This window comes from Pseudopipra pipra, unplaced genomic scaffold (assembly GCF_036250125.1).
Source record: "Pseudopipra pipra isolate bDixPip1 unplaced genomic scaffold, bDixPip1.hap1 HAP1_SCAFFOLD_87, whole genome shotgun sequence".
NCBI classification, from domain to species: domain Eukaryota; kingdom Metazoa; phylum Chordata; class Aves; order Passeriformes; family Pipridae; genus Pseudopipra; species Pseudopipra pipra.
The window spans coordinates 18,174-86,886 of NW_026991228.1; the positions used below are offsets into that span (position 1 = coordinate 18,174).

The following is a 68,713-nucleotide window of genomic DNA, read 5'->3' on the forward strand; positions in this document are numbered from 1 at the left end:
TTTTTGGTTTAACTGTAACTTTTTGCAGTTTGGGGGGGCGAGTGTCTTCTTGCTATTTCTGGGGTTTTTTTTGCCTGAATCTTGGTATTTTGGAGGGTTTTATGGACACAAGACGCCCAGTGAGTTCTAGGAGGAACCCCCAAGCCAACGCGCTCAGCCCTTGTTTTCCCCCCCATCAGGATTTGTCCTTCCCAAAGCTTGGGCGGATGGAGGAGGAGGCTGCGAGGAAGAGGAAGATGCCTTGGGCCCCCCAGGCAGGTGAGGAGGAAGTCAGTGTCCCTTTGGGCGGGTGTTGTGCTGGCTCTGTCAGCCGAGCATGGCCCCGGCTGCAGGACAACCCCGCTGGCGCCGCCGTCCTGCCGGGGCCGGAGTTGGGGGGATGTCCTTGGCCTTCCCTGTGGGCCGGAGGCAAATCCCCTGCCTGTCCTTCTTGCTTCCTGCCCCAGGCCCCGAGCTGAGGACAGAGAGCCCGGAGGACAAATCCCCCCGTGAGACCCTGGTGGGAGAGGCCGTTTTGAAGGGCTCCCCGGCGCAGGAAGGCAGCGGGGAGGAAAAGGGCCGGAGATCCCCCCGCAGGAGGGGCTCCAAAGCCATCCCAGGGTGCTCTGAGGAGGAAAGAACCAGCCTGTGCCAGGAAGGCGGCTGGAGCTTGAGCCAGAGCTCTGACCTGGTGGTCCCTGAGCAGCCTCCCAGCAGAGAGAAGCCCTTCAGGTGCTTGGAATGTGGGAAGAGCTTCAGTCAGAGCTCTCACGTGCTCCGACACCAGGACATGCACACTGGGGCACGTCCCTACACGTGTGGAGAATGTGGGAAGAGCTTCAGCCAGAACTACCACCTCCGCACCCACCAGCGCATCCACAGTGGGGAACGGCCCTACAAGTGTGAGGAATGTGGGAAGAGCTTCAGCCGGAGGTACCACCTCTGCACCCACCAGCGCATCCACAGTGGGGAACGGCCGTACACATGTGAGGAATGTGGGAAGAGCTTCAACCGGAGCTTTCACCTTCGTTCCCACCAGCACATCCACACTGGAGAATGTCCTTACACGTGTAGGGAATGTGGGAAGAGCTTCAGTCACAGCTCCACCCTCCGCAAACACCATCGCATCCACACTGGGGAACGGCCCTACAAGTGCTTGGAATGTGGGAAGAGGTTTCCAACCAGGGGGAATCTCTACACGCATGAGCGGACGCACACGGATGAGAGGCCCTTCTGCTGCACCGACTGCGGGAAACGGTTCAAGGAGAAATCCCATCTTGTCACCCACCGACGCATCCACACCGGGGAGAGGCCCTACAAGTGTGGGGAGTGTGGGAAGAGATTCACCCAGATTGGTGTCTTGACCAAACACCAACGGACCCACCAGTAAGGGAAGCCCTACCAGTGCCCCGACTGCAGGAAGAGCTTCGTCCGCTGCTTCCACCCCTAATGAAGCCCCTGGTGTTGAGGCAACCCCTGGAGTCCAGTGACTGTCAGTCCATCCCTTTTGACCACAAAGGGCCAGTCCCCTTTAACAGAGGCACGTTCTTCCAACAGAACCCTTCTTGGGGGGTGTGTGGAGATTCCTGCCTTGGCTGGGGACCCCCCAAGGTCACTGCTGGAGGTTGAGAGCAGAGATCTCTTCACAAGCATTGGTCTGTGGGAGTCCCATCCATCTCCAATTAAGAATTATTGCTTTGTGCCAGCTTGAGTAGAATTGCTTCAACAATTGCTTTAGTGTAGAACACTGTCCTATCTTATCCTGTACTCCTGGTAGTTTTAGTGTTTCTATTGTGCAGTAAATAATTCTGATGAAGATTTTTTGTCTGGTCATTTGGAACCCTAAATAAATCAATAGATTTGATTTGCCATCATTAAAACCTTGGGGACAAAAGTGGTTCACTTACACCTCTCTAATTTCTCTAAACTGAAACTGTTGTTTCAGTTGTCCCAAGGCTGAGATTGGATCCAGCAGCCTCCAGAACCCCAGAGTAAGTTGGGAGCTCAGGGGGGCCACCACCCATTGCCAACTCCCCTGTGCCCAAAGACCCCCATGGGGCCATCAGGCCTGCCAGACCACCTCCCCTTTTCCACCCTTCTCCCTGTTCCTCCCACTTTCCCATTGTCCCCTCAGTCTCCAATTTTCCACCTGAACAGTTTTGGGGGCCCAACCCCCACTTTTTGCCCCCTCTCCTGTTGGTGCTGAAGGAGAAAATGAGGCTGCACACACAGAGTTCCATTTTGGGACTTGTCCGCCCATCTTTCCGGCGTCCCCCTTTCATTGGGGTTCCTTTGGAAGCAGCGCCTGGGCTTTGTCTTTTAGTCCACTGGAATTCCCAGCATGGCCCCAAAGCAGTGCCCTGATCCCACACATTCCCCTCCCCTCATGTGCTGGCTGTGTTCAGCCACCAGACAAAAACACAGGCTGCCATGCAGAGCGTTCCAAGTGGTTTCCACTTTGGCAAACAGCACTCTCTGGATGGAAAACACCAGTCAAGGCCAAAACACTCCTTGTTGATCTGAATTAACTGAGTGCAGCAGCTCCTGCCTTAACTTTTTCCCATAAAAATTCTCAGGGTTCCTTTGCTTCCAGGAGGCCCCACATGTCACAATGGCCCCTGGATTCCATGAGCTTCCACAGTCTCCAAAGGTTCCTTTAGTTCCATGAGGCCCTGCAGTCCCCAAATGCTCTTTGGATTCTCGGAAATTTCCCACTGTCCCAGGGTCCCTTGTGCTTCAGATGGAGCTGCAGTGGGACAGTGGCCCCTTGGTTCCGTGAGCTCTGCAGTGTTCCAGGAATCCTTGGGTTCCAGGAGAGCCTGCAGTTTCACAAGGAGCACTTGAATGCAGGAGGTTCTGCAGGGTCCCAATGGCCCCTGGATTCTGGGAGGTTCAGAAATATCTCTGGGCTCCCTTGGTTCCAGGAGGACACACATGTCACCAGGAACCCTTGGTTCCAGGAGGTTCGACAGTGTCCCAGAATTCCTTTGATTTCATGTGGTCCTGCATTATCCCAGAATATGATGGATATCACATCTCCTCATAGGGGAGATATGATGTCACAGGAAGGATGTGATGTCACAAGGTAGGCGTGCTGTCATAGGGGAGATGTGATGTCATATGGTGGCTGTGATGTCATAGGGGACATGTGATGTCACATGAAGGATGTGATGTCACGGGCAGGTGTGACGTGTCAGGTAGGGTGTGATGTCATATGATGGATGTGACGTCATAAGAGAGATGTGATGCCATATGCTTGTGATGTCATATGGGAGATGTGATGTCACAGGAGGGGGTGTGATGTCATATGCAAACTGTGATGTCACAAGAAAAATGTGATGTAACAGGGAGGATGTGATGTCATGGGGGGGCTGAGATGTCATGGGGACGATGTGATGTCACAGGGCATGCCATGATGTCAAAGGGAGGATATGATATCTCAGGAGATGTGTGATGTCATATGATGGATGTGACATCATAGGGAAGCCTTGATGACACAGGGATGATATGATGTCACAGGGCAGGATGTGACATCACAGGGATGATATGATATCACAGGAGAGATGTGATGTGACAAGAAAGATGTGGTGTCATAGGGGAGCTGTGATGTCATGTGGAGGTGTGATGTTATATGATGATTGTGAAGTCATAGGGGAGGATGTAATGTCACCGGAAGGGTGTGATGTCAGAGGGGAGGACCTGATGTCACAGGGTGTAGGGGCGGGCCAAAGGTGGCACAGAGGAAGTGCCCAGGTACAGAGCCCAAGGAGCATGCCCCAGAGTTAGTAAACTGGTTGGTTAAGAAAGTCACATGATCTGTAAGGATAAAAGGGCGCGCGAGTTCGAATAAAACCTCTTTGTCTCACCACCGCACGAGGAGCATCACTTATTCCTTGTTATACAAGGGTCACATGCTACATATGGCGCTCGAACGGGACAAATTTAGCTTATATTAAGTGAGATAAATATCCTGAATCAGGAGATTAGCCGGTGACTCCGGGATCGTCTCGATTTTTCGGAGATGGGAGTCTTTACCGCAAAAAACTTTGACGTCAGTAAACCCCGTGGTCTTAGTGGCATCTAAGAGACGGATAGTTAGTTAGCGAGCTCAAAAAAGATTAGGTAGTGCACGGAAGAAGAGAAGAAAGAGTTAAGGAAGAAGCCGAGAGGTCAGAGCAGGCAGCCGGAGAGTGCGGAGAGGGTCCATGCAACATCAAAGGCGGTGAGTCTGTCTGGAGCGAACCCGCACGTCTAAGACTGATCCCTGGGCGAGACGTGGCTGCAGCTCGGAGCCCCGAGCTGCGGAGCACCTTAAGATCGTCAGGGAAAGGCCTGTTGATTCCCTAAGTGTCGGTCGTTTGGTAAAAGCGGTATTCCGCTACCGACTGCTGCTGGATCACGTGCGAGAAGCTTTCGCTGCCGCCCGTACCATCCCAGCCCCACCGCGCGACCCCCGCATTGCCCTTCTGCCCAGCGGAAAGCGCAGAACTCCGTGCCCGCTGCACCGCCGGCCGGCACCTAGTGCCTGTTGCCTAGCAACTACTAAACCCGTAGTTTGAAAGTACCCGAGAAGCGGCCGAGCCAAGCACGTGTGCTGGCCGCCCCTGCGCGTCTTGCACACCGGAGGAGACTTGGCCAACTCCTGCCGACCCCTGCCTGTTAGTGACGATAGTGTAGACCCTTCAAGTTGAGGAAAACCCTTTCAGAAACCGCGGAAACCCCAAAAGAGCTTTTCGCCGCTTTTCGCCGCCGGCCCGGCGCTAGGACCGCGCGGCCCCGAGCACGCCGCCGGAGCCGCCCGTGCGGGTCCTGGCCCCCCCGCCGCTGCCGCCGCTGTCCTGAGCCGCAGTTTGCAGCCTGCGCCGGGACACCAGCCACCAGCGCCGGAACCCCACAGCCTGCCATCGCCGAACCAGCATCTGCCGAGCCTGCCCCCGCGCCGGGACCTGCCCCGAGCTGCAGCCGCCTCCAGCCGTGCGCAGAACCGCCCACGCCGCCGGAGCAGCACAGCGCACCCCCTCGCCGCAGCCGACACAGCCCGGACCTCCCAAAGCAGCAGCAAAAAAGGACTGCAGTTAGCCCAATCTGCTACAAAAGGACTCAAAACGTGTGCTCCCAGCCGCTCGAAATAAGGTAACATAAGACACCTGTTTCCATAGAAACCTCTGATACATTGAAACAAAACTCAGACTCTAGGGTTTTGCTAAACTTTGCAACATAAAGCAGCTTTACTCTGATAAACTCTGCCTGCACAAGGCACACAGGGAAGAACAAAACACCCTACACACACTGCTGAAAGCAAGCACAGCACAACATGATAACACAAACTCAGAGATCATACCGGGAGACACGTGAGCCACGTAAAACGAGTCGCTGGGAAGGGACAGACACTGCCATGCGAACTTCTGACCCCCGGGTCCACACAAGGCAGTCCTGTTACAGTGATGGGGAGAGTAAATTAATGTATTCATCCCCTTTCGCTGCAAATGATCAGCGACCTCGTGCACAGCCATGGCCGCAGCCATTTTCCTCCCCCACACAGACTGTACTCCAACCTTTCTTTTCCGGCCGAGAGCCCAGCCCCGCCCCCCACTCGCCACCTGCACTGACCACCATCCCCCCACAAGGAACCGGTTTTACCGAAAACAAAAGGGGGGAGGGATGGGAGGAATGGGAGGAATGGAGGGAGGGAGAGAAGGAAGGGGAGAAGGAGGGGGAGAAAGAGCTAAACATAGTTCCAACGGGAGGGATCAATAAGGCACAGGGAGAGATTTCAACTAACATGTGGGAACAATGTCTGGACAAGGCAATAAGTCAAATGGAGAACCTAAAAATAAATCAGGCATACCCAGACGATATGAGCCTAAGCCAGCCCCCTCAGAGTCAAGCCTTGTATGAGGCCGCAGAAATCCTGAGGCAATTGATAAGTGGTTCTGGTCTGTCCTTAACCAATATTTTTAAATATTTGGAGGCATTGAGTTACACCTACCCACTCACTACATCTGACTGGAAAGAACTGATAAAACTAGTTCTCAGTGACACCCAATATACAGTCTGGTTAGCTGATTTCCAGAAAAATTGCTCTATTCATATTAAATACCTACAGGCAGACACCACGGCACATCAATCAGGCGGAAAAGCAAATTATAATTTAGATTCACAATCAAAATACCATAAAGAGATAGCCAGGCAAGCCCTAAAGGCTATGAAAAACATTATCACTGCAGATCAAAATGATTATCTATCCAACAGTGAAGGGTTACAAAGTTATACTGAGTTGAATTTAAGATATTTGGACCAGCTACAGTCGACTTTAAACAAGCAAATTGAATACAATGAAGCCAGAGAGATGCTGTACAAGCATTTGGCTTTTGAAAGAGAAAATGCAAGAGCCTTGCAGAGCTCTCCTGCAAGGGAGAACTGTGACTTTACTGAGCTAGTGCAACCCTATCAAAAGGCTAGCTCTGAGAAGCAGCTACCTGCCTCTCTAGCTGCAGCTTTAGATGCCCAGGTAAGAATACACAAGGAAGTCAGACACACAACTAGTTGTTTTAGTTGTGGAAAAGTGAATCACTATCAGGAGAATTGTCCCTGGAAACCCCTAATTGCAACATTCCATAAACACCCTAGCAGCAGAGAAATGACTCAGTTGTACCAAGGGTGCCATAAGCAAAGCAAAAGATGTGCTACAAGCATTGTGTTGCTTGTAATAGCATTGCTAGCTGTACTCTTTTTTAGCACTACTGTTCATGTGCAAAAGAGAAAACTACTTAAGGCAAGCCACACACCAATAACCAGCCCCCAAAATAACCATGTACCCGGTACCCCAAAGAAAGGTGACAGGTGGAAAACATTACAGATGCTAACAGCAGAACACGCAGTCAAAACACATGCAGAAGCCTTGCAGATTGGACTGCCTCTATTTAAAGGGTTTCTAGCAAATTTGTCACAAGTGGTAACTGATTCAAAAAACCTTTCCTTTACCATTCTCTGTCACCCTGAGGATGCCCAGAAACCCCTCTTTCCCATCATGGTTTTAAGCAGTGCACAAACTATTCAAACTCACTGCTGGGCTGTACCTCCTCAGGAGATGCAAAATACCTCGATGAAGTATCAGACAGCCATAATACATCATTATGCAGAGGACACATTAATAGCCAATGCCACAAGAAATGAACTGCTAATTGTTCCTGCTGTTTTAACCAAAACTGCCCAAGGTGCAGATCTTCAGTTTGTTTCAGGAAGAATCCAACAACCACAATTCTGGACTTGCCATGGAAAAGACAACACAGCAAAAAAGCTCTACACAAGTGACGCAGCTCGAGGTAAAAAACATTTGTATTTACAGGAGTTGCAGAAACCTCAAAGGGCTACCAGTTGCTTAAAACCGGTTTTAGCCATAAACAGAGGGAACCTACAACCTCTCTTTGTGTTGCTAAGGGAGAACTCCAACATAAAGTCTGACAAATTGTTGATTACAGAGGCAAAACAAAAATTAGAGAATTATACCAAGGTAACAAAGAGCAAACAAAACAGGGGAGATCCTGAAAAGCAAATCTGCCTAGTTTTTTGTTTCCAGCAGGTATGAAGCATTGCAGCTTTGTTTCAGTGGGATCAAACTGAGAGAAGTCACTGTTGGTTCTAAAACAGCTCTTTCAGTCATACCCCACCACCTAAATCTGTGTAAGTTGCTATTGAGTTTGTAAGCTTGTCATTTAGGGCAGAGCACGACTGAGGATCTGGACGGAAGAAATCCTGCCTTTACCAACATTCCAGCCTTGAAAGGACAATTTGGATAGGATGACAGCTGAGGACGCTGGATTTCAAGATGCCCTGGCAAGTTTTGGTGGTAATATTTTAATCCATCTCCTTAAGCACAGATTGTGGCAGAAATCAACAGTTTACCTTTAAAGGCCACACCAGATGCAATACTGAACCAATGAAAGGACTCAGGGCCTTCACATATGCATCTAGGAAAACACAATATGCTGCAATAGACTTAAAATAAATCCTGCCACGGAACAGTGAGAAAACTACAAGCCATGAACTAAGCTTCTGTATAGTTCTGGACTGATTGTCATTACCTTGGGAAAATTTTAAAACAATCCTTTGATGTTATGATTGTGCTTATTATACTATGAGGTTGATAATCTGTTTTGAAAGTTAATTTCCTTGAGATATTGTTAACCCTTACCTGTTTTTTGAAATGCGTTCTGGTTGGTTCCTGTGAGTTACAAAAGGTATGATTTGTACACAAATGCACGCAAAATCACATCCTGACCTGCCACAGCCAATGACTGACAGAAACTGAAAAGCTGCTAAAGCAGCAATGTTTAACACTATACCCAGATTTTAAAGCAAGCAATTGCTTCATTCATTCTCCATCAGAATACAGGTTCTCTAAGAGACCATTCAAATAACAATCAATAAAGCTACATCATCAAAGTATGCCACACTGTCAGGAAACCACCCTAGAGAGTTAAATGCAAATGAGGCTTGGCGATCAGAGATATACATTTTTGAATTGGACATATTGAAATTGTACATGCAAATAGATATACATTCACAAAACATAACTGCTACTACATTCACTAGACAAAACACAAAGGTGTAAAACACATGAGTTACTTGCTTAGCAAACCTTTGGTACTCTAAAATAGATTCACATTAATATTAAGCAGCTAAATTCCTATGAAATAGGAAAATTCTCACGTCAAGTATTTCACACTAATCCATAAAACAGTAAAAACACATATTGAAAAACGTGCTAAGTTAAACAAAAGGGGGGAGAACTGGTGTAACCTGTAAGAACATCTGGAAAAAGCTATGTATGTTATCAATTTTTGAGTTGTGACAGTGCTGAAAGAAGCAGGTCTGAAAAGCAGCACGCACCTCAGGCGTTTGTTTCTCCCAAGTTGCTAATCATAGTAAGATTTGATTTCAGGACGATGGATGAAATACCTAGGTTTGTGACATGGAGAGAAAGCTATGCCTAAAAGTTATAGAAAAGAACTCAAGCAAGTTTCTTCCAGGTGTGTAAAACCCTATTCAAATATGTGACCACAGCAACAGGAACCAGAGCAACGCAGAAGTTTGGAAAAGAGTTATGTTATGTTTTCAAGTTTACATTAGGAAATGACCAATGTGGTGAAAAGCAATCTCTGGAATGTGTGTGTGTGTGTGTTCATGTGTGTGTTCAGTGCGGTGGCCACCGATGTATGATATGAGTGTGTGAATGAAAATAGTTGTGTGATTGGTCAAATAATAAAAGACAAACACCTCACAAATAACATTACCTCAGCCACAGGTCGCTTTTGAGAAATTGTAGTTTGCTAAGATTACCCTGTTCTTAAATAAAGTTTGAAATCCCCAGTTATAAAAACCCTCAGATTAAAAAGTTATAAGTTTATAGACAGTTAAGATAAGCCCCAAGTTAATAAAGTAATTTTCCAAGTTGCACTACCCTATAGGAATATAAGAAGGTTTTAAAAGGTTTACATTAGAATTAAGAAACTGAGCAAAGCAATGTGCCGGATCACTGCGAAGCTTAGTAGTTTTATAATGTTCTGATTGTTAAAATTGTTGTTTGCATTGTTGTTTGCATTTTTGTTCATACTGTTTTTGTGACTTCTTAATATAATTAAAAGAGGGGATGTGTAGGGGCGGGCCAAAGGTGGCACAGAGGATGTGCCCAGGTACAGAGCCCAAGGAGCATGCCCCAGAGTTAGTAAACTGGTTGGTTAAGAAAGTCACATGATCTGTAAGGATAAAAGGACGCGCGAGTTTGAATAAAAGCCTCTTGGTCCACAACATCGCACGAGGAGCATCTCTCATTCCTTGTTATACAAGGGTCCCACGCTACACAGGTGGGGCCTCCCCAGTTCCCAGCACAGAGGGGCAATCAGTTCTCTGCTCCTGCTGGCCACACTCTTCTCCACAAAGGCCACGATGCCCTTGGCCTTCTTGCCCCCCTGGACACACTCTGCCTCATATCCAGCCGCTGTCAAGCAGCACCCCCAAGTCCCTTCCTGCTGAGCAGCTCTCCAGACCCTCTGCCCCCAGCCTGGAGCATTCCAGGGGGTTGTTGGGACCCAAGTGTGGGACCTGACACTTGACCTTATTGATCCAGCCTGTCCAGATCTCTCTGCAGAGCCTTCCTGCCCTCCAGCACATCCACACTCACACCCAACGTGGTGTTGTCCACGACTTTCCTGAGGGGGCACTCGATCCCATGGTCCAGATCATCCCGAACGATGTTAAACAGGAGCAGCCCCAACCCTGAGCCCTTGGGAACCCCACTAGTGACTAACCCCACCTGGATTTCCTTCCATTCCCCACCACTCCCTGGCCCATCAGACACTTTGTCACCCAGCAAACAGTTCCCCGGGCAAGCCATGAGCAGCCAGTTTGTGCAGGAGATGCTGGGGGAGATGGTGCCAAAGGCTTTCTGGAATTCCAGAGAGACACATCCCCAGCCTTTCCCTCAGCTGCTGAGCGGGTCCTTTGTCAGAGAAGGAGATGAGGTTGGTCAGGCAGGACCTGCCTTTCCCAACCCCACACTGGCTGGGCCTGATCCCCTGGTTGTCCTGCCCCTGCCATGGGATGGCACTGAGGAGGATCTGCTGCATGGACTTCCCTGGTCCTGAGGTCAATGGGACAGGCCAGGAGATGTCCAGATCCTCCTTTTGGCCCCTCCTGGGGATGGGCATCCCATGTGCTTGTTGCCAGTCAGCTGGGACTTGTGCAGTTGTGCAGCACTGCTGGGGAATGAGTGAGAGTGGCTTGGCCAGTTCCTTCTCCAGCTCCCTCAGGACTCTTGGCTGCATCCCATGTGGGCCCAGGCACTTGGGGGGGTCTCACTGGCAGAGCAGGTCACTGACCATTTCCTCCTGCATTGTGGGGGCTTCTCTCAGCTCCCCATCACCAGCTTCCAGCCAAAGCCTGCCTTCCAGGTGTCCAAGGGGTCAGTTCTGCTGCCCCTCCTTCCTTCCCCCACAATGGAAAACTCCCTCATTTTGGGTCCCTGTGCCCCAGACGGTTCTGACCACCACCTCACCCACCAGCCCCACAATCATGGAATGCTTTGGCTTGGGAGGGGCCTTCAAGAGCATCTCAGCACCCTCAGATTAAAGATTTCCTTCCTACTATCTCCTCTAACCCTTCCCTCTACTTGTGTGAAGCCACTGCCCCTTGTCCTGTCACTCCAGGCCCTTGTCCAAAGTCTCTCTCCATCTTTCTTGTTGGCTCCCTCCAGACACTGGAAGGCCACAATTAGGTCAGCCCAAAGCCTTCTCTTCTCCAGCCTCAACAATCCCAATTCTCTCAGCCTTTCCTCACAGCAGAGCTGCTCCATCCCTCTGATCCTCTTGCTGATCCCCTCTGCACTCGCTCCAACAGGTCCATGTCCTTCCTGGGCTGGAGCCCAGAGCTGGAGGCAGCTCTGCAGGTGGGGCAGCATTACAGCCACGCATGTTCCAGCAAGGACATGGTGGAACCTCATGGAGCCAAGGACCATTGTGACACTGCAGGGCCTTCTGGAGCCAAAGGAGCCCTAGGCAATCTCATGGAATCAAGGCAGCACTGTCACCCTGGGAAAACTCCTGGAATTCAGGGCCCATTGTGACACTGCAGCTCCCCATGGAACAAAAAGAACCCTGGGACGCTGCAGAAACTCATGGAACCAAGGGACCATTGTGACATTGAGGGGGCTGATGGAATCAGGAGTCCATTGGGACAATCCAGGGCCTCATGAAATCAAAGGAATTCTGGGACACTGTCAAACCTCCTGGAACCAAGGGTTCCTGGTGACATGTGTGTCCTCCTGGAACCAAGGGAGCCCTGAGATATTTCTGAACCTCCCAGAATCCAGGGGCCATTGGGACCCTGCAGAACCTCCTGCATTCAAGTGCTCCTTGTGAAACTGCAGGCTCTCCTGGAACCCAAGGATTCCTGGAACACTGCAGAGCTCACGGAACCAAGGGGCCACTGTCCCACTGCAGCTCCTTCTGAAGCACAAGGGACCCTGGGACAGTGGGAAATCTCTGAGAATCCAAAGGGCATTTTGGGACTGCAGGGCCTCATGGAACTAAAGGAATCTTTGGAGACTATGGAAGCTCATGGAATCAAGGGGCCATTGTGACATGTGGGGCCTCCTGGAACCAAAAGAACCCTGAGAATTTCTGTGGGAACAAGTTAAGGCAGCAGCAGCTGCATTTAGTTAATCAGGATCCAAAAGGAGTGTTTTGGCCTTGACTGGTGTTTTCCATCCAGAGAGTGCTGTTTGCCAAAGTGGAAACCACTTGGAACACTCTGCATGGTAGCCTGTGTTTTTCTCTGGTGGCTGAACACAGCCAGCACATGAGGGGAGGGGAATGTGTGGGATCAGGGCACTGCTTTGGGGCCATGCTGGGAATTCCAGTGGACTAAAAGACAAAGCCCAGGCGCTGTTTCCAAAGGAACCCCAATGAAAGGGGGACGCTGGAAAGATGGGGGGACAAGTCCCGGAATGGAACTCTGTGTGTGCAGCCTCATTTTCTCCTTCAGTGCCCACAGGAGAGAGGGCAAAAAGTGGTGATTTGGACCCAAAAACTGTTCAGGGGGGAAAATGAGGATTAAGGGGACAATGGGAAAATGGGAGAAACAGGGAGAAGGGTAGAAAAGGAGGGGTGGTCTGGTGGGTCTGACGGTCCCATGGGGGGTCTTTGGGCACAGGCAAGTTGGCAAAAGGGGCTGGCCCCCCGAGCTCCCAACTGACTGTGGGGTGTCGGGGGCTGCTGGATCCAATCTCAGCCTTGAATTAATGACAACATTTTCAGTTTAGAGGAATTACAGAGGTGTGATTGAATCATTTTTGTCCTCCAGGTTTAATGATGGAAAATCAGATAGATTCATAGAAAGAAATTTATTTAGGGTTACAAATGATCAGACAAAAGACTTCATCAGAATTATTTACTGCACAATAGAAACACTAAAACTACCAGAGTACAGGATAAGACAGGACAGTGCTCTACACTAAAGCAATTGTTGAAGCAATTCTACTCAAGTTGGCAGAAAAGCAATAATTCTCAATTAGAGATGGATGGAACTCCCCCAAACCAATGCTCGGGGGGAGATCTCTGCTCTCAACCTCCAGCAGTGACCTTGGGGGGTCCCCAGCCAAGGCAGAAATCTCCACATACACCCCCAAAAAGGATTCTGTTGGAAGAAGCTGCCCCTGGGAAAGAGGACTGGCCCTTTGTGGTCGAAAGAGATGGAGTGACAGTCACTGGACTCCAGGGGTTGCCTCACCATCAGGGGCTTCATTCGGGGTGGAAGCAGCGGCCGAAGCTCTTCCCGCAGTCGGGGCTCTTACTGGTGGGTCCGTTGGTGTGAGGTCAAGTGACACCTCTGGGTGAAGCTCTTCCCACACTCCCTACACTTGTAGGGCCTCTCCCCGGTGTGGATGCGCTGGTGGGTGATGAGGTGGGAGTTCTGCTTGAAGCCCTTCCCGCAGTCGGTGCAGCGGAAGGGCCTCTCATCCGTGTGTGTCCGCTCATGCAGGAGGAGATGTGAGCTGGTCTGAAACCTCTTCCCACATTCCAAGCACTTGTAGGGCCTTTCCCTGGTGTGGATGCGTCGGTGCCTGACGAGGTTGGAGTTCCGGTTGAAGCCCTTCCCACAGTCGGTGCAGCGGAAGGGCCTCTCATCCGTGTGTGTCCGCTCATGCCTGAGGAGAACTGAGCTGGTCTGAAACCTCTTCCCACATTCCAAGCACTTGTAGGGCCGTTCCCCGGTGTGGATGCGCTGGTGGATGCGGAGGCTGGAGCTGTCACTGAAGCTCTTCCCACATTCCCCACATGAGTAGGGCCATTCCCCAGTGTGGATGGCCTGGTGTCGAATCAGGTTGGAGCTTTGGTTGAAGCTCTTCCCGCATTCCCCACACGTGTAGGGCTGTTCCCCACTGTGGATATGCTGGTGTTGGATCAGGTTGGAGTTGCTCCGGAAGCTCTTCCCACATTCCCCACACATGTAGGGACGTTCCCCAGTGTGGATGTGCTGGTGGGCGAGGAGGTGGGAGCTCTTCCTGAAGCTCTTCCCACATTCCAAACACCTGAAGGGCTTCTCCCTGCTGGGAGGCTGCTCAGGGACCACCAGGTCAGAGCTCCGCCTCAAGCTCCGGCCACCTTCCTGGCACAGGCTGGCTCTTTCCTCCTCAGAGCACCCTGGGATGGCTTTGGAGCCCCTCCTGTGGGGGGATCTCCGGCCCTTTTCCTCCCCGCTGCCTTCCTGCGCCGGGGAGCCCTTCAAAACGGCCTCTCCCACCAGGGTCTCACGGGGGGATTTGTCCTCCGGGCTCTCCGTCCTCAGCTCGGGGCCTGGGGCAGGAAGCAAGAAGGACAGGCAGGGGATTTGCCTCCGGCCCACAGGGAAGGCCAAGGACATCCCCCCAACTCCGGCCCCGGCAGGACGGCGGCGCCAGCGGGGTTGTCCTGCAGCCGGGGCCATGCTCGGCTGACAGAGCCAGCACAACACCCGCCCAAAGGGACACTGACTTCCTCCTCACCTGCCTGGGGGGCCCAAGGCATCTTCCTCTTCCTCACAGCCTCCTCCTCCATCCGCCCAAGCTTTGGGAAGGACAAATCCTGATGGGGGGAAAACAAGGGCTGAGCGCGTTGGTTTGGGGGTTCCTCCTGCCCAAGTCCATCTCTAGAACTCACCGGGCATCCTGTGACCATAAAAACCTCCAAAACACCAAGATTCAGTCCAGAAAAACAAAAACCGAGATTCAGGCAAAAAACCCCTCCGAAAGAGCGAGATGAATCCCCTCCCAAACTGTAAAAAGTTGAGATTCAACCAAAAAATACTCCCAAATATGAAGCTTTGCCCAAAAAATCTCTCTCAGAAGTTCCCCCTCTCTGGTCTCTCCCCTCTGGAGTTCAGAGGGTCTCCCCTGTCTGGGATGCTGGGGGTCCCACTTCGGGATGCTGGGAGTGTTGGGGGTGCCAAGGGTCCCTTCTCCTCTGACTCCTGCCTTCCAGGTGCCACGTTCCCAGACATTCCCCCTCTCCAGGGTTTCCACTTGGTTGTCCCAGGGATCCCAGGGGTCACCACTGGCCTACTGTGCTGCTCTGAACCAGCAGAGTAGTTGGAGAATAGACGGTGGTAAAGTGTGGTCTGTGCCAAGTGTTTTAGGACTCTTTGGCCCAAAGAAATGTCTGTTCCCTGAGAACATCGGATCCAGCAGCCCCCAGCACCCCACTGGAAGTTGGGAGCTCAGGGTGTCACCTCCCTTTGCCAACCCCCCTGTGCCCAAAGACCCCCATGGGACCGTTGGACCCACTAGACCACCCCCCCTTTTTCCACCCTTTTCCCTGTTCCTTCCACTTTTTCATGGTCTCCTCAATCCCCAGCCCCTCCAGAATCACTTCTAGGGTCCCAACCCCCACTTTTTTTCCCTCTCCTCCTCTTTCCACATCATCCCTCCACTCCCCAGCCCTCTCATGCTCAGTTTAGGGGTCCCATTCTCCCCTTTCCCCACTCTTCTGACCTCTCCCACCCATTTCCCATCATCCCCCAAACCTCAGAGCCCCTCTCCACTTTTAGGGGGGTCCCACCACCCCTTCTGTCCCCTCTGACCCCCCTTTTCCCACTGACCTCCCCCTTCCCACCCCCCGCTCACCCAAGAGCTCCTCGCCCGCAGCCGGGGGGGCAGCACCACCAGTGCCCAGAGAAGTCCCCTCAGAGGAGGGGTTGGGTGGGATCCTGGGTGGGCTCTGAATGTTTTTGGGGGTCCTTGGGGGGCTGTGGGTTGGGGTGTCCCACTGCTGCCTCCCCGGCCCCATCGAGCAGAGAAGTGCCACAAAATCGCTCTGACTGACTAAGAAACCTCGACACAAGTTCTTTATCCCGTCACCTTCTCAGCTTATCCCTTCCCGCTCCCAGCCCCCTTTGCTGGCTGTCTCTCTCCTCCCTGTGCCCATCAGTCACAGCTGCAGTTCTTCCCTCCACCACAGTCTGGGGGCCCTGCTGAGGAGGTGCTCAAGGAGTCGGTGGTGCTGATCTCCCCCTGCTGCAATTCCTTCCCCCCAGGTACGGCTCAGAGTGCCTGACTTCCCTCCTGTGCCTCTGGGCCAGCCAGTTCCTTCCTCCTGGCATTGTCTTCTCTTCTCCACCAGTGGGCAGCGAGGGGCCCTGGATGGTCCCTACGAACCCCCTGCCCTCAGTCCCTCCTGGGCTGGCACATCTCCCAGCCTGTGTCACGGCACCGGCTGCTGCCAAGGGACGGACCTGCTGCAGTTTGCACCTAAACCCAAAAAACTGGGGCAGGGGGGCAGCCCTGGAAACCAGGGCTTTGCTCCCTCGGCTCTGCAGGGGCTTCCCACGGGCTCTCAACCTCCTTTGGGCGTCCCCTGCTCCAGCGTGGGCTCCTCCCGGGCTGCAGGGGGGTCTCTGCTCCATCCTGGACTCATCCACAGGTCACAGGCCCTTCAGCTCAGGGTCACCAAGAGCTCCAGCCGGTTCCATGGAGCAGCGATCCCCTGGTCCCCTGACAGTGCGGGCACCTCGCCAGGGCTGTTCCTCGAGGTTATCTGGCCCCCTGCCAGACCGGGGCTGTTTCTCCAAACCACCAAACCAAGTGTGCCAAACACCCTGGTTGGTCAGTGCCGGCTGGGGGAGCGGGCACTCGGTGAGGGGATGAGAAAACTGCACCCGGGGCTGGGCTGAAAGAGGCTTCAGCACCACTTCTGATGGCCCAGGGGCAGCATCTGGCTTCTCCCAAACAGAGAGATGGCACTTGTTCCTCTGCAGGGAGTCAAGGGCAGGAGGGTGACTCCTGCTGCATGGATGGAATGGCAGAGGATCCCTTGGGTCCCCAGGATGGATCAGCACTCGGGGACACAAATGGCCCTCGGGCTCAGGATGCAGCTGCCAACACAGATTTCCCTGCAAAGTCTGCAGTGTGTCAAGCTCTGAAGAGTAGGTGTGCAGGATGGACACCTACTGAGGGGCGGATGGACAGGGGCCCAGCAGGGACAGCCAGGGCCTGCAGGGGAAGGCACACGGACAACCTGGCCCCACACACTGCCACTGCTGTCTCTGCTCCTCCTTGCAGGCTCCGTGGCCAGGCACAGTTTGTGTTCCTGGGTGCCCACCATCTCAGCACTTGGAGACGCTCAAATCAGCGCCCGCAGCTCTGCAGCAAAGCCCCAGCTCACCTGGCACACAGGGGATGGACACAGCACCTTCTCGGGGTAGGGCATTCACAGCTTTGCCCTCTTCCCCACCACAGGGCTCTCCTTCCTCAGCAGCACCTCTGCCTTGCACTTATTCTCAGCCTCACCTCAGGGACAGCTCTGGGCTCACCTCCGCGCCACTTCTCAGCCTCACCTCAGGGCCTGGGCTCAAGGACAGGAACCTGCAGGGAGGGGACATCATGTGCAAGCTCAGGGCTGCCTGCTTGCACTGGCCTCTGGGCTTCTTTCTCCTTCTACAACCAGCCCAGAACTCAGCCTGCTTTTCTAACACCACACATTTACAGACTAACCTTGGAGATAGATATGGACAGACATCTCTATCACCCTGGGGATAGAGCCTCAAGCATGTGCTGCCATAGGAATGGCAATTACAGAATCACAGAAGCAATCAGGTTGGAAAAGACCTCCGAGATCATCAAGTCCAACCCTGGATCCAACCCTACTGTGCTTCCCAGACCATGGCACTGAGGCCACATCCACTCTCACCTTCAACACCTCCAGGGACGCTGACTCCACCCCCTCCCTGCCCAGCCCATTCCAAGGCCTGATTACTCCCTCAGCAAAAAATTGCTTCCCAATATCCAACCTAAACCTCCCCTGGCACAGCTCAAGACCCAGCCCTCTTGTCCTACTGCTGCTTCCTGGTACAACAGCCCCACCCCCACCTGGCTCCAACCTCCTGGCAGGGACTTGCAGACAGTCAGGAGGTCTCCCCTGAGCCTCCTCTTCTCCAGCCTCAACACCCCCAGCTCCCTCAGCCTCTCCTCACACCATCTGTGCTCCAAAGCCCTCCTGCCTTCCAGCACATCAACACACCCCCAGCTTGGTGTCACCTGCACATTTGCTGATGAAATGTCTGGTTCTGCAAGAGCTGGAAACACTCAAGGGGCAGCAGGACCAAGTCAGGGGCCTGGGGGGCTTTTCGTTCTGGGAGGGTCCTGGGGGAGCTGGGGAGGGGTTTTGGGGATTGGGGGTACAAACCAGTACAGACCAGTGCAGACCAGTAGAGACCAGTACCTCCTCACTGCTCCCCAGATCTCTCCTGGAGCTGGGCCATGTTGTCCTGGGACACCTGAGCCCCCCCAGTGCGCCCAGTACAGCCCAGTGCCTCCAGTACAGCCCACTGTGTTCCTGTCCCAGGGTGCCAGGTGATCCCTCTTTGAGGGGGATTGGAATGGATTTGAGGGAGGGGCTGGGAACGATTTGGGGGAACCTGTGGGGGTTGGATGAGGATTTGGGGGGAGTTGGGGGTCTTTGAATGTATTTGGGGCAGTTAAAAAGGGTTTTTGTGGCATTGGGGCATCAAAGGGATCTGTGGGGGGAGGGGATTAAATGGAAAATGGAGATTAAGGGACATTTTGGGGGGGTTAAAGAGGCCTGGGGGGGAAGAGGAGGGGCTGCACCAAGGGCAGGTGAGTCCTGAGACCCCCCCAGGTGTCCCCAAGAATTTCTTGGTGTCCCCAGTTCTCCCCTTGACACCTCGAGACCCCCCTGGTGTCTCCCATATCCCCAGGGCCTCCCCAACCCCAACTCCCCCCTTGACACCCCCAATTCCACTGTCCCCAAACTTAACCCCACTGTCCCCAAACCCCATCCCTGATGTCCCCAACCTTCCATCTCACCCCGAGGAGCCCCCCTAGACCCTCTGACCACAACCCCCACCACCACCCTACTCACAGAAAGCCCAAGGGCATCTGGGGACATGTTGGGGACAACTGGGGGGCTTTGTGGGGCACTGGGGGATTACTGGGGGATACTGGGACACACTGGGGGGAACCAGGGGGCACTGGGAGGGACTGGGGAGAACTGAGCGATGCTGAGAGGGACTGGGAAGTTGCTGGGGGATTACCAGGACACAGTGGGGGACACTGGGAGGTTACTGGGCCATACTGGGGGTTCCTGGGTGCTCACTGGAGGATCACTGGGCCATACTGGGGGGCAGTGGGAGGTCACTGGGACACACTGGCTGGTCACTGAGGAGGTTACTGGGCCATACTGAGGGTCACTGGGAGGTCACTGGGCTATACTGGGGGCACTGGGATCCCCTTCGTCAGTTCTGCTCCCCCAGGACTTTTGGGGGCATCCCCAGGACCCCTCCCCTGGGGTCTGGGAGATCCCCTGAACCCCACTGCTGGGCTCTAGGGGACACCCAGGTCCCCCTTCCTTTGGGGTCTCTGTGTGCTGAGTTTTGGGGGTCTCTGGGGTTCGAGGGGGGAATTGGGATCCCCTTTCTCTAGGGTCGGTCCGCTGGGCTGGCAGAGGCGCTGTGGTGGGATGGGAAATGGCATCATAGGAGTTTTATTTGGCCGTGGCCAGACAGGACTGACACGGTGACCCCCCAAAATCCAGGCAAAACCCCAGAAACCCCCTCAGAAATCCACCTCTGGAACCATCAAAACCTCCTCAAAAACACCCCAAATCCCCTCAGAGACCTCATCTCCCCCCCAAGATCCCCTAAACTCTCTCAGTGACCTGCAAAACCCACCTAGGACCCCCAAGCCATTTGAGGGACCTCAAAAACCCCCTCTGGGACCCTCAAAACTGTCTTGGACTCCCGAAATCCCCCTAGAAACCCACAAAACTGCTTCAAAGACACCCCCCCAAAACCCCTAAGGACCTCTCAATTCCCTTGGAAACTCCAAAACTCCCTCAGGGATTCCCAAACCCCTTCAGGGACCTTTAACCTCCCCCCTAAGTCCCTTCACGACACCAAACCTCTTCAGAGACCCCCCCAAAACCTCCTCAGAGACCTCTAAAAGCCCCTAAGGGACCACAAAACCACAGAACAGCAGAAGAGCTTTCTGTAAAGGAAGGGAGCAAAGAATCTGAGAAGGAGGAGACCAAGGAAAAACTGAAGCAAAGCAATAAAATCATCCTGGCCCTTGCAGTTTTTTCCTGACCTTTTTCTCACTTTTCCTTTTTTTAGGGTTCTTTTTTTGGTTGGGTGGTTTTGAATTTTTTTTCCGAGGGACTTTCCCGGCAATCGAATCACCCTTCCGGGTTCTTGGGAGGCCTCCGGGCCCCGCGGCCCCCGAGAGGGTCCTCCGAACCTTCCAACCCCCCGCGCTAAACCCTCCCGAGCCCTCCAGCCTTTCCCCCCCCAGCCGCGCTCCCCGCAGCCCCCGAGGGGATCCCCAGACCCCGCTCTCCCGCACCCCCCGCCTGCACTCAGAGCTCACCGACCGACCCGCCGCCATCACCGATTCCCGGCAGCCAACGCGGCAGGGGCGGGGGCGGGGCTGCGGGGGCGTGGCCGCGCGCTGATTGGCTGCGGCGGCGTTCTCTGAACGCGGTGCGCGCGCAGCCGGGACTCGGTGATGGCGGCGGGGCCTGCGGTTCGCTCTGAGTGCTGTGAGTCCCCCGGGGGGGCTCGGGAGGGTTTAGCGGGGGGGTTCGGGATAACCGAGGAGGTTTTGAGGGGTCCCTGAGGGAGTTCGGTGTCCTGAGGGGACTCAGGGGGTGGTTGAAGGTCCCTGAAGGGGTTTGGGGGTCTCTGAGGGGGTTTTGGTTTCTGAGGAGATTTGGGGGGTGCCAGGTAGGGTTTGGGGTTCTCTGAAGAAGTTTGGGGGTCCTGGCGGGACCATTTAGGCAGTTTGGGGGTCTCTAGGGGTTTTACGGGGTGTTAGATGGTTTTGAGGGTCTCTGAGGGGGATTGGGGGGGGTCCCTAAAGGGGACTGAGGGGTCCCGGGTGGGTTTTGCGGGTCACTGAGAGGGTTTAGAGGGTGCTGGGGAGGGATGAGGTCTCTGAGGGCATTTGAGGGGACCTTGAGAAGGTTTTGATGTGTCGAGGGGGGGCTTTCAGGGGTTTTGAGGGCATTTTGGGGGGTCCCCTAAAGCCCAGCAGTGGGTCCAGGGGGTCCCCCAGCCCCAAAAAGAAGGGGTCCTAGGGATGGCCCCCAAAATCCGGGGGGGGAAATGTACCAGATCCGGGTAAGGGGATCCCTAGACCCCAGTATATCCCAGTGACTTTCCAGTGACCCCTTCAGTGACCACCCAGTGTGTCCCAGTGACCTCCCACTGCCCCCCAGGATGGCCCAGTGATCCTGCAGTGAGCACCCAGTAACCCCCAGTATGGCCCAGTAACCTCCCAGTGTCTCCCCGTGTGTCCTGGTAATTTCCCAGTAATCCCCCAGTCCCTCCCAGTGCCCCCTGTATCCCCCCAGTGTGTCCCAGTATCCCCCAGTAATCACCCAGTGACCCCCAAAGCCCCAACTGTCCCCAGTGTGTCCCCAGATGCCCTTGGCCTTTCTGTGAGCATGTGGGGGGGGGCGTTTTTGTGGTCAGAGGGTCCAGGGGGGGCTCCTGGGGTGAGATGGAAGGTTGGGGACATCAGGGATGGGGTTTGGGGACAGTGGGGAGGGGTTTGGGGACAGTGGAATTGGGGGTGTCAAGGGGGGAATTGGGGCCATGGGGAGGTCCTGGGAACATTGGAGACACCAGGGGGGTCTCGGGGTGTCCAGGGGGGATCTGGGGACACCAGGGAGGGTCTCAGGAATCACCTGCTCTTGGTGCAGCCCCTCCCCCCCTCAGGTCTCTTTAAACCCCCCAAATGTCCCTTAACCTCAATTTTCCCTTTAATCTCCTCCCCCCACAGATCCCTTTGATGCCCCAATGCCCCCAAAACCTATTTTAACTGCCCCAAATACACCCAGAGACCCCCAAACCCCCCCAAATCCCCATGCAACCCCTCCAGATCCCTTCAAATCTCCCCCAGCTCCCCCTCAAATCCTTTCCAACCCCCCCCAAAGAGGGATCACCTGGCACCATGGGACAGGAACACAGTGGGCTGTACTGGGGGCACTCGGCTGTACTGGGGGGCTCAGGTGTCCCACGACAAGGTGGCCCAGCTCCAGGAGAGATATGGGGAGCAGTGAGGAGGTACTGGTCTGTCCTGGTCTGTCCTTGTCTGTCCTGGTCTGTCCTGGTTTGTACCCCCAATCCCCAAAGCCCCTCCCCAGCTCCTTCAGGACCCTCCTGGACCCCAAAGCCCCCCAGGCCCCCTTCAGGCCCCTGACTTGGTCCTGCTGCCCCTTGAGCATCTGCAGCTCCTGCAGAACCAGGCATTTCTTTGCTCCCCACAGGGTCCTTCCCACACCCAGAATGGAATCTGGAGGCAGCAGGATGTGCACAGGGCTCCCATTTCCTGCAGTGCAAAGGGGCTGCAGGGAATGATTCCCCTGCTCTTGCAAATCTGCCAAAACCTGCAGGGCACAGAAGGGGGAGCTTCAGGAATTTGCTGGCCTTGGGAGTGGAGCTCACAGGGTATTGAGAGGAACATATCCCTCAAATACAATCTCTCTGCATACACAATATCTGTCTGGACAGGCAGATAAAGCAATAATCAGATATATTCTGTATCATATATATGGCACATATTCTATAGAGTCCATCCTTAGGTGTTGTATGATAGATCTATAAGATATTACAAACAATAAGCAATAATAAGGCAAGTGTCCTCCTTAGGGACACACACTTCAGAAGGGAACTTGCACTTGACCCCCTCCATATTCAGCTTTGAGCCACCTGGTGCCACAGAGGGGGACAGAGCTCCTGTGGAACATTCTATTCCATTGACACAGAGCAAGGAATAAACCCAAACTATTGCCTGGGTTTGTTCCCTGGGGGTCTCTGCAGCAGCAAGCACAGCCCCACACTGACTGCTCTGGGCTGTGCAGGCATTTGTGGTTCTGCCTGTCTCACACACACACAAAAGTCTGGTTAGTGCTGCCCTCAGGAAACCCCCCCAGCCTTGGTCCAGCTAAAGCCGTGGCATTTGTCTTTGTTTCCCTTGGGTTCAGGTCAGGCTGTGCCTGTGTCCAGCCCAGAGGCTCAGAAAAGCATTTCTCCCGTCCCCCTGCAATCTGCTGCTGCAGACAGGACCCAGGCACTGGTGGCACTGGGAGTGAACAGCAGAGTGTTTCCAGGGGCTCTCTGAAGGAACACGAGTGTCCAAAGAAACCAGCACAAGTGTCCACAGAAGTCCCAGTCCTTCATCCCTGAATGAGCTTGTTCAGCCCAGGAAAAACTGTCTAAGTTTTATTTCCATGGAAGGAGGTTTTTCCCACTTTAACATCAGTTTAGTTCCAAACAGGTTTCTTCATTTCCTCCTCTCAATTTCCCTGAAGGACACTGACAGGGGCCATGGACACTGACAGGGATCACAGAGTTTGTCCCTTGGCCATCCAGCTCCTGTTGTTTGGTAGCACAGGAGAGGTTAATTAGAGCCCAGGCTCCAATCCCAGGGCGCCCCTTAAAGACGAGCTTGAAATCAAATGACTTTCCTGCTGGAGGGTAAAATGCAGTCGCCATCACCTTTTTTTGGGCTGAATCTTCATATTTTGGAGTATTTTTTAGCTGAATCTCAACTTTTTGCAGTTTGGGGGACGAGGGTCTTCTTGCTATTTCTGAGACTTTTTCTTCCTGAATCTCAGTGGTTTGGGTTTTTCTGGGCTGAATCGTGGTGTTTTGGAGGTTTTTATGGACACAGGATGCCCAGTGAGTTCTAGAGATGGACTTGGGCAGGAGGAACCCCCAAGCCAATGCGCTCAGCCCTTGTTTTCCCCTCCATCAGGATTTGTCCTTCCCAGAGCTTGGGCGGATGGAGGAGGAGGCTGTGAGGAAGAGGAAGATGCCTTGGGCCCCCCAGGCAGGTGAGGAGGCAGTCAGTGTCCCTTTGGGCGGGTGTTGTGCTGGCTCTGTCAGCCGAGCATGGCCCCGGCTGCAGGACAACCCCGCTGGCGCCGCCGTCCTGCCGGGGCCGGAGTTGGGGGGATGTCCTTGGCCTTCCCTGTGGGCCGGAGGCAAATCCCCTGCCTGTCCTTCTTGCTTCCTGCCCCAGGCCCCGAGCTGAGGACGGAGAGCCCGGAGGACAAATCCCCCCGTGAGACCCTGGTGGGAGAGGCCGTTTTGAAGGGCTCCCCGGCGCAGGAAGGCAGCGGGGAGGAAAAGGGCCGGAGATCCCCCCACAGGAGGGGCTCCAAAGCCATCCCAGGGTGTTCTGAGGAGGAAAGAGCCAGCCTGTGCCAGGAAGGCGGCCGGAGCTTGAGGGGGAGCTCTGAGCTGGTGGTCCCTGAGCAGCCTCCCAGCAATGAGAAGCCCTTCAAGTGCTTGGAATGTGGGAAGAGCTTCAGGCAGAGCTCCCACCTCCTCACCCACCAGCACATCCACACTGGGGAACGGCCCTACATATGTGGGGAATGTGGGAAGAGCTTCAACTGCAGCTCCAGTCTCCACAAACACCAGCGTTTCCACACTGGGGAACGGCCCTACACATGTCAGGAATGTGGGAAGAGCTTTAGGCAGAGCTCCGACCTCCTCAAGCACCAGCACATCCACACTGGGGAACAGCCCTACATATGTGGGGAATGTGGGAAGAGCTTCAGGCAGAGCTCCACCCTCCGCACCCACCAGCACATCCACACCAGGGAACGGCCGTACAAGTGCTTGGAATGTGGGAAGAGGTTTCAGACCAGCTCAGATCTCCTAAGGCACCAGCGGACGCACACGGATGAGAGGCCCTTCCGCTGCACCGACTGTGGGAAGGGCTTCAAGCAGAACTCCCACCTCATTGCCCACCGGCGCATCCACACCGGGGAGAGGCCCTACAAGTGTGGGGAGTGTGGGAAGAGCTTCACCCAGAGCTCTAATGTGACCCAACACCAACGGACCCACCAGTAATGGAAGCCCTACCAGTGCCCTACCGGACACCAACAGACGCACTGATAAGAGAAGCCCTGTGAGTGTCCCGACTGCTGGAAGAGCTTCGGTCATAGGACTGACATTTTTCAGTGTGTGCACTCCAACATCAATTTATTCTTTTGAATATGTGTAAGTTTAACCTCATTTTAGTCTGAAAGCCAAATTCACCACTACCCTGTTCCCTGATAACCGTAGGCTGATTCTGACAAGTGAGGCAGAAATTACCCACTGCCCAGCAAAAAACAGTGGGGCCAGCCAGTGGTCTCTGCCCTGGCAGCCCAGTTTCCCCAGTCTCATCTCAAAATGACCAGTTACACTGAAGCAAAGAGCACTGGAACCAGTGCAACAAGCCCCAGTCTGACTTTCACACCTGCCCACGTGTCCTGTTTTCTGCTGCTCTACAGACTTCCCTGTTTAAAATACAATTGGAAAATGAACAGTTTTTGGGGTTGTTTTGGTTTTGGGCTCGGGTTTTTTTCCCCCCCCCACTGTTCTCATTAACCTCATTTCAAATCTATTTTGGTGTTTGAAGATGAATTAAAATTTTGAATGATTTTTAATGTAATGCCTTGACCAAAGTATCAAAACATGAAAACTAAAAAAAAAAACCACAAAGCTGTCCATTATTGTGACAATCAAACACTCAGAAGTACTAACATGAGTGCAGTTAAAACCCCATAAATAAGACCATTAAAATAATTTTAATATTTATATATTAATATATTTTTACTAAGCTTAACATAAGGAAATTTAGTTCCTGGCATCAGCTTTCCCCACCTCTCAAAAAGGTAATTTAGTTGCATCTTAGTCACCCTTGAAAGGCTCTTTCCAGTTGGGTTGGCCTCTGCCTTAGACACTCATGAGATCTGCCAAATCCAATTTAAGGGCAAATTTCCCCACCAGGTCCAACTGCATTGGTTGTACCAAAAACTTTGCAAGTAACCCCACAATTTTCATCTTAAACTCTTCTCTCAACCTTGTAAAATAATTAGCAGTAAACAGACCTGATAATGTGTTATAATTAAGAACACGTTCTTGTTCTCAAAGTCATTCATGCATCAAAAAGATGCCACAGAACGGCCAAAATATTAATAGCAACTTTTACACTTTGGAAATCTACATTTGGTTTTTAAAGATTTCACAGTGGTTGTTTCCTTAGGAATTCAGGCACATTTTACTAACAAGTTTCAATAAAGTTACAAAAACATCTTTCTCCACTAAGACACAGGCAGTGATCCTAACCTGAGGTAGGCACTGAAAAGCCCAATTTTTTTCTTAGCTGTCACGAGTCTTTCATTCCTTCTGTCACATCAATTAGGCATCAGCCCATTTTTCAAGCTGCTGTTATCTACCAGCTCCTGGTTTGGTTTCCAAGCCCAGTATTTTGGCCACAATAAAATCAGGGACCTGGGCAGTCATGTCAGAATGACAAAGAGTACTGACCCTCCCTGCCAAGGGAGACAAACCATTTCCAACCTCGACCAAAGGTTCAAGGCAACGATTCTGAAACAAAATTTACAAAGTTTTTCTCTTCAGTTTTTTGCTGAATACCATTTTATTTGAACATTTATTTTATTTAAACATTTTTTATATATTTACATTTTTTTATATTTAAGGCGCAGGAATTCAAATTTATATTTGGGTACCATTTTATTCAAATATTTATTTGATTTAAAGATTTTTTAGGTATTTATATTTTTTATATATTTAAGGCAAAGGAATTTGAATTTATATTTGGATACCATTTAATTTAAACAATTTTTATTTAAACATTTTTTATATTTTTATTTGTATTTTTTTAATATATTTAATGTGTAGGAATTCGAATTTATATTTGGGTACCATTTTATTTAAACATTTATTTTCTTTAAACATTTATTTTATTTAAATATTTTTTACGTAGGAATTCCAATTTATATTTGAATACCATTTTATTTAAACATTTATTTTATTTAAACATTTATTTTATTTAAACATTTATTTTATTTGAACATTTTTTACATATTTATATTTTACCACCATCAGATGTTCTGTAAGCACAGCAGTCAAAGCACAACTCATGTAGGTTTGGGTATTTTTAGCTAAGGCTGTTTGCCAGGTTTCTCAGATTTAGAGAGGAATTCCCAGTGAGATGTGACTTTATTCACAGATGCACTCTTTTTTGGGTGTTATTTTGAAATAATAAACTTTATTGCCTTAAGCAAAGTATGTCAACTTCAATAAAGCTCCTGGTGTTTTCAAGTATTTTCCCTCTTCTCTTAAAAAAATGGAAAATAAAAATCGGTGCTTCAACTAAACATTATCTCCGCTCACCAGAGAGGGCAATACTGGATCTTCCAGGATCCACACATTTGGATGCTTTTGCAATTGGTGTTTGAAGCAACTTCTTTTGTAGACAACTGTTGCATTAAGTAAATTAAGGCTTTCACATTCACCCCCTTCCATTAGGTAAGGATTATAAACCAGAAAAGGAGGGAAGAATTACTCGGTGTGTAACGGAAAGGCCAAAGTCCTACCCAAGAAAACAGATGTGACAACAGCTCATTTACAACCCAGTGAGAAAACAAACAAAAATGCACACAGAAAGATTCAGGAGTCATGTGAAGATGAATATAAAAATGGAACATGAGTCACATGTTTTAGAGATTCGAGCAGATGACTGGGGGCTAGAAAGGTGTCAGTGGATGGCACAGGAAGAGTTTTGAGGAAGAGCTGGAAGGAGAAACATGGCAAGAAATCTGCTGTTCTACACAGACCTGCAGTGGGAAAAACAGTTTAAGGCTTCTGAAGGAACAAAGTAATAAAACTCACAGAGCCCAGGAGCAGAAGAGATTAAATACTTGCCAAAAAGCATCAAAACTAAGCTCATGGACACGCATTAAAAACTGAATTCCTCCAATTCATGAATTCCACTTTTTTGCTTCAGGACTGAACTCAGTGATAAAACTCGTCCAAAGTCACAAAATGTGGCAGGGACAACAAAAGGTCAAGACCAAATTCCTTTTAGTTCAGGAAACTGGAAAAGATTCTGTTCCCGTATTCATCCAGTAGAGATGAATAATTTTTTAATTATTAATTTTAATTTTAATTTTTCTACTCAAGCCTGCCAATGTTGGGTTTTTTGACTATATGAGGAATGATCTGAAGTCTATCAGCTCACAGTTTAATTTAAAAAGAAATAAAACCAAACAAGCAGAAAACCATCCTGACTTTACATATTATTTTGTGCAAAGCCAGACCTTTGTGAAGGTCTTTTTTTAAAAAGCTAAAAAGTAAATGTTATTAAGGAAGAACAACTTACCAAGCCCTTCAACCAAGAGCAGCTATTTTGCTTACAGTGAGCAAATCATTTCCTCCACACATCTGCAGGGAAAATGGGATACTAAAACACTTGAATTAAAATTAAAACTAATAAAGAAATCCTAAGGACCAAGCATTAGCCTGTGAGTATTACACAAGTCCCATCCCTGAATGAAAAAAAAAAAACAAACAACCAAGCATTACAGATCCCAGCATATGCTACAAAAGACATTTTATAAAAAACTTTCAAGTATCACCAGGGAATGTGTTATCAAAGAACCTGTGCAAACCACCCAAGAAATTCAGGCCCCGTCCTGTACACAAATCCCTTGAGAAATTACCACCAGACAAACATAGATAACCACATATTGCTCTTACAAGAAAAGACAGCTCCAAAGAGCTCAGAAAAGTAAACAAGGGACAGGTAAAACTGCCTTTATTGTAACACCTGTTCAGCACAAACAGCATCAGGGCAATCCAGGAAAGGTGCAGACTATTATGACTGAAGTGCTCAATTTTGTATTTAGCATGGAACATGCAGATCAGCCAAGATCTGCTCCTGACACTGTGGGGTTTAATTTTAATCTTTAATTTTGCTATTTTTTGAAGAGCAGGTCAGTTAAAAGTTGCAGCTTCAGACATTTCAGGATTTAACATTAGAAACACAAGTCTTGGGTCTCACAGGCTCAGTCCCCTCACTATCACCAGATTGGTCTTGCCTTCATTGTAACTGTGCAATATCTGTGGGTTTGACCCTCTAAACTGAAAATTCCCATGGGATTTCAGATATGCTCTGTTGTTCTTCAGGTCTGAGATCATTTCTAAACACCAACTCTCAGTTCTCACAGATCCCATCAGACAGTTACACAACCAAGTTCCAGAACACACTGACACACACATTTGCACATCAGCCCTGTTTGCTGCAGGACATCCATCAATTCATAAAAATGTCACCTACACTACAATAACAATATTCTATCCTTGCCAAGCATCAGCCTTTGTGTTCCCAAAACCAAGAAACAGGCCCCAAAAATCTCCTCTACAAATACCTGAAGTCTCCGGTTACTGCTGTTACTGTTGTCAAATGTGAGTTCTACAATATACCCAACCATTAATGATACGAACTCATTAAGTACAAAATACAATCAAAGTTTAACGCAGGTTCTCACTGGTGAAATGGGACATTGAATGAAATGGATTTATTTTCCACAAATACAAGGCATATGTATCTATATACACAGATTATAAAAATTACAAGCCACTTCTCAAATAGCCTTGTAGAGAGCAATGAGGTCCCCCCTGAGCCTCCCCTTCTCCACACTCAACAAGCCCAGTTCCCTCAGCCGTCCCTCAGCAGACATGTTTTCCAGAGCCTTCCCCAGCTCCGTTCCCTTCTCTGGACACGCTCCAGCCCCTCAAGGGCCTTTTGGCACTGAGGGGCCAGAACTGGACACAGCACTCCAGGTGGGGCCTCCCCAGTGCCCAGCACAGAGGGGCAATCAGTTCTCTGCTCCTGCTGGCCACACTCTTCTCCACCAAGGCCACGATGCCCTTGGCCTTCTTGCCCCCCTGGGCACACTCTGCCTCATATCCAGCCGCTGTCAAGCAGCACCCCCAAGTCCCTTCCTGCTGAGCAGCTCTCCAGCCCCTCTGTCCCCAGCCTGGAGTGTTCCAGGGGGTTGTTGGGAGCCAAGGGCAGTCCCTGACACTTGGCCTTCTTGATCCAGCCTGTCCAGATCACTCTGCAGAGCCTTCCTGCCCTCCAGCACATCCACACTCACACCCAGATCAGTCAGTCTCCCAAACAGAACAAACTGACCACCAGCAGTCCAAGGTGTCAGTTCTGCTGCCCCCTCCTTCCTCCACCCAGAATGGAAAACTCCATCATTTTGGGGTCTCTGTGCCCGTCGGCTCCGACCACCACATCCCCCACCAGTCACAGAATCATGGAATGGTTTGGGTTGGAAGGGACCTTAAAGAGCATCTCAGTCCAACCCCCTGCCATGGGCAGGGACACCTTCCACTAGGCTCAGAGCTCAGAGCCCCATCCAACCTGGCCGTGAACACTTCCAGGGATGGGGCAGCCAGAACTTCTCTGAGCAACCTGTGCCAGGATCTCACTACCATCACAGTCCACAAATTCTTCCTAATATCCCATCTAACCCTTCCCTTTCTCAGTGTGAAATCATTTCCCCTTGTCCTGTCACTCCAGGCCCTTGTCCAAAGTCTGTCTCCATCTTTCTTGTTGGCTCCCTTCAGGCACTGCAAAGCCACAATTAGGTCACCTCAAAGCCTTCTCTTCTCCACGCTGAACAATCCCAATTCTCTCAGCCTTTCCTCACAGCAGAGCTGCTCCATCCCTCTGATCCTCTTGCTGGTCCCCTCTGGACTCTCTCCAGCAGGTCCATGTCCTTCCTGTGCTGGAGCCCAGAGCTGGAGGCAGCTCTGCAGGGGTGACAACATTACAGCCCTGTGTGTTCCGGCAAGGACACTGTGGAACCTCCTGGAGTAAAGGGGCCATTGTGACACTGTAGGGCCTTCTGGAGCCAAAGGAACTCTGGGACACTGTGGAATCTCATGGAACCAAGGATTCATTGTACCATGACGGGCCTCATGGAACCAAAAGAGCCCTGAGACATTTCAGGACCTCATAGAATCAAGGGGCTATTGTGACACTGAGGAACCTCAGGGACTCAAAGGCCACTGTGACACTGCAGGGACAATGGAACCAAAGGAAGCCTGGGACAATGTGGAACCACATGGAATTACTAGGCCTCTGACACTGCAGGGCCTCATGGAACGAAAGGAACCCTGAGATTTTTCAGAACCTCATGGAATCAAGGGGCCACTGTGACACTGCAGAGCATCATGGAGACAAAGGGACCCTGGGACACAGTGGACCTCAAGAAATCAAGGGTCCATATTGGCACTGTGGAACCTCATGGAATCAAGGGGCCTTTGTGTCATGCAGGGCCTCATGGAACCAAAGGAATCCTTGTGACATTGTGGAACCTCATGGAAACAATAGGCCATTGTGACACTGCAGGGCTCATAGAACCAAAGGATTCCTTGGACACTGTGGAATCTCATGGAATCAAGGGGCCATTGTGACACTGCAGGGCTCATGGAAACAGAGGAATCCTGGGACACTGTGGAACCTCATGGAACCAAGGGGACACTCTGATATGTGGGGCCTCCTAGAACCAAAGGAGTGCTGAGACATTTTACAAACCCATGGAATCAAGGGTCCATTATCACACTACAGAGCCTTACGAAGCCAAATGGACCCTGTAGCTTTGATTTAACAATAAATAGGAGGTAGAGAGAGAGAAAGAAATGGAAAGAGAGAGAAGAAGGGGGTGGTGGGAAGACAGTGAGAAAGAGACAGAGATGAAGTAAATGTATCACACCATGGAGATCCCTGAGGCTCCCATCGGTCCTTCTTCACCCTGCTCTGCTTGGTGGAGGGTCCCCAAGTTGTGCTTCTGGGCTATCACTTTTATACAGCCCAAGCCCCGGGTATTCAGGGGGGTAGATGCTGTTCCCACAGCTTGGGCTGGCACATCTACAAGGACTTGCTTCCTTTCCCACAGTTTGCCACGGTGGGAGTTTTGCCCGGTGTGCTTCCAGTCTGCAGGTGGGAATCTTTGTCAGGAGGGGTTCCCCAGACCTGCCTTACCAGCCCTGGCTTCCTGTTGGGGCTGTCTGCTCTTTCCCACAGTCTGCACAGTGCAATTCTGTCCTGGGGGCTACTTCCAAAGCTTCACCTCCATTCAGGCCTTGGAATTAAAGGTCTTCCTGTTTGCCACCAGTGCTTATGTGTTGTGGTGCCTTATGGGATTTTCCTGCTTTGACAGTGTTTTGAGACAGTTCATTGTGTCCTTCAAGTCCTTCCATGTGCACACACACACCACTCTCACCAGTGTCTGGCCCTCCAAAGAACACAAGCCCTGATGATTTGTAGCTCCCACTCCAGTGTTTGGCACTTGGACCTCCCTCCGTACCCAGAGCTCAGAGCTCCCTTGTGCCAGAAAGTTTAAAGAGATTGTGCCTCATTCTGCCAAGACAACCCTTGAAAAAAAGTGTCCCTCTGTGTTTCCTGGGATAAGAGCACTCTATTGTCATCTTCCAAAACCTTGGAGAGGTCCCAGAGATCCCTCAGGAAGGAATTTGGGGCCTCAAGCACATGACCCGTATATAGAGGCTGAGGACTCAGGGGTCAGTGGTGTGAAGAATGAGGACAGTAGAGGAGTAGCCTGAGAGGTCTGGAAGGGGGGTGTCAGAGCTGGTGGAGCTTTTCTTCATGGCAGACAACAGCCTAAGAAAGAACTAGTGCCACCAAGGGCAGCTGGGGTGGCCTAGACTGGTGACAAGAAGCCAGAAATTTCCCTCTGAGGTCAGTGTTGTGGTGCAATATGTCACAAAGAAGGAGTCTGGATGAGCCCAAGGCTTTGTGTGTCCGGGAGGAGCCAGGGAGGACGCAGAGATGTCAGTGCAGGAAGGTGCCAGCCAAGTGGGGCAGCCGGGGGGATGACGACAGCCTGCAGGGAAAGGGGCAGGGCATGGACACCGTAGGACAGCCTGGGCTGGAGAGGAGACAGGGAGGGGGAGAAGCTGAAAGGCCCTGACAGAACCACCTTCTGCAGGCCTTTGGCCATGGCTGCTGTCTGTGCCCCTGATGCCAGGAGGAGGGGAGTGGCCCTTGCAGCCCTGGGGCCTCATGGCCTCCTTGTCCCTGCTCAGCAGCCTGGCAGGTGCCACCCCATGGTCCTGCCCTTGGCATTGCACATCCCACATCCCAGTGCCCCAGGAAGAGCCCAGAGGAATGAGGCAGGGACAGGATCTGCCTTCCCAGGGGCTGGGGGTCAGGGCTTGGTCCTCTGGATTAAAGAAACATGTCAAGGTTTATTCCACATTAGAGCCACCTTTCCTTTGTTTGTCCATCCTTGTCATCACTGTCTGCAGTTTTCTGTTCCAACTGGAATCTGGGGATGCTTTCACAGTCATGTTCTTCAGTGGGACCCATTAACAGTACAAGAAACTTCAGTGTTTCAATCTCATTTTGACTTCTTGAGAAGTTGTTTGAGCTTCCTCTCAGGGACTGAGTCTCATGTAAACAATGCCAAACGCCCTGAGGGTCATTAAATAAGTGGGGCTGTTGCTGTGCTGCTGAGCTGGGCTGGGCTCCTGGCACACTGGGAGCGCCTGGCAACCAAGGAGAGCTTCAAAGAGACAGCTCTGCTGGTGAGCAGCTCCTCTGCACAGCCCAGCAGGGCTGAGGGCACTGCCTGCAGCACCCAAGACACAGGAGAGAAGGCAGAGAGATGAGAGGCAACCTGGGCTGGGAGGTGACTGAGCTCTCACCATGGGAGAAACCTTCCCAGGATTTCAAGGAAGAATTCTCTGGCTGTAGGAAAGTTCAGCTTGCCTTCCTGGAGGCATCTCCTAAAGCTGCCACATTCCACATTCTAGGATCTTTCAGCAGGACTCTCCCAGTTGCTGCAGTGCAGAGGAAGTGGCCATATGGCAGAGCAGGGCAGGAACTGCAGGCAGCAAGGGCAGAGAGGAGAAGTGAGCAGGAGGTTCAAGGGATCCTGGGGTGGGAGGACAGGGCAGAGCTGCTCAGGGCAGGAACCTTGCCAGCCCTTTGCCACGGTCAGGCTCTGGCTGCAGAGCAGTGCAGGTGAGTTCCTGCAAGTGCCTCTCCCAGCTGCCAAATGGCAGCAGTGGCAGAGCTGTCAGGATGGCTCTGCTGGATTTGCTGGGGTGCAGCAGGAGAAGCTGCTGCAGAGCAGGACTTGCTGCTGCCCCATCAGAGGCCCAGGGCCAGAAGGTTCCCTGTGCCAGGGCTGGCTGTGGGGTGGGAAGGTGGGGGTGCAGCCAGGGGTGCCCAGGGCTGTGGTGCAGAGCAGGGTCCTGCCACCAGGGCTCTGTGTGCTGGGGCAGGGACTCTGCTGCCTGCCAGGGTCAGCTCTCAGCCCGGCCAAGGAGCTGCCACGGCCCTGCAGGGAGAAGGTGTGGGTGGAAGGAGTGACCCCTCAGGGCAGGGCAGGGCAGGGCAGGGCAGGGCAGGGCTGGGCAGGGCCCTTCAGCTGCAGGCTCAGGGCTCCTCACAGCTTCAGCTCCACCTCCTCCATTTCCAGGGGCCCTTCTCAGGAAGCACATCCCCCCAGAACACCTCCCCCTTCCCAGCCACCGCAGGCTGTCTGGGATCTGCTCTGCAGCCCCTGCCCAGGCAGAGCTGCCCCTGGGCACTGGGCTGGGGATGGCTCTGGCAGCACTGGCAGGGAGCTGAGCTGGGCACAGGCAGGGGCTGCTGGCAGGAACAGCTCCTCACCCCGAGACAGGCAGGCAGGGAGAGGCAGCTGCTGCCACAAGGGCTGGGCAGGGGGATGTGGGCCCCTCCCTGCTGTCCCTGTGGCACAGACCCCTTCCCTGAGCAGCTCCTGCCTGGGCTCCTTTCCCAGCCTAAGCAGAGCCTGTGCCCTCAGGCCCACGGGGGCTGGGCTGTGCATTGCCCTGCAGCAGCCAGAGCCCAGGCAAGGACAGGGCCCTGATTTCCAGCTGTCTCTCTGTGTCCCTCCTCCCTTGGCAGCAGCACTGTGGCATTTCCCTGCCATCCCCTGCTGCCTGGGCTCTCCTTGTTCTCACCAGTGAGTTTTCTAAGCCACTGTGGGGTTTGGGGGTGGCAGATTCCTGTCCAGACACAAACCCTTTGGGTGCTGCTGTTGGGATGTGTCTGTGGGAACCAAGTGCCCAAGTGCCCTCCAGGCACCTTCAGGGTTTTCAACTGTTTGCCTGGGTGTCCTACAGGGCTGCAGGTGCCCTCCAGAAGGGCACAACTCTGCCATAGGATCTCTGTGCTGCACAGGATCCCCATGGAGAAAACTTCTCAGTGCTAAATCCATGGAAATGCTCTGGGCTGCTGTACTTGGGAGCTGCAATGATCCCTCTGTGTGGCAGTCTGGGAGGATAGAGATGAGATCCTAATCAGGCATCCTGAGGATGGCAAGGATTCTGTCAATGTGCTCTTTGAACCAGGATTCCAGATTCCTCTGCTCCCAGAAGTGCCTTGTTCTTTTTTTAAGGGAATTCCTAAGGGTGATCCCCCTTCAGCTCCAAGCTGCCAGCCAGGGGCAGCTGTGAACAGGAATGATGGCCAGCTTTTGTCTCTGCACCAAGAGACCATCCCTTTGCCTCTCAGGACTCACAAGATTTCACTTGGAGCACATTAGAAATGTCAGAGATTTCAACCATCCAAACTCATTCCTGGCAAGAGGAACTGGAACAAAATCAAGTCCCCCAAATCCCCTCCCTCTGTTCTGCCCTTGGCCAAACTGTGACCAGCAGTTCTGGAAACACTTTGATACATCACAAGTGCATTTAATTGGAGGTCACCCTGTGCTCCAAGTTGCCTCTCACTGCACAGCAAGAAGGATTTCTCAGGAGCCCATTCCAGGGTCCCTGCTCTCAGTGCCCCCATCAGCCAGCAAAACCCAGAGCTCAGGGAGAGGGATGCAGAGAGATCTTCCTGAAAATGGGCCCTGAATGTTAAGTTGCTTTGAGACATGCAAGATGTTTTGCTGATTGACTCTAGCCTAATTCAGTTCTGCCTTTTTTCTCCTCAACAGAAAACAATAACCGGAGGCAGCAAATGTCCAACAGCAGCTCCATGCCCCAGTTCCTTCTCCTGGCACTCGCAGACAGGAGGGAGCTGCAGCTCCTGCACTTCTGGCTCTTCCTGGCCATCTCCCTGGCTGCCCTTCTGGGCAATGGCCTCATCCTCAGCGCCGTAGCCTGTGACCACCACCTGCACACCCCATGGGCTTCTTCCTGCTCAACCTCTCCCTCACAGACCTGGGCTGCATCTGCACCACTGTCCCCAAAGCCATGCACAGTTTCCTCTGGAACACCAGAACCATCACCTACACAGGATGTGCTGCACAGGTTTTTGTCTACATAATCTTTCTTAGAGCAGAGTTTTCCCTCCTCACCATCATGTGCTACGACCGCTACGTTGCCATCTGCAAACCCCTGCACTACGGGACCCTCCTGGGCAGCAGAGCTTGTGCCCACATGGCAGCAGCTGCCTGGACTGCTGGGTTTCTCATTGCTCTGCTGCACACACCCAGTACATTTTCCCTGCCCCTGTGCCAGGGCAATGCCCTGGACCAGTTCTTCTGTGAAATCCCACACATCCTCAAGCTCTCCTGCTCACACTCAGGCTACCTCAGGGAACTTGGGCTTATTGTGTTTAGTGCCTGTTTAATGATTGGGTGTTTCATTTTCATTGTTTTCTCCTATGTGCAGATATTCAGGGCTGTGCTGAGGATCCCCTCTCAGCAGGGACGGCACAAAGCCTTTTCCACGTGCCTCCCTCACCTGGCCGTGGTCTCCCTGTTCCTCAGCACGTTATTCTTTTCCTACCTGAAGCCCCCCTCCATCTCCTCCCCATCCCTGGATCTTATTGTGTCACTCATGTACTCAGTGGTGTCTCCAACACTGAACCCCCTCATCTACAGCCTGAGGAACCAGGAGCTCAAGGATGCCATGAGGAAGCTGATAACTGGGTGTTTTTCAGAAGCAATAAACTCTCCTTCTTCTCCATGTTATGTACCTCATTAAAGGCCAATCCTTTTATGTACTTCATTAAAGGCCCACCATATCTTCTCTATTTTTTGCTCCTGGTAGGGGTGTTATTTTTGTGAGAATTTGTTCACATCAAAAAATCTTTATATGTATAAAGATATATATAAAAAAGTATATATATATATAAACACAATTTTCAATTCAGTGTTTGCCTTTCTAGCCTGGCCCACAGGCTGTACAAATTGGGAATTGTACTCACTGTGTGCTTAAACCAAATAAAGAACTCTGCATTGGCTTCTTTGCCTGACATCTTTCCTCTCTGACTTCTCTGCAGCTGCAGGGTCGGTGCCTCTGTGCAGAGCTGGGCCACAAAAGAGTCCCAGCAGAGCAGCACTGCCAGAGAGCAGCAGCCCTTCTCCTGCCTGGCCTCCTCTCCCTTCCCTTCCACACTGTCCTTCAGAGCCCTGTGTTGTTGGAGGCCTCAGTGCTCTGGCAGTCGGTCCCAGTCCTGCTGCAGGACTGTCCAGGGACTGCAGGCAGGGACAGCCACGGGCACTGCTGGCACAGAGCTGACCTCTGCAGCAGCACTGCCATCCTGCAGGGGCATCTCCTCAGGCCAGGGCCTCAAAGCTTCCATCTGCTTTCCACTTTGCTCTCCAGGATGTGCCCAACACAACGCCCTGCAGAGGAAAACAGCAGTGACCAGCACAAGGGTGGGAGTGCTCAGGGTGGGGGCACCCAGCAGTGCCCTGGCACAGCCAGCGCCGCTCCCAGCACTGGCCTCTCACCCCAGGCCATTGGGCTTGTTCTTCCCTCCAAGGAGGGACAGCAAATGACCAGCTCAGGAGTCCATGTTTGCACTGCATGGACAAGACATGCCCCTGTGTCACGGCTTGGGGCTGGGGGGGTGGAAGGCTTAGACAAAGTTGATGGCAGAAGCCGTCTCGTTGAGCTACGAGGTGCACAAAGGATCCCCTTGCTTTCTAAATTCCTTCTCAGAGATGAGCCTGGGGGTGGCTGGATCCAATCTCAGACTCATATTTTCATTTAGACTGAAGGAATTTTAGAGGTGTGATGTAATCACTTTGTCCTGCAGGTTTTAGTGATGGTAAATCAGAAATATTTCTATAAAATGAATGATTTATTATGACAAATGAACAGACAATTGATCAGACAAATGAACAGACAAAAGACCTTAAAGAGAATTATTTACTGCACAGTATAAAAGCAAAAACCTCCTAGCAGTATAGTGTAAGATAGGACAGTGCAGTCTATCAAAGTCATTCTATAAAGCAATTGGATCAAAGCCAGCAAAAAGAAACAATCCTGAAGTAGAGATTGGGGTAACTCACCCCACAATGACAGGGGGTAGTTCTCTCTCTTTCACTTAACCCCTGGGCAGTGACCATGAAGAGCTGTCCCTGCTTCATGGCAGAAGCTCCACACACTTCAAGGAAGTCTGTGGAAGAATCTGCCCCATGACAGTTGGACGGGGCTTTTATAGTTATAAAGGGTTTGACTGCCAGACATATTTGCAGGCCAGGGAGCAGCTTATCTGTCAAATCCTGCTTCGGAAAGCAGGATGTGTGTTTGAAGTTTCATGAAGCATTTTGGGTTTAGCATAATTCAACATTAAAAACAGCACCTTGACACCAGCAGTAACTCATCACAGAGAGTGTGCATTGTTTGCAATCTCTGACAATTTTTTAGGTATTATCAAAGCAGAAACAGCCCCTTGATTCCATGAGGTTGCAAAAACTCTCAGGGTTCCATTTGTTCCATGAGGCCCTGCAGCATCACAAAACCTCCTTGATTCCAGGATGTTCCAAAATATCCCAGGGTTCCCTTGGCTCCAAGAGGCTCCCCCGTGTCCCACCGGCCCCTGGATTCCAGCAGGCCCTGCAGTGTCCCAATGGCCACTCGGTTCCAGGAGCCACAGCGGCTGCCGCCGGCGTCTGTGCCCGGAGCCGCCGCTCCCACGGGGCTGCCGCACTCACCGCCGGGGTTGCCGCTCGCGCAGCCGCCGCTCTGCCCCGGCTGCACCGGGACCCGGCACCGCCTCGGGCCTGCGCTGCCGCCTCAGCGGCCACAGGGACACAGGGATGGGGGACCTTTGCTCTGCCACTGAGGGGGCCTGGCTTTGTTCTGCTGGGGTCTGGGCTTTAGGAAAATTGCTGTTCATTGTCATGCTCCACTGGAACACTTCCTGAATTCCAAAGGTTTCCTAATCCAGGGGGAGGGGTTTCTATGGCATCGGAGGTGCCACCCCTCGGGACACATTGTCAATAAATCATCCAGCTGACTGGGATGGGTGTAAGAGCTGGGGAACACAGGATAATCAGTCATCCCCTGAAAGCCTTGGAATATTCCCTGACTGAATGGTGACCCAAATGGAACAGTTTGGATACAATTCCCAAATAGTTTGGAAACTCCAGTCATTCCTGACACCAGGATGGAAATTCAGCAGATCACTCAAGCCAGTCACCTTGGGATCCCACAACCAGCAGGGCTGAGGAAGGCCCTGGCAGCTCCCCAGCACCTCCCTCTCACTGGGACACCTCTGGCAGCCTCTCCCAGCTCGGGAACCCTCCAGTTTGCAACACTCCAAAGACCCTCCCTGATGCCCAGGACAATTCTGATGCCCCTCAACAAACACTCCTCCAGTTGTGACCCTTGTCTGTTGGGAAAAACAAAGGGATTTGAGGGAGTGTTTCTCTGACAAGGGAATTTGGGAGAGGGACCTTTCCACACCCAGCTCTTGATGTGTCCACACATCTCTGCCTGGGTGTGAATTGACTGTGGTGTGAAGGTTGTTACTGTGAATCTGTAATTCAGTCACTGTTAAAATTGTGGCAAATGTTATTGAATCACTTGAAAACTGCTCAATTGGTCAATGATTAAGTGCTACTAAACTCTTTTGCCCCCTTATCTTTGTGTCTAAATCCTTTGCACCCTCACCCTCTTGCATCCCAAGGCTCTGTGTAAATAATTTCCTTTCATAAAAATATATATCTTTTTCATGACGTCCAGTTTAAAATCTTCCTCCTTAGGTAAACTACAAAACAACTCCAATTAGTTGTTGATGTCTTAAAGACAATTAAAGAAAGAAAAACAATTTGTTTTTCAGTGTTTTAATGGGTCCCACAGTGTGTTTGGAGTTGCATCAGCTGTCAGTCCAAGATGGGCCATGTCAGAACTGGTGAGGTTGGGGGGTGAGGAGCAACGTTGATCATCCAGGGTCAGTGTGGATCTCCTGAGGAGACACTCAGCATCAAGATCACTTGGAGAACACCTCTGTCACCTCTTCTGTGAACTACAAAATTATCCATCAATGAATTAAAACAAAAAAAGTACAAACTTCAAAGACTTGTACAAAATTGCCTTGAAGACAATTAAAGGAAGACAAAGAGATCCTGAGGGATTTCTGCATTTTAATGAGCCCCACGGTGTGTTTGCAGCCCAGACCATGATCCTGAGGTACTGAGAGAAGATTGAAGAAGCTGCTGAAGAAGTCAGAAGCCAAAGTCCAAGTGCCTTGAAGCATTGCTGGGCCCCACTGAGGGCAGGCACTGCCAAAGCCTCCCCAGGGACTCCTTGGAGCAGCTCCTTGGAGGCCAGGAGTGCAGGCAGACAAAGGCTCTGGGCAGGCCCCTGCAATGCTGAGCAAAGCCTGCCTTGGTTTTGTGGAGCACAAAGGCCAAGGCCTGAGCCCCAGGCCCTGGCCCAGCAGATCCTGTCCCTCCCGGCTGGCTCAGGGCTGTTTGGGGGGCACTGGGATGGGAGGGGGAGCAACAACAAAGGCCCAAAACTGGGCAACCCCTGCCAGGCTCCTGAGGGAGGGGTGAGGCAGAAACCAAGGGTAGAACCTGCCAGGAAAGTGGCTTGTGGTGGCCTGAGTGGCAGAGGCAGCTGCCAGAGGCAAGGGGACAAAGGCCTGGGTGCCTTTGGGCCTTGCAGCCCTGCCAGAGCCCTTGGCCATCACTCCTGCAGGCTGTCCTGCCCTGGCCCTGCTGCTGCTCTGGCCTTGCAGGCTGCACACACCCCTCCTGCTTTCCCACCCCCTCCCAGCAGCATTTCTAGACCCTCCCTGATGTCTCTGCACCAGCTCTGGCTGTTGCCATGTGCACTTGGCCTTCTGAACTTGGATCCTGAGCCCCTGTGCCACAGGACATCCCTCCCAGAGCCCAGGCCCTTCTCCTGGGGGTCACTGCAGAGCTGAGCAGATCCAGGCCACCTCCCATTCCTCTGCCAACCCCCTGGGCCTGCTCTGGGCCCTCCAGGTCCTTGCCCTGCTCCCAAGGGCTGTGGGGGTGCTGAATGATCAGGGCTTGGGGTTTAGAGCTCAGAGTAGGGATTAGGCAGAACTTTGGGAGGTTTGTTGTTCTGCTGGCAGTGTCTGGTTCATGATTAGGGGAAGAGCTTTTTGGGCTGGGTTAGGATAAAAACTTGGTTTTTCATACTGGTAACACAGGTTTGGGAATGGGGTGGGCATTAGAGGACAAATAAGAGTCTGGAGTTCTGGTATTGGGCTTTTTCTGGCTTGGAATAGAGCAGTGGATTCCTTTCAGTGGGAAGGGCAGCACTTTTAGGTAGTGTTGGGGCTTGAGGTTACAAAGAGAGTAAAGGCCTACAAGGAGTGTTTGCACAGTCAGTGTTTCAGCACCCTCAGCATTACCTGAACCTGTTTTTACCTCATCAAAATCCTTCCTCTCTGTTGGTCAAGCCCCTCTTTCCTTCCCCAGTTTTCCTTCCCTTTTGTCCCAGTTCCTCCCAACCTCCTCAGAACTTTCATCAGGATGGGCTCAGCTTTGTGATAACACGGTGCAACCTCATGGAATCAAGGAGCCACTGTGAAACTGCAGAACCTCATGGAATTATGGGGCCATTGTGACATTGGGGAAACCCTTGGAATCAAGAGGCCACTGGGACGCTCCAGGGCCCCATGGAGCCAAAGGAACCCAGAGACAATGGGCAACCTCCTGAAATAAAGGGGTCATTGTGACACTGCAGAAACCCATGTAATCAGGAGGCCATTGTGGCACTGCAGGGCCTCTTGGAAACAAAGAAACCCTGGGCCACAGTGGAATTTCATGGAATCAAGAGGCCATTGTGACACTGGGGAACCACATGGACTCAATGGGCCGATGTGACACTGCAGGGCCTTCTGGAACAAAAGGAACCCTGAGACAGCTCAGAGCCTCATGGAACCAAGGGGCCACTGTGCCTCCCCAAAACTCCATGGAATCAAGCAGAGCCACTGCCTCCCCCCCGCCGCCGCAAGGACCGGAGTCGCCGGCTCTGCCCCGCTTGGACACCTCTGGAGTCAGCGTGTTCTTGGGCAGCACAACTGAGATCAGAGAGTTTCCCACATTTTGCTTTGCTCCCTCTTTTCCCCAGGGACAGGGCAGCCTCTTTCCATGGCCCCTCTGCTCCCACAGGGTGTCCTGCTCTTCTCCTGGCACATCCCATCTCCCCACAGAGCCTTTCCCCAGGGGAACACATCTGTGCTGGCCTGAGCAGCCCTTCCTGCACCCCCTGCCCATGCTCCCCACAGCCCCCGAGCTGGGGGGGCTGCTCTGCAGAGCACAGGGTCTGTGGGGCCCAGGGCCATGTGGGACTCTGTTGGGCTGTGCTGCTCCAGCTGGGAGGCAGAGCCAGCTGATGGTGCTCCCTGCCACTGACCACCTCCCACAGACACTCCTGTGTGGCCATGGAGGGGGCTCAGAGGGGCCCTGCCTTGTTTCAGAGCTGGGACATGGCTTTGGGAGCTGCTCTTGATTGACCTGTGGAAGTTCACTGAGGTCAAGAGAAGTCACTGGCAAGAGTTTTCCCTGTACCTGCTGTGTCCCCTGGGCTTGCAGAGCTCTGTTTGCCACTTCACAGCAAGATTTAGTACTTGATCTCTGGTAACTCCACCCTGGGCAGGATTCTGCTCCAGGGCTCATTCCCTTCTGACTGGATGGGACGGGTTGTCCCTGCAGATCCTCTGTGCTCTCCTGCACTTCCTGATTTCCTACAGACAAGTCCTCACCTGCCATCAGAGCCCTCACAAGCTGCAGAGCCCCAGGGAGGTGACTTGGAGATCATTTGTCACCTCAATTGGGCATCAGTCACCAAGACACAACATCTGAACCAGCCCTCAGTCCCTGCAGTCCCAGTGGGTCCCTGACCTCACTGCACTGTCTCCATGAGAAACAAACAAATAAACAAGACTTTAGAGACTCTATTCCTTGGACTTCTTCTCGATACCAGAGTTGGGAAAAGACCTCAGCCTTCAGGAAGTGCCTGGAGGGGAACCCCTTTGCTGCTGGAACTGCTGTTGTGGAGCCCAGCCCTGTCCCAGCAGTGCCCAGGGCCTGTCCCTGCCTGTGCTCACAGGCCTGACCCACAGCAGGACAGTGACTGAGCTGCCAGAGCACTCAGGCCTTGGGCACGGACAGGAAAGGAGAGGGTGGGAGTGCAAAGAGAGCAGCTCTGAACAGACCCAGTTCTGGTGCTCCCTGGCAGTGCTGGGACTCTTTTCCCCTCCACATCTGCAAACATGGAAATGCCCTCCAGCTTCAGGGGAGGTCTCGGAGGAAGAATCTGGAAAAAAGCATTTGTGTCCTTTCTTACACTCAGAGATTGTGATTCCTCATGTACAAACTAACACAGGGAGGATGTTTGACAAATACCTTGCCGCAAAACTTTTATTTTGTTTAAATGCACACAAAGCATGATTTCTGATTTGTATATTTTGTGAGTGAAAAAAAATTGGTAGAGAGTGAATTATATGGGATGAAGAATAAAATTTCAGTGTTAATGACATGAACAGAGGGGAAAAAAAGGAAAGCCCCCCCACCCCAAAAACTATCAAAAGCTTTAGAAGGCAGGCTGGGCCCAACATGTGTTATACAATGAATGTTCTGCAGAAGAAAAGATGCAGTTTATTGCTTCTTAAAAAAACATCCAGTCATCGTTTTCCTTATGGCATCCTTGAGCTCCTGGTTCCTCAGGCTGTAGATGAGGGGGTTCAGTGCTGGAGGCACCACCATGTACAGAACTGCCACCATCAGGTCCAGGGATGGGGAGGAGATGGAGGGGGGCTTTCAGGTGGGCAAATGTGGCAGTGCTGACAAAGAGGGACACCACGGCCAGGTGAGGGAGGCACGTGGAAAAGGCTTTGTGCCGTCCCTGCTGAGAGGGGATCCTCAGCACAGCCCTGAAGATCTGCACATAGGAGAAAACAATGAAAACAAACCAGCCAAGTTCTAAAGAGAGAGTAAAAAACATAAGTCCAATTTCCCTGAGGTAGCCTGAGTGTGAGCAGGAGAGCTTGAGGATGTGTGGGATTTCACAGAAGAACTGGTCCAGGGCATTGCCCTGGCACAGGGGCAGGGAAAATGTACTGGCTGTGTGCAGCAGAGCAGTGAGAAACCCAGTGGCCCAGGCAGCTGCTGCCATGTGGGCACAAGCTCTGCTGCCCAGGAGGGTCCTGTAGTGCAGGGGTTTGCAGATGGCAACGTAGCGGTCGTAGCACATGATGGTGAGGAGGGAAAACTCTGCTCCAAGAAAGAATATGAGGAGAAAAACCTGTGCAGCACATCCCTTGTATGAGATGGTTGTGGTGTTCCAGAGGAAACTGTGCATGGCTTTGGGGACAGTGGTGCAGATGCAGCCCAGGTCTGTGAGGGAGAGGTTGAGCAGGAAGAAGCCCATGGGGGTGTGCAGGTGGTGGTCACAGGCTACGGCGCTGAGGATGAGGCCGTTGGCCAGGAGGGCAGCCAGGGAGATGGCCAGGAAGAGCCAGAAGTGCAGGAGCTGCAGCTCCCGCCTGTCTGCCAATGCCAGGAGGAGGAACTGGGGCATGGAGCTGCTGTTGGACATTTGCTGCCTCCGGTTATTGTTTTCTGTTGAGGAGAAAAAAGGCAGAACTGAATTAGGACAGACTCAATCAGTAAAACATCTTGCATGTCTCATAGCAATTCAACATTCAGGGCCTCTTTTCAGGAAGATCTCTCTGCATCCCTCTCCCTGAGCTCTGGGTTTTGCTGGCTGGAGGGGGCACTGAGAGCAGGGACCCTGGAATGGGCTCCGGAGGAATCCTTCTTGCTGTGCTGTGAGAGGCAACTTGGAGCACAGAGTGACCTCCAATTAAATGCACTTCTGATGTATCAAAGTGTTTCCAGAACTGGTGGTCACAGTTTGCCCAAGGGCAGAACACAGAGAGGGGATTTGGGGGACTTGATTTTATTCCAGTTCCTCTTGCCAGGAGGAGTTGGGATGATTGAAATCTCTGACATTTCTAATGTGCTCCAGGTGACATCTTGTGAGTCCTGAGAGGCAAAGGGGTGGTCTCTTGGTGCAGAGACAAGAGCTGGCCTTCTTTCCTGTTCACAGCTGGCCCTGGCTGGCAGCTTGGAGCTGAAGGGGGATCAAACTTAGGAATTCCCTTAAAAAAGGTAACAAGGCACTTCTAGGAGCAGAGGAATCCTGGTTCAAAGAGCACATTGACAGAATCCCTACCTTTCCTCAGGATGCCTGATTACAATCTCATCTTTCTCCTCCCAGACTGCCACACACAGGGATCATTGCAGCTCCCAAGTACAGCTGCCCAGGGCATTTCCATGGATTTAGCACTGAGGAGTTTTCTCCATGGGGATCCTGTGCAGCACAGAGATCCTATGGCAGAGCTGTGCCCTTCTGGAGGGCACCTGCAGCCCTGCAGGACACCCAGGCAAACAGCTGAAGACCCTGAAGATGCCTGGAGGGCACTTGGGCACTTGGCTCCCACAGACACATCCCCACAGCAGCACCCAAAGGGTTTGTGTCTGGACAGGAATCTGCCCCCCCCAAACCCCAGAGTGGCTCAGAAAACCGAATGGTGAGAACAAGGAGAGCCCAGGCAGCAGGGGATGGCAGTGAAATGCCACAGTGCTGCTGCCAAGGGAGGAGGGACAGAGAGAGACAGCTGGAAATCAGGGCCTTGTCCTTGCCTGGGCTCTGGCTGCTGCAGGGCAATGCACAGCCCAGCCCCCGTGGGCCTGAGGGCACAGGCTCTGCTTAGGCTGGGAAAGGAGCCCAGGCAGGAGCTGCTCAGGGAAGGGGTCTGTGCCACAGGGACAGCAGGGAGGGGCCCACATCCCCCTGCCCAGCCCTTGTGGCAGCAGCTGCCTCTCCCTGCCTGCCTGTCTCGGGGTGAGGAGCTGTTCCTGCCAGCAGCCCCTGCCTGTGCCCAGCTCAGCTCCCTGCCAGTGCTGCCAGAGCCATCCCCAGCCCAGTGCCCAGGGGCAGCTCTGCCTGGGCAGGGGCTGCAGAGCAGATCCCAGACAGCCTGTGGTGGCTGGGAAGGGGGAGGTGTTCTGGGGGGATGTGCTTCCTGAGAAGGGGCCCTGGAAATGGAGGAGGTGGAGCTGAAGCTGTGAGGAGCCCTGAGCTGGCAGCTGGAGGGCCCTGCCCAGCCCTGCCCTGCCATGAGGGGTCACTCCTTCCACCCACCCCTTCTCCCTGCAGGGCCGTGGCAGCTCCTTGGCCGGGCTGAGAGCTGACCCTGGCAGGCAGCAGAGTCCCTGCCCCAGCACACAGAGCCCTGGGGGCAGGACCCTGCTCTGCACCACAGCCCTGGGCACCCCTGGCTGCACCCCCACCTTCCCACCCCACAGCCAGCCCTGGCACAGGGAACCTTCTGGCCCTGGGCCTCTGATGGGGCAGCAGCAAGTCCTGCTCTGCAGCAGCTTCTCCTGCTGCACCCCAGCAAATCCAGCAGAGCCATCCTGACAGCTCCTGCCACTGCTGCCATTTGGCAGCTGGGAGAGGCACTTGCAGGAACTCACCTGCACTGCTCTGCAGCCAGAGCCTGACCGTGGCAAAGGGCTGGCAAGGTTCCTGCCCTGAGCAGCTCTGCCCTGTCCTCCCACCCCAGGATCCCTTGAACCTCCTGCTCCCTTCTTCTGTCTGCCCTTGCTGCCTGCAGCTCCTGCCCTGCTCTGCCATATGGCCACTTCCCTTGCACTGCAGCAACTGGGAGAGTCCTGCTGAAAGATCCTGGAAGCTGTAGGATGTGCCAGCTTTAGGAGATGCCTCCAGGAAGGCAAGTTGAACTTTCCTACAGCCAGAGAATTCTTCCTTCAAATCCTGGAAAGTTTTCTCCCGTAGTGAGAGCTCAGTCACCTCCCAGCCCAGGCTGCCTCTCATCTCTCTGCCTTCTCTCCTGTGCCCTGGGTGCTGCAGGCAGTGCCCTCAGCCCTGCTGGGCTGTGCAGAGGAGCTGCTCACCAGCAGAGCTGACTCTTTGAAACTCTTCTTGCTTGCCAGGATCTCCCTGTGTGCCAGGAGCCCGGCCCAGCTCAGCAGCACAGCAACAGCCCCAGGCATTTCATGACCCTCCAGGGGGTTTGGCGTTGTTTACATGAGACTCAGTCCCTGAGAGGAAGTTCAAACAACTTCTCAAGAAGTCAAAGTGAGATTCAAACATTAAGTTTCTCCTAGTGCTAATGAGTCTCAATGACGGACACAACTGAGAATTTGTCCCCAGATTCCAGTTAGAGCAGAAAACTGCAGACAGTGGTGACAAGGATGGACAAGCAAGGGAAAGGTGGCTCTGATGTTGAATAAACATTGACTTGTTTTCTTAATCCAAAGGGCCAAGCCCTGACCACCAGCCTCTGGGAAGGCAGATCCTGTCCCTGCCTCATTCCTCAGGGCTCTTCCTGGGGCACTGGGATGTGGGATGTGCAATGCCAAGGGCAGGACCATGGGGTGGCACCTGCCAGGCTGCTGAGCAGGGACAAGGAGGCCATGAGGCCCCAGGGCTGCAAGGGCCACTCCCCTCCTCCTGGCATCAGGGGCACAGACAGCAGCCATGGCCAAAGGCCTGCAGAAGGTGGCTCTGTCAGGGCCTTTCAGCTTCTCCCCATCCCTGTCTCCTCTCCAGCCCAGGTTGTCCTACGGTGTCCATGCCCTGCCCCTTTCCCTGCAGGCTGTCGTCATCCCCCCGGCTGCCCCACCTGGCTGGCACCTTCCTGCACTGACATCTCTGCGTCCTCCCTGGCTCTTCCTGCACACACAAAGCCTTGGGCTCATCCAGACTCCTTCTTTGTGACATATTGCACCATAACACTGACCTCAGAGGGAAAGTTCTTGCTTCTTGTCACCAGTCTAGGTCACCCCAGCTGCCCTTGGTGGCACTAGTTCTTTCTTAGGCTGTTTTCTGACAGGAAGAAAAGCTCCACCAGCTCTGACACCCCCCTTCCAGAACTCTCAGGCTACTCCTCTGTAAGGGGGGTACTTTTGAATTTGATGATCAATGGAGCAAAGAGGCGTGAGAAAGGAATCATATTAGGATGTGAAACCAGCCAGAGTATGGTACAATGTAACTTCATGGCACAAGCTAATTGTAAGGTCCATTGTGCTTTTTAGCAAGTCAGCTTGATATCCCCTATTATCAGAGCTGAGTTCTTCCTTGGTTTTGCTACGTATTGCAAGATAGATACATCTACCCTTGAAACACAGTGGTAGAGGTCATACATAGGGGTGAGAAAGATGATGATGGGAGGAAGATGATGTGGGCAGGGGTCGCTGGCCCCTTGCCCTACAGCAGGGCATGCACAGACTGTTGCTATCAGGTGATGAACAGGCAGGGTTTGGCTGCCACTCAGGCATCACCTTATACTGGGTACTGGCCCTACGTGGTGCAATGTAGAGCTGATAAAATGGGGTGTCAGGACTGCTGGGGTGAGCGATCCTCATCCTGCCATGGAGACTGTGTTGTTCCACCGGGACGCCCGCTAAGCACGGGCACCGACCAGCTGCTGCAGATCCTGGCAGCCCTGGCCTGTCTGTGTGGGTAAGCACAGTTTATTGATAGGAAGTAATTGAGAGAACAAACTTTTTAATATCCTTTTTTAATATCCTTGTAATTCTCTTTTTACTAGTTAATATTGTATTAAAAGCCACTCGTAGTATTGTTTTAATATCCTTTAAATGTTCCTTTAATTCCCTTTTTACTAGTTAATACTATAACAAAAGCTGTTCATAGTATTGTATGAATGCCAACTGATAAAGCAGTTTTTTTGTATTCTTTTTTAGCTTTTGATTCTCTTTGCTAGTTTTTATTCTCACTGCAATAAAAGATTTTTTGTAGTGTTGGAATGTCTGTTGCACTTGTCTTTATTCCGGGCATGTATTCAAACGAAATAATACATGGGGGCGCAGCTCTCTGGGGCAGGAGACGGGCAGCACCCTTGCCAGGACTTGGGGCAGTGGCAGGTCTCCTTGGGCCAGGACTTGCCAGAGCTGTTGATTTGGGTGCAGCCCTGGCCAAAGGGCTCCCAACAGCATTGGTGCCCTTGCCCACACCTTCCTTCTCGGTGTCAGCCCCCCTGTTTAGGATGGCCACCAGCCAGCACTTCTCCCAAGGAGGCCGTGCCAGCTTGTGTGGAAGGCCCTGTGCCCTTCCTGCTGCGACTGAGTCGGCGGCCGAGGGGGCTCCTTGTGCTGCCGTGAGCAGGCACAGGAGGGGAGTGTTTGCTCATTTCTTGAGCCGTTCCTACAGTTCAGGTCCAGCCAGATCAGATACTTCAGAGAGCGGATTCCCTCCAAGGTGGGGCAGGTTGGCGGGGCTGGGGGAGGCCCCAGGCCACGTGGCACTGTGTCCCAGGGCCCTTTGTGACACGCTGGGCACGGCCAGTGGGATGGAAGGGGGCAGGGTGTCCAAGGGCCCTTTATGACCCGCGGTGACAGAGGTGCTGCTGGTGACACGGCCACAGTGTCAACAGTGCTCCTCGGAGCAGGCGACGGGACAGGACGGGACAGAGCGGTGCTGTGCGGAGCCCCCGCGCAGCCAACTCGTGCCTTGCTGACCCGGAGCGTTTTGGAGGATTTTCTCGCTTTCAGGTGACCTCGAGGCATTTCTACAGGACTTGGAGACCCGGAGTTTCTCCGAGGTGTCTCTAATCCCTGTGGCAGGTGCCCTCGAGACCCTTTTGCAGGACTTGGAGACCCGGAGCTTCTCTGAGGTGTCTCCAATCCCTGCGGCAGGTGGCCTCAAGGCCATTCTGCAGGACTTAAGGCCCGGAGTTTCTCCGAGGTTCTCTTTCTCTCTTGCAGGTGCCCTGGACACCAGACTGTGGCATGGCAGGGAGACGCTTCAGCCTGCTCAGGCTGTTCCGGAGGAAGAAGGAGGAGGAAAGCCCTGGGGCTGCTCCAGCACAGCAGCCTGAAGAGGTGCAGCAGGTGCAGCCCCCGCAGGAGGGTGAGTGCTGGAGCTGGGCCACAGGGCTGGTGGCTGCAGCCCCCTTGGCCTCATCCTGTCCCATCCGCTCTGGACATGCCCAGGGAAAGGGAGGGGGGCAGAGGGGCTGAACTCCTGGCAGCCGTGCTCCATCCACTGGGCATCCCAGGGCTGGCCCTGCCTGCTCCTGGAGCCCAGGCCTGGGCTGTGTTCTCCGGCCTCTCCCGCACACCCTCAGCTCTGAGCACGCTCGCTCTTTGCCAGATGCAGGCCAGGAGCGGACAGAAGAGCAGCTCCGTGCCCGTGGCCGCTTCCACAGGGCAGCACAGGTACCTGCAGCCATCCCCGCCTGGGCTGGGCCTGCTCTCACTGCTCAGCCCAGCACTGCTGTCGCAGCCCTCCAGGGGACATCCCTCTCTTCCCTGCCCTTCTTTCTCCTGCAGACATTTATGAAATTCATGGGCAGTCGGCGTAGAAAGGCCAGGATCACACCAGCTGATGTCCAGGCCCAGCCTGACACCATCCCGACCCAGGTGACAAATCCTGATGTCAGCACCGCGTCGACTGCTGCCCCAGCAAAGTGTGACACCACAACCACTGATCACACAACCCACTGGGACACCACGTCCACCGATGATGAGTCAAACTGTGACTCTGTGCTGCCTGGTCTCACGGAGGAGGCCGACGCCACAACAACGGAGGGCGTGGCGAGCACTGACGCCGCGCCTGTTCAGCGCCTGGCCGATACCCCCAGCCTGGAGTTTCTTGAGGAGAGAGCTGTCTCTGCTGAAGTAAGCAGCCTGTGGCCCCCCAAGCTGGGTGCGCTGGGCCCCCTCAACCTTTGAGGCTGGCACAGTGTGCTGGGAAGGGAAGCATTTCTCCGGGGAAGCTGGGCAAGTTGCTCACTCTGGCAGCTCTCCACTTCTCCCCTGTGCATCCTCCAGGCCAGACTGTGGGACCTGGGGACCTGGGGCTGCTCAAGGCATCTCCAGTCCCTGGGGCAGGTGCCCTTGAGGCCAGACAGTGGGACTGGATGAGGCGAGGCATTTCCCAGGCTTCTCTCTTGCAGCTGCCTTCAAGGCACGACTGCAGGACTTGGAAAGCCAAAGCTTTTTTAATGGCATCTCTGCTGCAGGTAGCCATAACACCAGACGGAGACATGCAGCAGAGACCCCCCACGGTGCCCAAGCTGGCCTGGGTGAAGGAGGAGGAGAAGGAGGAAAGCCCTAGGGCTGCTCCAACACAGCAGCCTGAAGAGGTGCAGCAGGTGCAGCCCCCGCAGGAGGGTGAGTGCTGGAGCTGGGCCACAGGGCTGGTGGCTGCAGCCCCCTTGGCCTCATCCTGCCCATCCCCTCTGGACATGCCCAGGGAAAGGGAGGGGGGCAGAGGGGCCGGGGCTGATCTCCCGGCAGTCGTGCTCCATCCACTGGGCATCCCGGGGCTGGCCCTGCCTGCTCCTGGAGCCCAGGCCTGGGCTGTGTTCTCCGGCCTCTCCCGCACACCCTCAGCTCTGAGCACGCTCGCTCTTTGCCAGATGCAGGCCAGGAGCGGACAGAAGAGCAGCTCCGTGCCCGTGGCCGCTTCCGCAGGGCAGCACAGGTACCTGCAGCCACCCCCGCCTGGGCTGGGCCTGCTCTCACTGCTCAGCCCAGCACTGCTGTCGCAGCCCTCCAGGGGACATCCCTCTCTCTTCCTTGCCTTTCTCCTGTAGCTGGTTTGCAGATTCATCAGGTGCATTTGGCATGAAGAGGCCACTTTCATGGCCACTGGGGACATGGCAAACCTCTTCAATGCCCAGACCAGCGCTGCCCTGCTGGATTTGCTTGTGGAGAACGGTGTCTACAAAGCAAAGCAAGTAAGCAGCCTGTGGCCAGGGCTCCAGTCCCCCAGGGATGCTGTGGCCCCTCACGCTGGCTGCTCTGGGTCCCCTCAGCCTTTGAGACCAGCAGAGATTGGTGGCAAGGGGAGCACTTCTTGGGGGAAACTGGGCAAGTTACTGGCTCTGGCAGCTCTCCAACTGTCCCCCATGTCCCCTCCAGGTGCCGGCCATAGTCAGGTGCATCCACCAGTGGCTCACGTCCAATGTGTCTGATGAGCACAGGCTGGACAAGACTCTGGTCCTGCTGACCGAGGCACACCCCACGGATGTCGCAGTGACCCTGCTGCGCTCTGCCCCAGCCTGTGACAGGTATGGGGCCCACCTGCCTTGAAGGCTCACCTGCCTTTAGACCCCATCCCCCTGGACAGCCTGTCCCAAATGGTGTGCCAGAGACATGGAGACTTCCGGGACACTCCAGCTCCTCTCTTTGCCAGCTTTGGCATGTCAGCCTCCAATCCTGAGGCCAACCTGCCTCCCTACCCCACAAGGCACCGTGGCTCTGTCACCTGGGCCCCGCAGCTGCCCAGGCCACAGAGCTGTGTCCCAGACCCCCCTGAGCCAGAGTTGTGACTCCACAGAGCTGCTCGCACCATGTGGAAGACACTCATCTCCTCCAGATGGACTAAGGAGCCGGTGCTGCAGATCCTCTTCCATGTGCTGGAATACTGGCCAGCGCACAGGAGACGCACCTCTGATGGGGATGAGAGGGATGTCTTTGCCCTGGCTGTGAGTTTCTTGAGCTGGCCTCTGCTCGCCCCCAGGTTGCCTCTGGGATGCCTTTCCATCCTCCCTCACCACTGCTTCTCCCTGCCCCAGGCACTGGGCTGCAGGCCTGGCTTAGGGGGATGTTCAGGGACACCAGGCTGGGGGATCCCCCTGTGTCTCCTCTGGCCTATCCCTGCCACGCTTGGGCCCTGCCACATGGACATCTGGGCCCTGAGAGCTGTCTCTGGGTGCTTTGTCTTTGGCAGGCAACTGTGGCACTCTGGGAGATCATCCAGCTGTCCCACTCCTGGTGCCCAGGGGGAGTGAAGGACAATTTCCCGCGCCTCCTTCTGACTCTGCTCTTCCAAGTTTTCATCAGCACAGAGGAGATGTCAGAGGAGGTCGAGACCTTCTGGAGGCGATGCCGGGAGCAGCGCAGCCTTCCCCCCAACCCCAACAGGTGCTCCATCCCAGTCCCCTCTCCCTGCCACGCCCTCGGGGCTGAGGCCAGGGCTCTGGGCCTGACCTGGGCTGTGCTCTGCACACAGGTTTGCAGTGCAGACTGTTAAAGCCCTGCTGCGCCAGCTGCTGGATGAGGACGTGTTGATGGCGATCGGTCGCAAGAGTGGCTGGGACATGCTCCTCAAGGCTGACAGCCACCACTATGCAGTGGGTCTGCTGGCCAGGTGAGAGCCCTTTCTCCCCACTGCCCCACACTCCCACAGGTCATTTCTGCCCTGTGCAGAGGCCACCCCACACAGTGCCCGTGCTGCTGGGCCAGAGGGCCTTGGCAGCCAGGGATGGCTGAGCAGAGTGGAAAAGGCGGAGAGAGGCGGCTGCACAGGAGGAGCCACCTCCCAAAGTGCCCATGTCCTCTCCTGGGCTGGTGGTCAAAGACCAGGCCTGTGTGAGTCAGTCCCAGGAGAGCTTTGCCCACCTGGCTCAGGGTCTCTGGCACCTTTATTCCCCCTTGCAGGGAGCTGTGCCGTGTCTCCCTCCCCTTCGGTCACCGCATCGCCGTCAGCCTGCTCCCGCGGCTCAGCAGGGGAGACCCCCTGTGGGAACTGCCTGCCCTGGCGTTCCTGGTGGAGGTGAGCCTGATGGCGAGCGCTGCCTGGCCCAGCTGCCTCCCCCTCTCTGCCCTCTCACAGCCGCAGCTGCCCGGGACGGTGCCTGCACCCTGTGCTGCTGCCTGGGCACAGCCCCGGGCGGGTCTGGGCTCCTGCTGGCCGGGCACCCCGTCACTGCTCCCTGCCTTTCAGGTCCTGCACTGCCTGAACCCCAGACAATATGGGCCCAGCGTCCTGCAGATTATTTCCAGGCACCTGCGCAGTCAGTGCCCGGAGAGGCGTCGCCTGGCGCTCCGAGGCCTGGTGGTGCTCAGCAAGGCTCCCTCAATGGTGAGCAGGGGGCAGGGGCTGAAGCCGGGCCGGCAGCGTGTGGCTGTGCAAGGCAGTAGCTTGGCCTTGGCTGGCCTTTGGTAGCTGTGGCAGCTGCTCCCAGCTCTCCTCCTCCCCGTTCAGTTGCCCAACTCCTTTGGGACGCGCCTTTGGCCTCTGGGCCCCGCGGCAGCAGCGTGGGGCTGCACCACAGCATTGTGTTCCACACAGGCTAAGAGCATCTGGAGCCTGAATGAAAGCCTCCTGGAGCTACTGCAGGATGCAGACACAGACGCAGTTCAGATGACCCTCTCTGCGTTCATCAATGTGCTGGGCTTGAAAATCATCAAAATATCCACCCCTACTGCCCTGAAGTTGCTTGAGGCGCTGCGGCCACTCTTTGACAACGTAAGGCTCTGTGCCCCTCATCGTGGGCACTGAGTGCTGCCAGGAAACTTTGGGCCCAGTGTCTTTTCAGTCCTGTGCCCCGGTGGGCCTGGAGAAGCCAGTGCTGAGGTCTTTTCCTCTTCCTTTGCACCAGGAGCACAGCCAGCTGCAGCAGCTCTCCATGCTCCTCTTCCGGGAGCTGATGGAAGCGACAGAGAGGAACAAGAGCCTAAAGCCACATGTGTACCTGAGTCTGGTGCCATTCTACTTCAACTGGCACAATGAGAACCAGCGTGTGGCAGAGGTGAGGACTCGTGGGCTCTGTTGTCCCCATGGCAGGAGGCTGCTGTGCCTCCTGCCCTGGCCCATGGTCACCTGCAGCCTCCTCCTGGCCTTGGTGCAGGGATGTGGGTGCTGTGCCCTGGGCTGTGGTGCCATGGCCCGCTCTCTGTTGCTGTGCAGGCCTCTCGGAGAGCACTGTTTGGTGCAGCCAGGTTCTTGAAGTGGAGAGATCTTGAGCACTTGGTGACCATGGAGCAGCCGTGGAGGTTTCCCGAGTGCCTGGTAAGGACGGCCCCAAAGCCCCACCCCACGGCTCCCCAGGAGCACCCAGCCCTCTGCTCCCCCCAAAGCCCGGCCCCAGCAGCTGCTGGCCAGGCCTCAGGGCTCTGTGGGCAGGGGAGCCCCGTGCTGGGGGCAGGGAGTGCCCGGCCAAGGGGCAGAGCCTGAGCCCAGCCTTCCCTCCATGCCCTGGCGCTCTTTGCAGCTGGAAAAGGACAGGAGCCGAGTGGGCCAGTACGTGCGCCAGGCCCTGCCGTTCCTGGAGAGCCCAGAGGAGCCCCTGCGAAAGCTGGCCATCAAGTTTCTGGGTGAGCCACAAGGCCGGGGTCCCTCCCCACCCCGCTGCAGCTCGGCCCCAGCCCCGGCTGCTGCAGCGGCAGCAGGATGCGGCCCAGGGCATGTGGAGCCCCGAGTGGCCCCGAGCGCCTGCTGCCGCCCTGTGCCAGCCCAGCCCTGGGGCGTCCCCATGCGGGAAGGCCCCGGGCTCAGCCCTGCCAGGGCAGGAGGCCGTGTGGCCGGGCTGGCAGCGCCGCTGCGGGGGACCTGTGCCTCTGGGGCCTGACAGGCTTTGTGTTCCCAGGGATCGCCGCCAGGTCCATGAAGCAGGAGCAGCCAGAGCTGCAGCTCATCTGCCAAGGTGAGTGAGGGCACCTTCCAGCTGATCCCCTTGGGCCCTGCTCCCTCCTGGCCATGGCAAGAGCTGGCTGGGATGGCCCTGGCAGGAGGGGCTCCTCGCGTCCCCACACCCCTGGCCTCTCACCTTGGCTCTCTTCCTTTCTCTTCCAGCCCTTCAAGACATGACTGATGACAGCCCTGCCATCTCAAACCTGGCCATTGAAACGCTCCACATCATCAGAGCTGTACGGAGGACTTCATTCTTCTCATTCTGGTAGTCTCCGTTGCTGCCTCTTCCAGCCCGTAGAGGCGAGACAGAAAACATCAGACTCACCATGGCAGGCCTGGCAATTCAACACTTGCTCGCCGGCTCCTCAGAAAATTAACACTTTTATACAATTTTCAGATATGATTAAATGCATATTCAAGTGATTACAACATCTATCAATGCATATTAATAATAGGCGGAGTATAGGTGGAGCTCAGGCGGGGCTTGGGGTGGTGCTTCTCTTGGCTCCCCATTTCGAGGGGTAGTTCCGATCTTCATCCATAGGGCAGGGGTCTCTAATTCCTCTTCCTCAGCTTGATCCTTCTTCCTTTCCATTGTTCTTGACCCGCTCACTGAAGCTTGGAAAAGGCCCTGGCTCCAGGCCTATTTCTCCTATTCAAATGTCTACCTGATCCTGTTATACTTCTAATTTATTGCTTCTAAGCCTATTACATGTTCTTGTACTATTCTCTTAAGCTTTGGTCCAGTAAGTAGAACAGAACGGGTACAGATCGTTTTAATATTGGTAACTTGTTTGCAGGCCCAAATCAACTTGTTTGCAGACCCAAATCTCTTAGTTGACTCTTTGGGGCCTAGCCTCCTATATCATTCCCCCCTTTCTGTTTAGAATTTACAAATTCCTTCGTCAAGCTCTAATGGATTTTGGTAGGTGTGCATCACAGCCCACATTATCTGCATCTTTCTAACCATGATGCTTGATTTGTACCATAGCCAAATAATTAGGATCAGCAGTATAATCATGCTAGCTCCTAAAACCAATATTGAATGTATCAAATAGTGGAACACTTGTGATGCCGTGGGGGAGTATCCAGTAGAGATATCCAACCAGTGATGTTCTCCCACTTTTTCCACTTTGGTTAAGACAGTTTTTATATTCTCAGTGTTGTGTTCCACTTGCAGAGCATTCGTTTAGTCGTTCTGTTTACTTCCTGGACCAGTTTTTCTATATCAGGATGTTTAAGCATTGCTTTAGAAGATTAATGTTCATTCCTGTCTGCAATTTCGGCACATCATGATACATTGTATAATCAGCTTCAATCAGTTGTCTAGTAGTCACTAGAATGATATAATCAAAGTCACAGCCTATTATTTTAGTAAAACAAAAAAATTAGTACCACTCACTACTTCAAGACAAGTATCTATGGTAAAATTAACACAAAAGGTTCTAACACATGCACAACTATTTCCTACATAATAGACTTGTGATTGGGTTTTAGCATGGGGAAGCATTTCAAAGCTACACACACTATCTTCAGCATCTAAGCATAAATCTTCATTTCTTATGACAGCATTTTCACAGATATATCCTAATTGTCCTCTAGGAATACATGCCTCAGGACTGACTGATTGTCACTTTTTCTTGGTGTGATGATAACTTGCCCAAACATTATGGTCTATGGGTCTGACAATTACATTTGGGTGTATGGCTCCTAATGTCAGGATAGGAAAGATGGTCTTTTCTTTAGCTGCACTGATAGTGAGCACATAAGCTTCAATTTGTTCATGTTGAGGGTTGTAAGTGAAGTTCCCTAACTGCCACCACGCCTGGTAATTTTTCTCAAACTGTGTAGTAGAACTGTTTCTAGCTATTATTTCTCTTACCTCTTGTGGCAATATTCCTGAAGTTCCTTCTCTTAATATTCCTGCAGCTACAGATTGTACCCACTGTTGAGTTTGGAGACATTGCATTGCAAGTGCAAACCTTTTATGGATGACACCAGCATAGTCAATAATTTTGGTGAAATCCTTTGCAGTGTGGTTGGCTACTAATGTTAACAATTTAACTGCCAATGATTGTGTTTCTGCCAAAGTGAGCAAAGATGATCTTAAAGGGACTTTGAATTTTCCTAGATCAGATGTGACAGCACTTAGTTTATTCACTAATACTTCTTGATCTATGGTGTTTAATACACTTAATCCTGTGCTAAACCATCCGGTTACATCTCTTTGAATTCTGGTACGAGGGGATCTGGCCATCATCTATGCATGCCAGCCTTTAAGGCTTTGTTGAATACAGGGCTGACAATCTTTTTGTATGTTTGATATGTTTACTTGAAGGTTTATTCGAACCCTCTTCAGTGAATATGTGGGATCTAACAACAGCTTCTGCTCATTTGAGTGTCTAATCATGTAAGGTCCAGCATAAGTTAAATTGTGGACACTCTCACAGGCTAAAGAAGGAGTTGTAGAACTGGTGGTGGTCTTAGTCAATGGGGTGGTAGGAGATTTGCTGGTTGGAAATCTCCTGGTTATATTTCCTTCCCTGAATGTCCACTGACAAATCACAGAAACTGATTTATCTAGAGTGAAGGTGTGCCAACACTGATCAGCCACTAATTACATTTCACAGTAACGTCAGTTCTGGGTGACCATCTGATCTGTGCCTATTAAAACACTTGCATTGTATGGGGTACCAGGATTTTACCAATTATTCAGTACCCTTGTTCCTTGGAGGACTATAACAGATGCATTGTCTTGGTTCAGTTCAGATGAATTCAGAATATCTGTATTTATAGCAAATCATAGACTAGAATTCCCATTATAGGCCTGAGACCATAATAATTTTTGGGGAAGAGTTTGATTTAACACTAATGTACTTATCAGTCCAAAGATCAGCATTGAGGAGGCTTGATAGTAGATGATTCCTCTCCCGAGGTCCATGCTTCCTCTGGAACCCTCTTGACTCGAGAGCAGTGGATCCACGTGGGTTTCTCTTTCACCCAGATCACTGTGAAGGTGGTCATCAGCACCTGCTGGGGTCCATCCCACTTCTCCCGTGGTGGATCTCCTGAAAGATTCTTAACATATACCTGATCACCAGGGTTGAATGGATGTAACTTACAATCAGGCTGCTTGGGTTGGTGTTCTAACACCACTGTAGCATTTTTCTGCAATTGTTTTCCTACAGCCATAACATGATCACACACATATTGATTACTGATTTGATCTACAGCTTCACTATTCACAGCTTGCATCATGTAGGGTCTGCCCAATAGAATTTCAAATGGACTCAGTTTCCCTTTTGATCTTGGCTTGACCCTTAGCCTGATTAAAGCAATAGGTAAAGCTTGATACCAATGAAAATTTGTTTCTTGACATATTTTAGATTCATCTTTTCTACTTGCCCACTTGCTTGGAGTCTGTAGGGCATATGCAGTTGCCAATTGATTTTTAGTGCTTTACTTATTGCTTGTACAATTCATGCACAGAAGTGTGAACCTCTATCTGAAGAGATGCTCTTAGGCATTCCAAACCGTGGTATAATCTCATTCAACAAGACTTTAACCACTCCTTTTGATTCATTTTTTTCTACATGGGAAAGCTTCAGGCCATCCAGAAAATGTGTCAGTCAAAACTAAGAGATAACAGGACTCCCCCCCTTTTCTTGGGAGCTCAGAGAAATTAATTTGCCAAATTTCACCTGGGAAATGCCCTTTACTTATTGCCCTTTGGTGTATTTCTGTTCCAGTATTAAAGACAAAGTTCCCATTGGGATGTGACTTGCTCTATTGTGATAAATAAATTTGGTCCTGCTACTCTAGTCCTTAAATGCTAATAGAGTGAGTCTAAGCCCCAATAGTTTTATCATGTTTTACTTTTACAAATTGCCACACTAATTTTTCTAACAGTATTAACTGACCTGTTTTTAGTTAACCTCATCTATTGTCCAACACCTTACCTTCATTTTCATGTATCCACTTTTAATCTGTTTCTTGATATTCTACCTGTTGATCTGTGTCTAGTTCTTCTAGCACTAAAGCTGCTACTGGTAGTTCTTTACTTCTTGCAGCAGCTAATTCAGCTTCTGCATCAGCTTTTCTGTTTCTTATTTCCAGGACAGTGTTACCTTTCAGGTGTCCTTGGCAGTGCATAATTGCCACCTGAGAGGGGAGTTGTACAGCTTCTAATAATCATAGAGTTTCTTCAGTATATTCCACAATTTTTCCTTGAAGAGTTAAAAGTCCTCTTTTTTCCAAATTGCTCCATGAGTGTGAACTATGCCAAAGGCATATTTGGTACTGTCCATTGAACACATTCTCCTTGTTTTTCAGTAACAATCAATAGATCATTCACATATTATAAAAGTACACCCTTTCCTGGTGGTGACTGCCATTGTTCCAATTCTTTAGCTAATTAATTCCCAAAACTGTGGGAATATTTTCTAACCCTTAAGGTAACCCTGTCCAAATGAGATGAGTTTTCCTTCCTGTGGTGGGATTTTCCCACTTGAAGGCAAATATCCTTTGACTTTCCTGTGTTAAGGGAAGGCAGAAAAAGGCATCTCTTAAGTCTAATACTGTGAACCAAATTACACTTTCTTTTAATATTGTTAATAAGGTATACAGGTTTGCAACAGCTGCATGTATGTTTTAGCTATTTTATTTACTGCTCTTAAATCCTGAGCCAACCTATGTGTTCCATTTGTCTTTTTGACTGGTAAAATTGGGGTGTTGCAATCTGATTCACACTCTACAAAACCTTAATTTCAAAAAGTTGTCTATTATTGGCTCAATTCCTCTTCTGTCTTCCAGCTTCAGTGCATATTGCTTCCTAACTACTGGGTTTGCTCCTGTCTGTAATTCTATTTCAATGGGAGCTGCTCTTTTTGACTTTCCTGGTGTTTCAAAAGCCCAAACTCCTGGGTATACCTGATCTAAAATTTGATTGACATTTGAATTACCCTGGCTTGGCTCCACATAGCTCATTGCTAAACTCAGAGCTGCTATTAATTGTTCTTCCTTTACCTTAAGTTCAATTTTACCTTGTTTGAATTCTATTACAGCTCCCAGATTTTCTAGTAGGTCTCTGCCCAATACGAGTTTGGATAAATTTGGTAAATACAAAAAACTGATGCACTCCCATTTGTTTTCCAATTTTGAACTTTAGGGATTTCAAAAGAAAGCTTTTCTGATTGGCCAGTGGCACCCACGACTTAAACATATTTATCACTTTTAGGTATTAATTCAAAACAGAAAATGTAGCCCTGGTATCAATTAGAAAATCTAATTCTTCTTTTTCTTCCCCTAGCTTAATTTTTACCAGCAGGTCCCTTAGCACTGGCCTGCCGGCCCCCCCTTCACTCAGTACTCTGTAAGCAACAACAGCCTCTCCTGTGCCTGTATTTCCACCTGTTAATTCAGGGCATTCTTGCTTCCAGTGTCCCTCTTTTCTGCAATATGCACACTGGTTCTGACCCAGCCTTGTCTGTCGGGGAGGCAAACCTTACATCTGTTACACAAGGCTCATACATATAACTAACAATGGCAAAACTGACAAATCTTAATTCTAGGTCTTATCCAAAGTGATGTGCTTATAGTTAACTCTTCAGCACTACCTCTCATATGGCAACTCTTAGCATGATAATACCTTTAACTATGTGCTCCTGGATGTTTCAAGGTAAGCAAGATATATCAGGTACACAATAACAATATTGGGCCAAATCCAAACAAAACCAGACCAGACCAGACCAGAGGGGATATTCCCCTGGGAGAGCGTCCTCTCCCGTGTCCCCTGCGAGACGGCGTCCCGCCTCGACTCACGGGTATCCAGAACCAGAACAAACAAAACCAGAAACCAGATACAAATACCTTTTATCAATAGGCAGTGTTCTTGTCCAGCCCCCGCAAGAAGCCACCGAAGAAGGGAGCCCCTTCGGGTAAAAAGACTTACCCGAGGGCGCCCAAGGGGGTCCCGTCCTCCGGGGGATTCCGCAGCCGGGTGGAGAAGGTGTGCTGCTGCAGGTCGCCAAGTGAATCTGAAAAATCGGTCCGAGAAACTGCTCAGAGACTTTTTTATCTCTAAGCAGCAAGGTATTTGTTTATTCAATGTTGGGAGCAAGGCAGCTCGCGCTGGACAAACTTGCTCAAAGGCTTCACACAAAATCAGCATTTTTATACAATCTTCAGATGTGATTAAATGCATATTCAAGTGATTACAACATCTATCTATGCATATTAATAATAGGTGGAGTATAGCTGGAGCTCAGGCGGGGCTTGGGGCGGTGCTTCTCTTGGCCCTCAATTTTGGTGGGCCTGGGAACTTAAACTCATCTTCTTCAGCCTGACCCTTCTTCTCTTCCATTGTTCTTGACCTGCTCACTGAAGCTTGGAAAAAGCCCTGGCTCCAGGCCAGTTTCTCCTATTCAAATGTCTACCTGATCCTGTTATATTTCTAATTTATTGCTTCTAGGCCTATTACATGTTCTTGTACTATTCTCTGAAGCTTTGGTCCAGTAAGTAGAACAGAACGAGCACAGATCCTCTTGGATGTTGGTAGCTAGTTAGCAGGCCCAAATTTCCTAGTTAACTCTTTTGGGCCTGGCCTCCTGTTTCAGTGAGATCGGCCATTGCAGCGCAGGGCTGAAAAAAGGGAACAGCAGCTCTTTCCACCAGGAAAAAAAGTCTGGAAGTTTTGGCTTCAGGTGTAGTTGGGGCAGCCTGGGCACATCTTGGGCAGGAAGAGTTTTCTGTGGTGGCACCTTTTGTCTGGCAGGAATCTTCATTTAGAGAAAATTTTTTCCAGGAGGCGGGACCGGCCATTGCAGAGTAGGGCTGGAAAAAGGGAACAGCAGCTCTTTCCACCAGGAAAAAAAGTCTGGATTCTTTGGTTTCAGGTGCAGTTGTTGGAGCAGCCTGGGCACTTTTTGGGCAGGAAGAGTTTTCTGTGGTGACACCTTTTGTCTGGCAGGAATCTTCAGTTGGATTCAATTTTCCAGGAGGTGGGACCGGCCATTGCAGCGCAGGGCTGAAAAAAGGGAACAGCAGCGCTTTCCACCAGGAAAAAAAGTCTGGAAGCTTTGGCTTCAGGTGTAGTTGGGACAGTCTGGGCACTTCTTGGGTAGGAAGAACTTTTGTGGTGGTACCTTTTTTCTAGGAGGAATCTTCCAAAGGATTCAATTTTCCAGGAGGTGGAACAAGACATTGCAGAGTAGAACTGAAAAAAGAGAACAGCAGCTCTTTCCACCTGGAAAAAAACTCTGGAAGCTTTGGCTTCAGGTGCAGTTGTTGGGGCAGCCTAGGCACTTCTTGGGCAGGAAGAGTTTTCTGTAGTGGCACCTTTTATCTGGCAGGAATCTACATTTAGAGCAAATTTTTTAAAAGGTGGGACCGGCCATTGCAGAGCAGGGCTGGAAAAAGGGAACAGCAGCTCTTTCCCTAAGGAAAAAAAGTCTGGAAGCTTTGGCTTCAGTTGTAGTTGTTGGGCAGCCTGGGCACTTTTGGGCAGGAAGATTTTTCTGTGGTAGCACCTCTTGTCTGGAAGCAATATTCATTTATATCCAATTTTCCAGGAGGTGGGACAGGCCATTGCAGCGCAGGGCAGAAAAAAGGGAACAGCAGCTCTTTCCACCAGGAAAAAAAGTCAGGAACCTTTGGCTTTGAGGTGCAGTTGCTTGGGTAGTATGGGCACTTCTTGGGCAGCAAGAGTTTTCTCTAGTGGCACCTTTTGTCTAGGAGGAATCTTCATTTGGATTCAAAATTCCAGGAGGTGGGACCGGCCATTGCAGAGCAGGGCAGAAAAAAGGGAACAGCAGCTCTTTCCACCAGGAAAAAAAGTCTGGAAGCTTTGGCTTCAGGTGCAGTTGTTGGGGCAGCCTGGGCACTTCTGGGGCAGCAGGAGCTTTTTCTGTGGTGGCACCTTTTGTCTGGCAGGAATCTTCAGTTGGATTCAATTTTCCAGGAGGTGGGACCGGCCATTGCAATGCAGGGCAGAAAAAAGGGAACAGCAGCTCCTTCCACCAGGAAAAAAAGTCTGGAAGCTTTGGCTTCAGGTGCAGTTGTTGGGGCAGCTTGGGCACTTCTTGGGCAGCAAAGAGTTTTCTGTGGTGGCACTTTTTGTCTTGCAGGAATCTTCATTTAGAGAAAATTTTCCAGGAGGTGGGACCGGCCATTGCAGCGCAGGCTTGAAAAAAGGGAACAGCAGCTCTTTCCACCAGGAAAAAAAGTCTGGAGGCTTTGGCTTTGAGGTGCAGTTGTTGGGGTAGTCTAGGCACTTCTTGGGCAGGAAGTACTTTCTGTGGTGGCACCTTTTTTCTGGCAGGAATCTCCATTTACATTCTATTTTCCAGGAGATGCGACAGGCCATTGCAGAGTAGGGCAGAAAAAAGGGAACAGCAGCTCTTTCCACCAGGAAAAAAAGTTTGGAACCATTGGCTTCACGTGTAGTTGGTGAGGCAGCCTGGGCACTTCTTGGGCAGCAATAAATTTCTGTGGTGGCACCTTTTGTCTGGCAGAAATTTTCATTTAGAGAAAATTTTCCAGGAGGTGGGACAGGCCATTGCAGCGCAGGCTTGAAAAAAGGGAACAGCAGCTCTTTCCACCAGGAAAAAAAGTCTGGAGGCTTTGGCTTTGAGGTGCAGTTGTTCGGGTAGTCTGGGCACTTTTTGGGCAGAAGAACTTCCTGTGGTGGCACCTTTTGTCTTGCAGGAATCTTTATTTACATTCTATTTTCCAGGAGGTGGGACAGGCCATTGAAGCCCAGGGCAGAAAAAAGGGAACAGCAGCTCTTTCCCTAAGGCAAAAAAAGGTCTGGAACCTTTGGCTTCAGGTGCAGTTGGTGCAGCCTGGGTACTTCTTGGGCAGCAAGAACTTTCTGTGGTGGCACCTTTTGTCTGGCAGCAACCTTCATTTAGAGTAAATTTTCCAGGAGGTGGGACAGGCCATTACAGAGCAGAGCTGAAAAAAGGGAACAGCAGCTCCTTCTGCCAGAAAAAAAAGTCTGGAACTTTTGGCATTGAGGTGCAGTTTTTGGGGCAGCCTGGGCACTTCTGGGGCAGGAAGAGTTTTTTCTGGTGGCATCTTTTGTCTAGGAGGAATCTTCATTTGGATTCAATTTTCCAGGAGGTGGGACCGGCCATTGCAGCGCAGGGCAGAAAAAAGGGAACAGCAGCTCTTTCCACCAGGAAAAAAAGTGTGGAGGCTTTGGCCTCAGGTGCAGTTGTTCGGGTAGTCTGGACACTTTTTGGGCAGGAAGAACTTTCTGTGGTGGCACCTTTGTCTGGCAGGAATCTTCAGTTGGATTCAATTTTCCAGGAGCTGGGACCGGCCATGGCAGCGCAGGGCAGAAAAAAAGGGAACAGCAGCTCTTTCCACCAGGAAAAAAAGTCAGGAACCTTTGGCTTTGAGGCGCAGTTTTTGGGGCAGCCTGGGCACTTCTGTGGCAACAAAGAGCCTTCTGTGGTGGCACCTTTTGACTGGCACGAATCTTCATTTAAATCCAATTTTCCAGGAGGTGGGACCGGCCATTACAGCGCAGGGCTGAAAAAAGGGAACAGCAGCCCTATCCACCAGGAAAAAAAGTCTGGAGGCTTTGGCTTTGAGGTGCAGTTGTTGCGGCAGCCTGGGCACTTCTTGGGCAGCAAGAGTTTTCTGTGGTGGCACCTTTTGTCTAGGAAGAATCTTCATTTACATTCTATTTTCCAGGAGGTGGGACCGGCCATTGCAGCGCAGGGCTGAAAAAAGGGAACAGCAGCTCTGTCCACCAGGAAAAAAAGTCTGGAAGCTTTGGTTTCAGGTGTAGTTGTTGGGGCAGCCTGGGCACGGCTTGGGCAGCAAGAAATTTCTGTGGTGGCACCTTTTGTCTGGCAGCAATCTTCATTTAGAGTAAATTTTCCAGGAGGTGGGACAGGCCATTGCAGCGCAGGGCAGAAAAAAGGGAACAGCAGCTCTTTCCACCAGGAAAAAAAGTCTGGAGGCTTTGGTTTTGAGGTGCAGTGTTTCAGGTAGTCTGGGCACTTTTTGGGCAGGAAGAACTTTCTGTGGTGGCACCTTTTGTCTGGCAGGAATATTTATTTACATTCTATTTTCCAGGAGGTGGGACAGGCCATTGCAGTGCAGGGCTGAAAAAAGGGAACAGCAGCTCTTTCCACCAGGAAAAAATGTCTGGAAGCTTTGGCTTCAGGTGCAGTTGTTGGGGCAGCTTGGACACTTCTTGGGCAGCAAAGAGTTTTCTGTGGTGGCACTTTTTGTCTGGCAGGAATATTCATTTAGAGAAAATTTCCCAGGAGGTGGGACAGGTCATTGCAGCGCAGGCTTGAAAAAAGGGAACAGCAGCTCTTTCCACCAGGAAAAAAAGTCTGGAGGCTTTGGCTTTGAGGTGCAGTTGTTCGGGTAGTCTGGAAACTTTTTGGGCAGGAAGAACTTTCTGTGGTGGCACCTTTTGTCTGGCAGGAATCTTCAGTTGGATTCAATTTTCCAGGAGGTGGGACCGGCCATTGCAGTGCAGGGCAGAAAAAAGGGAACAGCAGCTCTTTCCACCAGGATAAAAAGTCTGAAAGCTTTGGCTTTGAGGTGCAGTTGTTGGGGTAGTCTGCGCACTTCTTGGGCAGGAAGAACGTTCTGTGGTGGCACCTTTTGTCTGGCAGCAATCTTCATTTACATTCTATTTTCCAGGAGGTGCGACAGGCCATTGCAGAGTAGGGCAGAAAAAACGGAACAGCAGCTCTTTCCACCAGGAAAAAAAGTCTGGAGGCTTTGGCTTTAGGTGTAGTTGTTGGGGCAGCCTGGGCACTTCTTGGGCAGCAAGAGTTTTCTGTGGTGGCACCTTTTGTCTGGCAGGAATCTTCATTTACATTCTATTTTCCAGGTGATGGGACCAGCCATTGCAGCGCAGGGCAGAAAAAAGGGAACAGCAGCTCTATCCACCAGGAAAAAAAGTCAGGAACCTTTGGTTTCAGGTGCAGTAGTTGGGGCAGCCTGGGCACTTCTGGGGCAGGAAGAGTTTTTTCTGGTGGCACCTGTTATCTATGAGAAATCTTCATTTGAATTCAAAATTCCAGGAGGTTGGACCGGCCATTGCAGCGCAGGGCAGAAAAAAGGCAACAGCAGCTCTTTCCACCAGGAAAAAAAGTCTGGAAGCTTTGGCTTTGAGGTGCAGTTGTTGGGGTAGTCTGGGCACTTCTTGAGCAGCAAGAGTTTTCTGTTGTGGCACCTTTTGTCTAGGAGAAATCTTCATTTGGATTCAAAATTCCAGGCGGTGGGACCGGCCATTGCAGAGCAGGGCAGAAAAAAGGGAACAGCAGCTCTTTCCACCAGGAAAAAAAGTCAGGAACCTTTGGTTTCAGGCGCAGTTGTTGGGGCAGCCTGGGCACTTCTGGGGCAGCAGGAGTTTTTTCTGTGGTGGCACCTTTTGTCTGGCAGGAATCTTCAGTTGGATTCAATTTTCCAGGTGATAGGACCGGCCATTGCAGAGTAGGGCAGAAAAAACGGAACAGCAGCTCTTTCCACCAGGAAAAAAAGTCAGGAACCTTTGGCTTCAGGTGTAGTTGTTGGGGCAGCCTGGGCACTTCTGGGGAAGCAAGAGTTTTTTCTGGTGGCACCTGTTATCTATGAGAAATCTTCATTTGGATTCAAAATTCCAGGAGGTGGGACCGGCCATTGCAGCGCAGGGCAGAAAAAAGGGAACAGCAGCTCTTTCCACCAGGAAAAAAAGTCTGGAAGCTTTGGCTTTGAGGTGCAGTTGTTCGGGTAGTCTGGGCACTTCTTGGGCAGCAAGAGTTTTCTGTTGTGGCACCTTTTATCTAGGAGAAATCTTCATTTGGATTCAAAATTCCAGGAGGTGGGACAAGCCATTGCAGCAAAGGGCTGAAAAAAGGGAACAGCAGCTCTTTCCACCAGGAAAAAAAGTCTGAAAGCTTTGGATTTGAGGTGCAGTTGTCGGGGCAGCCTGGGCACTTCTTGGGCAGTAAAGAGCTTCCTGTGCTGGCACCTTTTGTCTGGCAGGAATCTTTATCTGGAGTCTATTTTGGGTGTTACTTTGACCTATTCAGGAGTGGGCCAAAAAAAAAGGGAATTAGCAGCTCTTTCCACTAGGAAAAAAAGGCTGGAAGGTTTGACTTTGAGGTTCAGTTGTTGGGGCAGCCTGGGCACATCTTGGGAGGAAGAGCTTTCTGTGGTGGCACCTTTTGTTTGGAAGGAATCTTCATTTGGACTGAAGTTTTCAGGAGGTGGGACCGGCCATTACAGCGCAGGGCAGAAAAAAGGGAACAGCAGCTCTTTCCACCAGGAAAAAAAGGCTGGAAGCTTTGAGGTGCAGTTGTTGGGGCAGCCTGGGCACTTCTCTGGCAGCAAGAACTTTCTGTGGTGGCACCTTTTGTTAGGCAGGAATCTTCATTAGGATTGAATTTTTCAGGAGGTGGGACCGGTCATTGCAGCGCAGGGCACAGAGAAGGGAACAGCATCTCCTTCCACCAGGAAAAAATGGAGGGAAGCTTTGGCTTCAGGTGTAGTTGGTGGGGCAGCCTGAGCACTTCTTGGGCAGCAAGAACTTTCTGTGGTGGCATCTTTTGTCTGGCAGGAATCTTCAGTTGGATTCAATTTTTCAGGAGGTGGGACCGGTCATTGCAGCGCAGGCCTGCAAAAAGGGAACAGCAGCTCTTTCCACCAGGAAAAAATGGATGGAAGTTTTGAGGTGCAGTTGTTGGGGCAGCCTGGGCACTTCTTGGGCAGCAAGATCCTACTGTGGTGGCACCTTTTGTCTGGCAGGAATATTCAGTTGGATTCAATTTTCCAGGAGGTGGGACCAGCCATTGCAGTACAGGGCTGAAAAAAAGGGAACAGTAGCTTTCCCTAAGGAAAAAAAGTCTGGAAGCTTTGGCTTTGAGGTGCAGTTGTTGGGGTAGCCTGGGCGCTTCTTGGGCAGGAAGAGTTTTCTGTGGTGGCACCTTTTGTCTAGCAGGAATCTTCATTTGGATTGAAGTTTTCAGGAGGTGGGACTGGCCATTGCAACGCAGGGCTGAGAAAAGGGAACAGCAGCTCTTTCCACCAGGAAAAACGTCTGGAAGCTTTGGCTTTGAGGTGCAGTTGTTGGGGCAGCCTGGGTACTTCTTGGGCAGCAAAGAGTTTTCTGTGGTAAGACATTTGTCTGTCAGGAATCTTTATCTGGAGTCTATTT

At 52.1% G+C, this 68,713-nt stretch overlaps 5 protein-coding genes across 5 annotated transcripts in view; 4 read left to right on the forward strand and 1 right to left on the reverse strand.

Annotated features, from left to right (window-relative positions):
• Positions 1-1,369, forward strand: part of LOC135408936 (zinc finger protein 418-like) — a 7,824-nt gene extending 6,455 nt beyond the window's left edge. The window contains exons 5-6 of the mRNA XM_064643874.1: positions 180-258; positions 447-1,369. Of these exons, the coding sequence (XP_064499944.1) occupies positions 180-258; positions 447-1,369 (1,002 nt within the window). The remainder of the gene's footprint in view (positions 1-179; positions 259-446) is intronic.
• Positions 1,370-13,326: 11,957 nt separating this feature from the next.
• LOC135408937 (zinc finger protein 239-like) lies at positions 13,327-17,576 on the reverse strand. The gene is made up of 3 exons (XM_064643875.1): positions 17,175-17,576; positions 14,522-14,600; positions 13,327-14,333 (listed from the first exon to the last, which is right to left on the reverse strand). Exons 1-3 carry the CDS (start codon positions 17,217-17,219, stop codon positions 13,327-13,329), a joined length of 1,131 nt encoding a protein of 376 aa, XP_064499945.1. The 5' UTR covers positions 17,220-17,576.
• Positions 17,577-23,536: 5,960 nt separating this feature from the next.
• On the forward strand, positions 23,537-24,892 carry LOC135408933 (zinc finger protein 239-like). The gene is made up of 2 exons (XM_064643872.1): positions 23,537-23,864; positions 24,053-24,892. The coding sequence occupies exons 1-2, from the start codon at positions 23,723-23,725 to the stop codon at positions 24,889-24,891; spliced, it is 981 nt and encodes a 326-aa protein (XP_064499942.1). The 5' UTR covers positions 23,537-23,722; the 3' UTR covers position 24,892.
• An 11,141-nt stretch (positions 24,893-36,033) lies between these two features.
• On the forward strand, positions 36,034-36,837 carry LOC135408938 (olfactory receptor 14J1-like). The gene has a single exon (XM_064643876.1). It carries the CDS (start codon positions 36,034-36,036, stop codon positions 36,835-36,837), a length of 804 nt encoding a protein of 267 aa, XP_064499946.1.
• Positions 36,838-49,522: 12,685 nt separating this feature from the next.
• Positions 49,523-55,846, forward strand: LOC135408940 (maestro heat-like repeat-containing protein family member 7). The gene is made up of 18 exons (XM_064643877.1): positions 49,523-50,031; positions 50,275-50,339; positions 50,454-50,801; positions 51,146-51,296; positions 51,545-51,609; positions 51,722-51,865; positions 52,050-52,198; positions 52,468-52,615; positions 52,861-53,054; positions 53,143-53,280; positions 53,571-53,685; positions 53,857-53,994; positions 54,205-54,381; positions 54,515-54,664; positions 54,823-54,924; positions 55,127-55,229; positions 55,502-55,558; positions 55,708-55,846. Exons 1-18 carry the CDS (start codon positions 49,911-49,913, stop codon positions 55,812-55,814), a joined length of 2,472 nt encoding a protein of 823 aa, XP_064499947.1. The 5' UTR covers positions 49,523-49,910; the 3' UTR covers positions 55,815-55,846.
• The last annotated feature ends 12,867 nt before the right edge of the window (positions 55,847-68,713 follow it).

Coding starts and splice junctions, on each gene's coding strand:
- LOC135408938 (XM_064643876.1), top strand. CDS start 36,034: ATGGGCTTCTTCCTGCTCAACCTCTCCCTCACAGACCTGGGCTGCATC.
- LOC135408937 (XM_064643875.1), bottom strand. CDS start 17,219: ATGCCCTACCCCGAGAAGGTGCTGTGTCCATCCCCTGTGTGCCAG. Junction 14,601..17,174: donor GTCCATCCCCTGTGTGCCAG/GTGAGCTGGGGC, acceptor TCCCCCCATCAG/GATTTGTCCTTCCCAAAGCT. Junction 14,334..14,521: donor GCCTTGGGCCCCCCAGGCAG/GTGAGGAGGAAG, acceptor TTCCTGCCCCAG/GCCCCGAGCTGAGGACGGAG.
- LOC135408940 (XM_064643877.1), top strand. CDS start 49,911: ATGGCAGGGAGACGCTTCAGCCTGCTCAGGCTGTTCCGGAGGAAGAAG. Junction 51,866..52,049: donor GTGTCTACAAAGCAAAGCAA/GTAAGCAGCCTG, acceptor TGTCCCCTCCAG/GTGCCGGCCATAGTCAGGTG. Junction 53,995..54,204: donor TCAGCAAGGCTCCCTCAATG/GTGAGCAGGGGG, acceptor TGTTCCACACAG/GCTAAGAGCATCTGGAGCCT.
- LOC135408933 (XM_064643872.1), top strand. CDS start 23,723: ATGGACTTGGGCAGGAGGAACCCCCAAGCCAATGCGCTCAGCCCTTGT. Junction 23,865..24,052: donor GCCTTGGGCCCCCCAGGCAG/GTGAGGAGGCAG, acceptor TTCCTGCCCCAG/GCCCCGAGCTGAGGACGGAG.